General features: G+C 48.4%; 2 protein-coding genes across 2 annotated transcripts in view; one reads left to right on the top strand and one right to left on the bottom strand.

Annotated features, from left to right (window-relative positions):
• Positions 1–15,856, bottom strand: part of LOC123020801 (vasoactive intestinal polypeptide receptor 1-like) — a 17,224-nt gene extending 1,368 nt beyond the window's left edge. Inside the window, exons 1-12 of the mRNA XM_044424980.1 lie at positions 15,776–15,856; positions 15,314–15,413; positions 12,892–12,999; positions 12,241–12,350; positions 10,501–10,598; positions 7,757–7,889; positions 5,054–5,207; positions 4,179–4,239; positions 3,022–3,094; positions 2,032–2,123; positions 1,107–1,236; positions 428–469 (exon numbers count right to left, since the gene is read on the bottom strand). Of these exons, the coding sequence (XP_044280915.1) occupies positions 428–469; positions 1,107–1,236; positions 2,032–2,123; positions 3,022–3,094; positions 4,179–4,239; positions 5,054–5,207; positions 7,757–7,889; positions 10,501–10,598; positions 12,241–12,350; positions 12,892–12,999; positions 15,314–15,413; positions 15,776–15,856 (1,182 nt within the window). The remainder of the gene's footprint in view (positions 1–427; positions 470–1,106; positions 1,237–2,031; positions 2,124–3,021; positions 3,095–4,178; positions 4,240–5,053; positions 5,208–7,756; positions 7,890–10,500; positions 10,599–12,240; positions 12,351–12,891; positions 13,000–15,313; positions 15,414–15,775) is intronic.
• A 44,770-nt stretch (positions 15,857–60,626) lies between these two features.
• LOC123020988 lies at positions 60,627–69,009 on the top strand. The gene is made up of 2 exons (XM_044425331.1): positions 60,627–60,970; positions 66,574–69,009. The coding sequence occupies exons 1-2, from the start codon at positions 60,686–60,688 to the stop codon at positions 68,032–68,034; spliced, it is 1,746 nt and encodes a 581-aa protein (XP_044281266.1). The 5' UTR covers positions 60,627–60,685; the 3' UTR covers positions 68,035–69,009.
• Positions 69,010–71,210: the final 2,201 nt, after the last annotated feature.

The raw sequence follows: 71,210 nt of genomic DNA, 5'->3' as shown, positions 1-71,210 counted from the left end.
AGGTGATGGGAATTGTAAATTTCGGGAGCAAGGTAAAATGTTTAAAAGATGGATGGTGTAGCACATAGCCACAGATTAGATTTAAAAGATCTAAGCATTTCTATGAAAGGCTTTTATTAGGGTAGAAGGGCAGGGCAGGGCCAGCAGGCAGGCAGGCCAAAAGGGGGGTTTGTACTTTTTTTAATCCAGATCAAAGGACCCACATAGATCATGGTCTAGTCCAAGAAAGGCTTTACCTTTCAAAAGGTTTATTTGTTTGTTTGTTTGCTTATGGTAGCCTTTAAATCATGCTCCACTTCTGTGTAGATTCTGGAGTGGTAACCAATGACAAGTCACAACCGATAAAGAACTAAAAGGGAATATTAAAAGCAGGCTATCTGTAAAAATGGAATATGAATATAAATAGGGATTTCTCCTTTACACTTACCTCTCCATTTAAGAAACAGTAGAGGAGAGCAACAACAAAGCCCTTTAAAAGGAGAAGAAAAAGATGAGAGCTACACATGCACACAACCAGATCTCAGCAGAGAGTGGAATCATAGAGTTGGAGGGGGGTTGGTTGGCCAGCTGGTCCAAACACGGCTCCAGGACAGTCTATCCCCAACAGATGGCTGTCTGCCCTCTGCTTGGAGCCTCCACTGAGCTTGATGCAGAAGGGAGCAACTCAAGCCTGGGGTGGACACTGCTTCATGGCCGTTCAAAACTCCTCTGAGCATCCTTCTCCTAAATGTTTCCATCATCAACACCATCATCTTCAAATATCAGAAATTTTAAAAAAAATAGCGACAGCAGCACCATCAGAAGTTGCTTAATTCTCCAGGGCTCGGTTGTCCTTTAGATGGGGTCAGGTGCAGGAGAAGAAGGGACCTTCCATGTGAGGATGGAGCCATTCATGAAAGGCCCTTCCACTTGACTACGGAGGATCCTCCCAGCCACACCTCCCACCCCCGCCAGCAGTGGTGTCACTGGACTCCCTGGTACCTCCTCTGGCAACTAGAGGAAACCTCCCTCGTTCCGCACAGTCCATCCACCACCCACCCGGGTCCAACCCACGGGGGCCGCCGTCTCTCCAACAGGACAGAGTCGCCCCCACCCGCAACCCTTACCTGGAACGATCCCAAGCCCAGCTCAATGTACAGTCGGGCCACCACGCCAATGCTTTCTGGGAACAAGGCGAAGACCACGTAGTGAGCCCCAAAGAGCGGGATGAGGAGGGACGTGGACTTAGCCAGTCTCCTGAAAGAGAGGGAGTGGGAAGGACCTCAGCTCAGAAAAGGCGGCAGAGCATTTCCGGAAGGTGAAGGAGTTGCTTTTCCAGGCACGCCTCAGAAGGTGGCTTGCTGGTGGGCTACTGGCTTCCACCACTAAGTGCCTTGGCATGAGGTAGCCAGACCACAACCCCCACAACCCCCCCCCAAAAAAATAACAGGCTCAACAGGACACGGCTGCATCCGGAGAGTAAACACGGGCAGCCACAGAGGCACGGACTCAACAGCCTACGCTAGGTTTTGCTCACCTGGGCTCCCCCAGCCTGGTGCCTTCCCCGCGTCTTGGACTGCAAGTCCCATCACTCCCAGCATGTGCACTGGCTTTCCAACAATGGAATGCAGGGCCTGGCAGAGTCGCTCCTGCTATTCCTCTCCTCTTCCAGGATTGCCACCTCCAAGCTTCGCTGGGGATGGGGCTGATGGAGCAGGTGGTAGCCGACGTGGAGGCAGAAGCCAGGCGAAGGGGCAACTCACCTCCATTCTGCTCGTGAGCATGCAAGCAGTGGCGCCAGCAGCCCTGATTCAGGTCCTCCCGTCTCTCCACAGCTACTGCCTAACATGCCCCGCGGGGCTGAAGGAGGACTTTCCCATTCCTCCCTCCCTGCCAGCCAATGCCCCTGATTCGGGCCTCTTCCCTTCCTTCCCAGTCGCCACATAACCCACAGCTGGAGGGAGGAGCCGGGGCACCAGGCGGAGTGCAAATGCCAGGGGACCGGCGGCCCTGCATCTTCGGCCAATGAGGAAGAGACATTTGTGCGCTTACACAAGGTTCCTTGCGTGCCTCCCTCCCGTATCAGAAGACTGCAACTTCTGCACCAAAATCCGGATGACATTTAGAAGAATACTGAAGTTCATCTAGGGAGACAAGAGGGTTGGCCTGTCAATCTCCATTAAAGCTTGGCGAACGCCTTTCTGAGTCACATAATTTTTCCAAGAAAGTTACTCTGAGAGCAGGAAGGGAGGGAGGGTAGGAGGGGAAGAAATGATACTATTAACAACCATCAGATCTACAACACATGACTCTGCAGGTCAAACTTAAGTAGTCAGTTTTCTAGCCAAGTAGCCATGCTTTGCACCTTCTGCCTAGGAACAGAGGAGACATTAAAAGATGGACTAAATTAAAAGGTAACCCAAAGATCCTCCCTGATTGGTACTCCCAGACCAATAAGGGGAAAGAGCAGTTATCCATCAATATCCACATTTCTCTGAATTTGGCAATGCAGTACAACATGTGTACAATGCACTTATATTAAGGCATATTTCACAGAATAAAACACACATATTCCAGAAACGCTATGTTATTGTATCACATTCTGGGGAATGTGAATTTGCACAACTCCTCATGTGTGCAAATGTGTATGAATGGATTTTCACAAACTCCAAGCCCGTCAGTGCTCAAGCAATGGGATGAAAGACCTTTGCAGTCCAAAACACTTAAGCATAATGGATTTTGTAGTTCTGTGTTCCTCTGCTTCCAAATAGCCTGAAGTTCTTGATCCTGCAGCATCTTGGAAGCTAAGCAGGATAAGGCCTGGTTGAAATCTGGATGGGTGGCTTAATGTTGTAACCTGCCCAGAGAGCTTCAGCTATGAGCAGTAGAGAAATGCAAATATGAATAATGATGAGGATGATGAAGAAGAAGAATGCTCGATCGTTTGGCTGACTTGGAGTACCAGGACAGGACAACGCCCAGTGTCCCCCTAGGATTAGAGGCAAGGCAGGGAAGAGCACTCGGCTCAAAAGGGAAACTCACTAGGACAGTGGCCAGGATGGGTCCCTTGATGATCCACAGGGCTGCAGAGTTCTCCTCATCGTCATCCCAGCATCTGAAACAGCCAATGCAAGGTGCAGCTATGATTTCCACTAACCTGGGAGAAGCAGTTGCCTGAATGAGCAATATCTGTCTGTTCCTCCTGGGGAGGAAAGCTTGAGAAGACCCTCAGAAGATCCGCTGTTCCACTGCCCTGGAATGCCCCCCTTGTCAGCTCCAACGATGGCGCTTCATCCTGGGAGGCTGGAGAGCGTGGAAGAACCCCATGTGGCCGCAAGGGCAGAGGGAGCCCCCCCCCAAGAGCAAAGCTCCAGCTCCAACTATGGGGGGTTTCTCAGGTCACAGGTGGGAGCCTGACCTACTGCAAGGCCCCTCGGTCAGTGCTGAGAGGCAAAAGGATTGCCCCCCAAATGAATGAAGAAAACGAGAAAGCGGGGTGGGGGGGAAGCAGAACTGACAGGAAGGCCATTTCCACTAGGAAAGGAACCTGGTGGTGTTCGAAACAATGCACGGAGTGGAGAAACAATGCATTCCCAGGAAGCTGATGGGTGGGAGAATTAGGACAGAGAACAGGAAGGATTCCTTCACCTGACACGCAGTCAGCTACAGAATTTGCTGCCATGGGAAGTGGGGATGGCTGCCAATCTGGATGGCTTTAAAGGGGGATTGGACAGATTCCTGAGGGAGGAGGCGACCAGTGGCGACTAGCCTTGCTGGCCACAGGCCACCGCCTTCACCAGAGGCATCCTGCCTGCAGACACCAGTTGCTGAGCAGCTGGGCAGGTGGAGGTCTGGCACCCGCCCTGCTGGAGGGATCCTGGGGCAGCTGGGCTGCCAGCGTGTGTACGGGGTGCTGGACTAGGGACACGTTTGATCTGATCCGGCAGGACTCTTATGTTCTTAAGAAGCTGCCACTTCTGCTGGCACAACTGGCCCCTACAACTGGGTTGTGGCCTTTCCTCTCCTACACTCCACAATGCTGGGTGCACATACAAGCAGCGCACTTCTGGAGTGTGCTGTCGTCGGCCTTTGGAGCCATGTTCTTCTGAAGAATGGGGGATGAACAATAGTATTGTAAAACTGATTGAAAACACAAATGTTTCCCAATCGGTTTGTGAAAATGTAGTCATGAGAATTACCCAGTATTCTGCCTGTACAGCCTGGTCAGCATCCATGTCAGTGTTACAGTCACTGGTGCTCCTGGAGGAAATTTCAAAAGCATCATCACCATCACCATCACCATCACCATCATCTTCATCATCATCACCACCACCACCACCACCACCACCATCATTTCTATACCACTCAGTAGTCAAGGATCTACCTTGGTGGTTCACAAAAGTCCATGAAAGGCAATAAAGCACAGTAAGGAATGCAAATCATTAAATGTCACTCTGGAATTTTACAAATCCAGCATGAAATGACTTACTTATCTAGAATGAGTTACTAAAAGCTAACCACCCCGTGGCTACAAGCCACGGTCATTCGCTTCACTGTTTCCTTCACCCTTTCTGTACCCCTCTAGCGTGAAAAGGCAAAGCCACTGAATTGGGCACCCATGCGATGCCAGGAGGCACCCACCAAAATCAATTTTACTGCCACCAGAAAAGATCACCCCGCAAACCCCTTGAACGAGTCACCGACGGTTACAGATCTGATCCTGAGTTTAAGCCCATTCACAGCTGCTCGTCCTCCTTGCCCTTTGCTCATAAAAAGGGTCTAACTGGCCATATCGGATTCCATTTCCATTTGGTACAAAAAGAATACCGCTGGTCAAAGGCAGGAGCAATAGATCAGCCAACAATTCATAGATGCAGTCAGCTACTTGTCCATGGATTGGGTGACCTTCCCAAGAATGGCATGTTGAGCAACCGAGCGGGCGAAGGGAGGCGGCTGCAAGTAACTCGGGCAAGTGTGTCCAAGCGCCTATAATGCGATAAGCACAAGGTGGGTGGTGGACCCTGGGCCCGATTCAGCTCGTCAGGGAAGGAAGCCTTCTACTGCGTCTACTAACCCCAGCCGACCAGAATGAACCTCCAAGCGTACTGTTTGTCCGGTACAAGGGCCAGCACCAGCAGCGTCTGCAGATACATGCCTTCCACCAGCAGCCAGAAGAAGTTGGCTAAGATGCTAAACTGGAAGAAGGTCACCGCAGCCTTGCATCGCACCTAAAGGATGCACACAAAACAGGTTGGTGAGCGTGGCGCCCAGGCCTCTGGCGCGCACCTCAAGAGTTGCCTCAGAAGCCATGACTCGTGGAGGCAGAGGTCCGCAAGTCCCGGCTGTTGGGGATGCCTTGTGATTCCCTGAGCGTGTGGTCCATGGACCCCCATCTTGCCCCAGCTCCCTGAATGCAGTGCCCACCACCTGCCTTATCCCTGTGCCCATGGATCCAGGGGTTCCTGGAAGCTTTTCAGGCTGGGTGTCTGTTTTCTCCTGCAACGGTGCTGAGAGAACCCCCAGGTTTATATATTAGGGGGCGGCCCCTGTGGATGGCTGCCCTTTCCTGGTTTCACCCAGGAAAACTGCCCCCTCGACCTGCATCCTTGGCTAAACTGGGCAGTTCCTTCCTGACATGGGGCCAACAAGGCATCCCCGATGCACCTTCCGCAGTCTGTTTCAAACAAGGAGATCCGAACAAACCTGGAGAGCTTTTGCACAAGCCTTCAAGCCAAGTCTCCGACCTTTTCTATGTTTCTTTTCCTTCTTCTGTTTGACTTTATCAGGGACATGGCAGACAGAAATAAAGCATGTGGAACTTTTCTATTCAGAGCTTTACTGGAGGAAAACCTGCAGCAGGTGAATTTCTGACATCCGGTTGGTGCTCAGGCATGGAGGGATGCAGTTCTCCTGGCCAATTCAGATGGCCACAGACCCTTCCCCTGACCATTGACAGCAACTGATATCAGATATTTTCACAAGGCCTTTCCAAATTTTCCCTTGGGAAAAAGTTGTGCAAAAGCCAGGAAGCCACTGAACCATTTTTGAGTTGGGGAAAGGGATTTGGGAGTTGGATTTGGGCAAGTGCTGCTCACCACCCGGAGAGCTTGTGCTAAGGGGAGAGGGGTCAGAAATAAAATGCATACATACATCGGCTGCCCATGGGGTGACCTTTAAAGACTAGCAGACAGGAGCATCAACAGGAGGGATGCTGGCAACAGGGTCAAGTTCACAGGCGGACAAATGGTTTTACCCCCAAAGTGCAGTACAGAAGGTTAATGGTGGGTCTGGCTAGAGATCAGGGTCCCATTGGCTGTGGCAAGTGGCTGACAGCCCCAAAGCCGCCTGGCAGAGCACTGCAGGTCAGCTGCTGAGGACACAATGGGACAGCGTGATGATGTTCTCCAGAACCTGTTCAGTCGCCTTCATTTCAGGTCTTCACTTATTTGTGCTCCAGCCAACGTCCAAGGGGTGTCACTGATCACAGGTCTTCCCCACTGCAAGGGGCAGAGTGGGCAACTGGATGCAGTCAAGTGGACGGCCCTCCACATCTCACCGTTCAACAAAGAGACAAGGGCTTCTGTTGGATCACCGGCTCTCGCCATAACGATTGGGGTGCACCAGCAGTTCCTCCAATGGTTATGGACCAGCTGCCGGGGCAGCCTCTCCAAGCTTGCTCCAAGGTGGACAGGCTTCCTGGTGGGAGAGCTGGAACTTCTATAACAGGTCAAGGTTTCCCCTTGACATTGCGTCCAGTCATGCCTGACTCTAGGGGACAGTGCTCGTCTCCGTTTCCCAGCTGAGGGAGCCAGCGTTTGTCCGCAGACGGTCTCCGTGCTCATGTGGCCGGCATGGCTAAACACCGAAGTGCACGGGACGCTGTTACCTGCCCACCGAAGTGGCACCTTTTTACCTACTTGCATTTGCATGCTTTCGAGCTGCAAGGCAGGCAGAAGCTGGGACGGAGCAACGGGAACTCGCCCCGTTGTGCAGATTCGAACCGGCGACCTTTCGATCACCCAGCCCAGCAGCACAGCAGTTTAAACCACTGCGCCACCTGCAGTCCCTGGAACGTCTATAAACCGTGGCAATTCCCCCTCCCCTGGACACCAGTGCTGTCATCCCTTCAGCCTCAGGCAAGAGGGTTGTGCTGCTCCTCCACAGAATCCGGCCCTTCTCCGTTCGCTGGCCTTCTTGCGCTTGGCTCTCACGTCTGAGGTGAGCCAAGCCGAGCTGGGAGGAGGCCCGCCAGCACTTGCAGAATTGGCAACCTGCTTCACAGCATGTGCAGCGCAGACAAAGGCTGCGAGTCACATGTGTGGGAGAGGACGCTGTTCGCACACAGCACTGGCTCACTTCGTGGCAGGCGCACCTGTGCAGGACATTCGGCTGACTCTCCAGGAAGTTGCACACATGGCCATGAGAAAGCGACCAGAGGCTGAGGCGCTGAGCCCAGGGAATCCAGTGGATTCCCACCCCCAGTGTGGATTCCTCACACTTCCTGTGCAAGCAAAGTCCTTTCTTTTCTCCCAGGCATTTCAGAGTCCTAATTCATAATACTGTATTTTATTCTTTTCAGTGTTTTCCTTGTATTTCATGCTTTGTTCCAAATGGCATTTTTAAACCAGTCGTAAACTGCCGAGAGAGGATTAGCTGGAAATGTGCTGCATAGCTCTCTGGGGAACCCCTCTGGGCTGATACGACACAGAGGTTGCCCTGAGGTTTTGCACAAATGCCTTAGGAGAAAGCCATATTGCAGAGCGAGGGAGACGCATACTGTTGACATTAGGCAGTGGTCCATGCTGTCATCTGAGAACAAGACGGCATCTTTGGTGAAAACAGCAGCCGCTCGCAGGATGAATGAGAGGAACAAATGCATGTGGATGTAATTCCGCGTACAGTGGAACTTTCTGGAAAGAGCAGAATGACAAAGTTTCATTTTGCGAATGAACACAACCAGCTGGATTTTGGCCTTGGGGCATTTATTAGCTAGTGGCTTCAGCTAGAACTCCAGGTGAGCCCGAAGCATTTATTTATTTAGTTATTTATTTTTCAATTTATATCCTGCCTTTTTCCTACAAGGGGCTCAAGGCAGCTTACATCTCCTCCTCCATCTTATCCCCACAACAACAACCCTGTGAGGTAGGTTGGGCTGAGAGGCTGTGACTGGCCCAGAGTCACCCAGTTGGCTCCATGGCTGAGCGAGGACTAGAACCCAGATCGTCTGAGTCCCAGTCCCATGCTCTAACCACTACGCCACACTGGCTCTCATGCAGATGGCACCACAGCACAGCCAAGTGAGCACATGTCTACCTTGATGGTCCTAGAAGACCTCTCTGGCAGCTGGACACAACCATGCGGCCTTCGTTTGAGAGTCAATAAGCAAATATTCTGTGACAGCAGCTTCTGGTCACTCTAGTTCTGACGAAGTGCACGGTGCCCTTTCTGGCTGACAACACTGCGGGTGCTGGACCAGGTTTGAGGGAGTCTCTACCCAAGAACTTTATCTTTGAACTAGACATAGACTGGACCAACCTTCAAATACAGGGCGCCTAAAAAATGGAGTGCAGTCCTTCTAAGAAAGGACCGCCCTCTGTAAAAGAAGATACGTGGCCACCCTAAGGGGTCTAAGGAGTCATAGCCATTATTTGAGGCCACTCTGTGCGTACCGATGTCTCGGCAGTATATTTACTCCCACCTTGGCAGTGGCAATAGATACACGGGAAAGAAAGCCACTGAAGCCCAGGCTGTTCTAGGAGGTCGGTCTCCTTGAATGGCCCAAGCTCCTAGTGTAGGCACTGGATGAGGAAAACTTCAAGTACACCAGCCATCTGTGTGCATTCCTACCCTAAATGGCTCCGGACCCGGATATCTGAAGGAGATTCGCCTTTCCTATGTGCCTCCCTGTCCCTTAAGATCTGGGTCGGAGCTCCTTCTTCGGGAACCCTCCTTGAAGGGGATTAGGGGGGTGGCTCCCCCGAGAAGGGCCTTTTCTGCAGTGGCACCCCGATTATGGAATACACTCCCCAGAGAGGTTCGCTTGGCACCGACCCTTTATGTTTTTCAACGCCAGGCCAAAAACTGTTTATTTTCTTAGCATTTTAAGGTGAATTTATTTATTTATAAAATTTGTATGATGTCCAATTACTTGAGTCTCTGGACGGCTTACAAACATAGATAAATTGACAATCCACTCTGGCTGCAAATTAATAAAATACAACAATAACATTCAGTATTAAAACATATTAAAATATTGATTAAATAAAAAGGTCTTGACCTGGCGCCGAAAAACATATAATGACGGTGCCAGGCGGACCTCTCTGGGGAGCGCATTCCATAGGTGGGGCGCCACCTCAGAGAAGGCCCTCCTCCGGGTACTCACCCTCCTAATATCCTTCACGGAGGGTTCCTGGAGAAGGGCCTCTCCCGCTGATCTCAAGGGGCGGGAGGGCTTATATGGGCACAAGCGTTCCTTTAGATATCCAGGACCCAAGCCATTTAGGGCTTTATAGGTCATAACCAACACCTTGAATTGGGCCCGGATTTTGATGGGAAGCCAATGGAGCTGATAGAGGGCTGGGGTTATATGAGAATAATGCCCAGCCCCTGACAGCATCCTGGCAGCTCTATTTTGAACCATCTGAAGTATCCGGACTGTCTTCAAGGGCAGCCCACATAAAGTGCGTTACAGAAATCCAACCAGGAAGTAACCAATGCGTGTTTCACAGTCGCCAGGCAATCGTTCTTCAGGTAGGGACGCAGCTGATGGATTAGCCGAAGCTGAAGGAAAGTGCTCCTCGCCACTGCTGTCACTTGGGCTTCCAAGGACAGCTCAGGGTCGAGGAGCACTCCCAAGCTGCGGACCTTGTCCCTAAGAGGGAGTGCAACCCCATTCAGGACAAGGTCCAGGTCCCCCATCCCGAGGCCCGAGCCACCCACCAACAGGACCTCCGTCTTGTCTGGATTGAGCTTCAGTTTATTGGCCCTCATCCAGCCCATTACCTCGGCCAGGCACCGGTTTAGATTGTTATTCTAATTGAGGTTTTATTGGACAGAATGGATAATATGCTATACTTTGTTTTACTGTAAAGCTGTCCCTTGAGTATTTGGTAGTGGATGGTATACAAAAGTTTTAAAGAAAAAAATAACATAAAATTTCTATTCCGGCTTCCCTAATCAAGTCCAGAATCACAGCACAGCATAATGGAGGCATCTCTTCAACCAATGTTTTGCCAAGCATGAATGGAACCGCAGAGCGGTGCATCAGCCGCTGGATTTAACAGGCTTACAGGGAGTGCTCTCTTTAAATAATGAGGTATGTTATAGGACTTCTGTTAAACATGGTAAGCCAGTTTGGCTCAGTGGGGTCCTGGAGCTCTGTGACCTTGCCCCACAAGTTCCCAGCATGCAGGGGACTCAACCCTTCCATGGGGAAACAGCAGAGCCGAACGCTGAGTGTTAGCGGCTGTCAAGAGGAGCTAGATGCGGGTGCAGAGACTGGCGGGCATGATCACACTTTACCTGAAGAAGGCAAAAATGAGGAGAGCTGTAATGAGCGATGCCAGAGATATTGCGTAGCCGGCAGTGTAGATGTGCCGAAATGCCAGATAGTATGCTTTCTGTGGGGGAAAAGAGAAGATTCAGAAGTAGAGACCCACGGGGAGAACTCGACTCTTGGAATTCCAGTCTGGTTTCACTTGAAGGACAACAGGGTCAAAAGACCAAGAAGCTGCTCCTTCCCTCGCCAATGCATCAAATGCACTGGTTTGTTTTCAAGTATCTTGATTAGCAATGGGCGGTTTCAGTGGCCTCAAGGTGTCATCCTGTCCTCTTCTAAGGGCAGAAGGATTGTTTTTGTTTTGTCATAGTTGAGCTGTTTGGTCAGTTCTTTTTCAATATTTTGTTGGGACCAGGAGAGCAAATGGAACCGCCTGTGAAAGTTGGCCATCCTAGGGGTTCCATCCTGATTTAGTCATTCTCCGAGTAGACCCACTGAATTTAATAGGGCTGAAAGTAGCCGTGATAAATGTAGGTCTTGTTTTCAATTGGTCTCTAAGGATGGTTTACAAGAATTGAGCAGAACTGCCAAGGACAAGGATGTTTAGGGTCACCCTAAGCCGAAGAAGACTTGATGGTGCATAACACCACCAACAACAACAACTCTAAAGATGTCTAAATCTGGATCCAATCCAGGTTCTCGAACATCCTGGCCACCAAATGATCAGAAAATGCAGCACGGAGAGTGGACTTTACCTGCCTGGCATAACACATTTATTCTGACTGCAGCCTTCCAGAATCTTTGAGCAGGTGCCAAGGCAGACAAATGAACAGGCCGCCACAAATGCCAGGCCACCCTAAGAAACACCCATCCAAACAAGATGTTCCAGACACTGCAAGTCCTTCCCCCGTTTCAGTACAAGTCAACACACTTCCATTTGCTTCTACACATGGAAAGAGCAAAAGGGATTGCAGTCATGGAGCTGAATGAGAGGAGATTATTTCTGCCTGAAGGCTTCAAGAGCAAACATTTTGCTTGCTTTGACTGAAAACGTCCTCTAAAGTTTAGAGGAAGTTTAGAGTCTAAACCGTGACCCCTCACCAGTTTCTCCATCTTTATGCAACCTCTTTTCTCTCCATCAGTTTGCATCTTATTGGCATTATTCTGTGGCCTCATCCAAAGAAGTCCTTGGAAGCCACGCTGGAACAGGCCCAAACGTGTTGGGCAAATCTGGATTTGATGTTCTGCATTTCTGAGTGCTTTTTCAGCACTCTTTTCAGTCCTCTTGCAATGCAGAACAAATTAAAGCAACAAGCACTCCTGAAAAGACTGGTTTCTGGCAGTGATGAATAAGGTCTTCCTCTTATCCACAAGTAATCTTCACTCCTTGTGTTTTTTAGTCTCAATGGCGTTTATTTGACCTCTGCCATATTATCAGATATCCAAGTGGGACTGCTTGCAGAGCATCAAGATGGTCATGGCAGAATTTCTAACTTGAGGTGCCTGCGTGGCTAGCACAGCCCTTCTTTCAGATACCTTTGTCTGTGCCAAGTGATGTAACCCCACAATCAAATCTGATTGGCCATATGAGTAAAATGGCATTCCAGTACTACTACAGGATCCCTGATTGTCTGGGATCACATTTGCCTACTTGGTTCAGAGGTGGGAATTAAATAAAGCATGTTAGCAAGACATTCTCCTGAAACAAAATCACTAACTTGGGGTCTAACATTGAAACTTGAGAATATGCAGTGGCGACTGACCTGATCTTCTGGTCCTTTTGTTAAACCCTCTTCAAACCCACAGGCAACTGAATATGGTGGAAATGGCTCTGACCAGAAAACACCTGGGGTACAATTTCGGTGCAGGAACCCTGAGAAAAGGTAATACTTTCATCATTGAGCAATGGAGAGACCAGAACCCAACATATACGATACTAATACAATGTCCGTCATGAGTTCACAAGGCCATATTTGAGACTGTGAGACTCAGGCAATCAGAAACAGAGAACCCTAAATAGCTGGAGTAGCTTAGAAGCCATGAGACCGGCTGGCCTGAAGCTTCCTGTTCCACAGCGCCCCCCTCCCTGAGAGTGGTAGAAAGAGAAATTGCACTCAGCTGGCCCTGAAGGAAGCAGTTGGCTTGAGGAATCGGAGACGATGCTTAGTGGCTTTGTATAAGGACTCTCTTCGGCTTGCCTCCCTACCCCGTCCATCACTCCGACTGGCCTATACCAATTCAGCCAGCCTTCCATTCTGCTGCAGCTCTTTGGATCCTTCTCTGCCTGAAACAAGACTTGACTCCCCGTCTACACCCTTTGCCTCTGACCCCGGTAGACCCTGGCAGAGGAATAGAAAATTGTGGGGTGATGGGGGTGATGGGGGTGGGGGTGGGGGGAAGACAATATTTCTTACCATGGATCTTGGTGATTTCTTCAAAAAATCCCGGACAGGGGAGCGTTACAACCTCTCCAAATGTGGCTTTGGGCCAGCAGCTCAGTCCATCCCAAATTCCTGCACAGCCTATGGAGAAACTAAATGTGAGGTTGAAGAGTTTTACCCTAGAGGGTCATGAAAAGTGTCCTGAGGGGGTTGATCTGTAATAACTCTGGATCTAGATTCCATGGAGTTTCAATTAGTTTTCTTTTGCTGGAGTAAATGTGAGACAGGCTAGGAAGTTTGGCAATCACCGCCCAAGTTTTCAGTAGGTGTGGGGAATTTGGAGACAGGTGCAAAAATTCAAAAGAGTTTAAATTTCTATGAATTTGACGTGCAGATGGGTGTTGGAAAATCCAAAAGGCATCTCATTGATGGAATCCGATTTTGTGTAAATGCATTCACATGCATCTGTGGAAATTTCGAGTTGTTCAAATACATACTCGCAAAAATTTGTAATTCCTTCCAGATATGCAAATCCCTGAAAAAATACAGGCGTTTTTGCCCATGGGGAAATGTGCATATTTTGTTGGTGTATCTTTTTATTTTAATTATTTTCTATCACTTTAACTAATAAAAATAAAAATGGGACAGGAAGTAAATGGAATATGAATAACTCAGGAACACCAAATCCAGAAGGAATCTTTGAGACAGATCCTGTGAAGTCCAAAGTCAGTTGCATTCCTTGTGGATTTCTCCAACTTTCCTCCCGAAAAATTCTGCTAGCTTTTTCCTAAATCAGGAGGATCCTGCCAATTTGCAAATGACGTTTTCAATCTGAGACTGGGGCACATTTGCATTAGTACTACTTGTCAGGTGTGCAAGTCCCCCTTCTCATGTTCGGAACAACAGACCATTCTTTCTCCAATGTCCACTCAACAAATCCTAACCAGCAAACAAAGAGTATCTGAGCAGCCACAGAGCAGTTTGTTGAACCCAAACTAGAACCTACTTCCCACAACCCTCCTTTTGTGTATCCCTGGGCCCCACCGCTCTGGGATGGCCCTCCTGGAGGTGGGCCACCTCACCAGCTGGGTAGCCCTTCTCTCCTAACAGTTGTAAACTGTGGCCATTCTTGGGGTCCACCGGAACACCAGGAGAGGAAGGCCTTGAGGATGGCTCTCCTGCCTCTTCCATCTCAATATCTGGAGGACCCGCTTCCCTGAGCTCCTGCTCCTCATCTGTCATGAGGTCGGAGCACTCAGCCCAATTACTCTCACACACACAGGCAATAAAAGTTTAAAGTCCTTTTATTCTAAACAACTGCAAGGTCTATGGGTGACGGATGATACAGGAGCTGCTGTGGGTGGTACTAAGCAACACAGTTGCCCCCTCCTTTCTGACTTCTCTGAGATTTACGATGTAGATGTCACCCTCCGTGTCTGTCCCTCCCTCTGGGGGCTAGATAAACGCCTTTCCCATCTTCTTGCACTTTGCCTCTTTTCTAATTGGTCCAAGCATCGAAGTCTCCTCCTCAGCTGGGCATTCTCCATGGCAGCAAACTGTTCAGCCTGATTCCCAGGAACTTGCACAAAAACTTCAGAGCCAGGTGGCGGGGTGGGGGGGAATGTTTGTGCCATGGGCACCAAGTAGAAATCTTCCTGTTCTAAAGCCTGATCCTCGCTGGGGGCTCCTGGCCCTCTTTCACATGCTAACGACTCCTCTGAGTCGTTAGGCACGACATCATCCTCTGAAGAGTCCACATCTCCCTGGCCTTGAAACATGTGCCAAGAACAACTCCGTCTTCCACTCCCAGCACATTCATGGAGTTGTGTAATTGTGTAAATGGGCTAGTCTGCAGCAGCTCCTGGACATCTGCTTCCATCCATGGGTGGATGATGGAATGAAAGTTACCTGAGAAGCCACAAAACAGATGCAATGGAATTAACCAAAGCCATGGAGAGAGAGGTGGAGATCCCCGGGGAAGTATGCCATAGATCACCTTCTTCAGTGTCCTGCAACCCACAGTGGCTACAGTAATCAATCAGATCCCCCTTTTTTCCTATTGGTCTGTTCCTCCCTTTTCTTGCTGCTCCTCCTGTTGTCTTAGTCTGTAAACTTCTTGGGGCAGAGACCTGTTTCTTTCTAGTTATGTAAGTCTAGAAGTCACAGCAAGCACAAAAGGAGAAGTAGAAATAAAAGAACAATTCTGGAGACAAGTTTCTAATTGTTTCTAATTTCTAATTCCAAACAGAGCCCAGGTACTTTGGAGGCACCAAAACTGAAGATGGGCTCCCCTGAAGAGACCTGAATCTGATTCAGGAATTGAAGGCATTGGAGAGAATAGTAAAAAGAGCTCACAAGTCCAATCCATCCATTTTCACACAATTCTATTTTGTCAAAATAAGAATGGCAGAGGAGCTCCCAGAAGTCTTTGCAGAATGGAGCCCATGCCTGTTACCTTGAAAATCCGGGAAGAGGGTGTCATTTTTATCCAAGCATCGAGCCTCATCTTTCATAACCTGTTGAAATATCTTGCATTCCGGATGGATGGAAGCAACCTAGCAGAAAAGAAAAAAATGACCAATGAGCAGGTGTTCCTCAGTAAATACAACTGGGAAAGGGCCCTTCGTGCAAGTATAAGCAGAATAAGAACTGGGTCTGGTTTGATTCTTGCACCATATTTGGCAGGTCACCTGAAGAGGGGGAGGGACAAGGCAGGCGTGGACCATCCTGGTCTCCTCCATGTTCTATACCTTGGGAAGGTGAAAGCCCACAGTGGGGTATCTTCTCAGCCTGTGGAGACTCCTCGCATAATTTAGAACTACAGTCCTTGAGTAAGGATGTATTACTGTATTCACTGGTTAAGCTCATGGAGGTCTCCTGAATTCTTCCTCAATCAGGAAACTCTTCAAGTTCTCACATCACCTAAAGCATAACCAAACAGATGGAGGTACTGATCTGTGCCTCCATCTGATGTTCCAATGGGCATCTTCTTGTCCATTTTTGATAGGGACACCAGTTCTTCGGGCTCTACTTTGTCTTCCCAAGTTCTCCATCCAACCCCACCAGCCCTGGTCCTGGTGTTTCAGTCAAGGATGCTTGCCACTTATGAACTCCACGATCAGGGGTTCTATGCTTAGGAACACGAATGATTGGGAACTTGAGTGGGATGGAGCTGTTGAACCCATGTCCTCCTTGGGGATTTCCTATGGGCAGCTGTTGGTCCCTGTGTGAACAGAATGCTGCATTAGATGGGGCCTTGATCTGATCCCAATGAATCTGGATGCTAAATCAACATACACCACCGTGGAATTGCCCACTGGAAGAATCACAAGGAAGTCCTTCTTGGCCAGTCTTACAACAGAGGTGAGTCATACTAGGAGAAAGTACGAAATCCTAAGTAATTTAGGTCTTCCTACAGAAGGCTCAACTCCTTAAATGCCAATCATTTATTGGGAGAACAGAAAAAAGCTTGCTTGATCTTAGCAATCACATGAAGAGAACAGGAAGACCTACCTAAAGAAAAGATAGTATTTATTTTTAAATTTATCATAGCATTAAGTAATGTTCTTTTCTTCCTTTTCAAAATACTTGAAACACAATGTGCTCACCCACAAAGCCAACATAGTATCTCTTGGTATTCTAAAATTGGAAACTTCTTTGTCAGTGATGGTCCGGTTGTTTTCAAAGGAATCGTCATATTAAAAAAAAAAAAAAAAAGAATCAGACCATAATGAATTTTGCACTGTGTTGGACCAAATAAATCCCTGACTCTCAACAATAGGAACAAAATGATTACTCCAAAAAGGGTAATCCAATCTACATTTCAAAAGATCCCATTCAGTGCTTCAGCTGGAAATAAAATGGTTTTTTTCCCTCTACTTCCACTGCTTTGACTGTCTAAGATGCTTTTCAAGGATTGTAATTATGTGAAATTGTTTGGATTTCAAAAGATGTAGAGGCAGGTTCTAGTTTGCACCGGTTCTAGTTTGCCTTTTTTAATATAGACCCTCTTTTGTCTGAAACACCAAAATGTATCCTATGCAAAGTGACTGGGAAATGGATCCTGAGCTTTGGACCTCAGTGCCAAACACCTGGAGAGTCCAGGGAAGGATCCTGGCTTCATTCCAGATGTAGGGGGGAAAGTTATCAAAAAGGACAGTGAGAAAATCGCCCCAAATCAGAACTTTCCCACAGATATGAGTGTTCTGAGAGGTCAGATCTTTCACACACAGGCGCTCAGCACCAGCTGGAGGTTAGCAATCCTGCTCTCTGTGTCAGAGGGGTCATGACATACGTACATACGATCCATCCTATTTACGCCCTTCCTTATTTTCCCTGCAAGGAACCCAAGATGGCTGACATAATCCTCATCTTCCTCTTCATTTTATCTTTTCAGCAACCCTGTGAGATAGCTTAGGCGGAGAGCTGAGGACTGGTCCGAAGCTCACCTGTGAGCTCCATCACTGAGTGCCGACTGAAACCTGGGTCCCCCGAGTCTCCGTCTAACCACTACGCCGCACCTGCTTTGCTTTCCACATTTCTGGGACTTATGTCCTTTCCTGCTCCACAGCAGGTGTGGGCAGACTTTAGCCCTCTACATGTTTTGGCCTTCTCATTTCTGCTTCTTATGGCCTGTCCTAGCCAGCACATCCTGCTATGTAAAATGCCCAGAGAGCAATTTTACACAGCTATTGGGGCAGTATGGAGATGAAATAAATAATTGCATAGGGTTACCTGCATGACCTTATCACAGGGCTAGACAATGTGGTGTTCAAAGACACGAGGGTGACATCTGCACACCTTTCTCAGCACCTACCTGGTTGGCCCCGGCCTTCCAGCTTAAAAAAACGAGCATGCCCTCTTACCAGCAGCTGGGATTGCTTTGAAACATGGCTTCCATTGGTAGTGCAAATTGTGGGTGTTCTTTAGCAAATGCAGCATGGACCTGCTTTTGAGCAGGATGGCTGTCATTTTCCGTGCCTCCCACGGGATCCGGGCTGTGCTAGTTCCCAGGAAAGTCTTTGGATTTACCACGGTGCCCCATGGTCCCTGCTGTGCAGGCGAGTGACATGCAACCCACACGCATGTTGATTAGATCATGCAAGAAGGAAAGCAGAACATTTCTTTGGGTGGGCATCACATCGCAGACACATCTTCATTTCTTCATTTCTGTAGCTCATAGAAGAGGGAGGGCTGCAGTTAATTTTAGAATTTCTCCACGTTTCTTTGGCATGCAGGTGGAGCAGAAAACAAGCCTAAACAGATGTACAGGAAAAGAGTGGGATGGAAGAGATAATCTTTAAGGGAAAAACTACTCAGTTCACAGCTTCCCTGAGCCGTGGGGGAAACATTGTCTCCCCAGAATATTTCAGATATATGGATTTGGGGTCAGGATGAGCAGCAGAGAGATCATGGCCCAGTGACAGAAGACATGCATGCAAAAGTTCCGTCTCCAGAGAAGGCCAGAAGAGAATCCTGCCTGAAACCTGACGAGCTGCTGTCAGTCAGTGTTTTCACTATTGGGTTAGATGGACCCAGGGTCCAACTCTGTACAAGGCACCTTCTCATATTCCTCAGGTTATTAAAGTCCAGCAGTTAGTATACCAAACTTTTCTAGTGTCCAAACCCGGGACAGAATTTAAGATGCCATACCAGGCCCTAAACACCTTCAGATCATTAGGACGAGCCCCTTGGAGGGAGGTGTCTTCCCCAGGGATTCTCTAGATAAGAGCTGTTTTTGCTGTGAGCACCAAAACTGTTTCCATTAGTGAAGCAGCAGTGCCCCTCCCCTCTCCCAGAAAGGAGGGAGGTCAGAGCATGTGAGTCTGGATGGCTTCTGAGAACGAGGAGAGAAGAACATTTCAGCTCCGTGGCAAGAGGTGCTGTCTTTTGTTCTCAATCTAGGGAATGGAATTCACATGTCACTTTGGAGGCAAACACAGCAGGCCCAGACCTGTTCAAGGAACGAATGCAATAAAGGGAAGTACAAACTTTTGCTCAATTGTTTATATTTGTTGAAGTACCACATCTATATTTCAACATGACAGGCAATCCACTGGCTTTGACACTGCCTTTGTTTCTTCCTTTCTGCATAAGCATTCTTGCATATTAAGTAAGGTACCTGTGCTAGACCAGGCCCCTGGGGTTGAAGATGGAACCTTGAACTCAAAATATTGGGGCTTCCTTGGTGGGGTCCGGGAGAATGTTTTTCTCTTTTCAGTACTTCTAGCACCTCTTTTAAGGTCCTAGCCGTGGCCGTGCATCAATTTGTTTGAAGTCGCATTATACCTTCTGCTCTGTTCTGGCAATAAAAGGGCTCTCCTCCTTGCTGGATAGAGAGGCTGAACTAACATTCATATTCAATATGTATTGCTTTGATCTAGCATAATGATGCTTCTTCTGCCAGGCAGATCAGATTGAAATAGCCCCGAATTCAAATGAAAGTAGGCGATTTCATTAAACATCCATGCTTAAAATATCACCACGCATCGAGCGGTGATCAGCTGGAGATCAAAGTTCTGGTAGTTAAATGCGCTCTACTTTTTAAAGCTGCGTGTTTATTAATCACTGCCTATCAATACATGCATGCAAAATACATACAGTATGTGTGTGGGGGTGTTTTTAGTACATTTGGGCCTGAATGTTGCTTAAAGTGACTTTGTGGGGAGCATTTGGGGATTGAGTGAAGATTGAGAAAAGTTGCGTAGGCTCAGATTGTTCTCCCCTAACAAACTGGAGAGTTGTGTCTTCTTGCCTTTCATTTACCACTGAGTTTTGCCGTAATGGAAATCCGCCATGGAGGAAGGAAGGTCACTATGGAGTTCCTCATGGCTGAGAAAGAGTCCAAGTTTCGCAAGGAATTTGGATGAGGATAGAAATAAAGGCTTCTCTACCAGGTCTTCGGGACCGCAGGTGGCGCGGTGGTTTAAACTGCTGTGCTGCTGGGCTGGTTGATCGAAAGGTCGCCGGTTCGAATCTGCACAACGGGGCGAGTTCCTGTTGCTCCGTCCCAGCTCCTGCCAGCCTTGCAGCTTGAAAGCATGCAAATGCAAGTAGATGAAAAGGTGCCACTTCGGTGGGCAGGTAACAGCGTTCCAGGCACTTCGGTGCCTAGTCATGCTGGCCACATGACCACGGAGACCGTCTGCGGACAAACGCTGGCTCCCTTCGCCAGGAAACAGAGACAAGCACCGCCCCCGAGAGTCAGGCATGACTGGACTTCACGTCAAGGGGAAACCTTGACCTTTACCTTTACCAGGTCTTCAGCGAGAATTTTTCAGCTGATGAAGAGAAGTGAAGGATCCTACATTGTCTTCTCCATCATGCCCTCGCTAGGCGCTCACACACAGCGCAGTGGTAAAGAGCGCGGGACTGGGACTCAGGCGATCTGTGTTCGAGTCCCTGCTCAGCCATGGAGCCCACTGGGTGACTTTGGGCAGTCACAGATTCTCAGTCCAGCCTACCTCACAGGGTTGTTGTTGTGGGGATAAGATGGAGAGCAGCAGGAGAAGAATGGTGTGAGTCTTTCAAAAAGAAAAAGGTGGGGTATAAATCTAATTCATAAAGAAAGAAATGTTGCTGTTCTGCTAGAGAGATGACTGACAAGGACTTACTCAATGGCTGGCGCTTAGTAGACTTTAGGGAGCTGGGCTGACTCAAGGGCCAAAAGCGACTGCCTGTGTGTGTGTGTGTGTGTGTGTGAGAGAGAGAGAGAGAGAGAGAGAGAGAGTGTATGTGTGCATGTGTGTGTGTGTGTGACAGCTTCCCCTTTTGAAACAAGCATGATTTGCTTTTTTTTTTTTAAGCTGGGGAAATTTGCATACATGATAGCCACTGAAATGTATGCAAATTCCCTCAGCTTTGGAAAAGGAAAGGGACAAATTGCAACCTGCTTTGAAAAGCAGAACACAGCCGGCTAAACGCATGTCATTCCTCTGATGTTCTTTGCCCCATTGATCAGAGTCCGCCTAAGCTAGAAACCATTCGGACATCTTTTGGGGGGCAGAGTCAGCTTGCCCTTTATGCCAAGTCATTTAAAGTCCTTCTCGGATGCTCGGGAGCTTAAGGGGGGTGCCCATCCCTGGTGTTTTACGGAATCATTCGTTACAAACCTTTTTCCACTTTTATATTTCTATTTATTTTATTGTCTGATTTATGGATGGTCGTAAACCACTCAGAGAGCTTCAGCTATGAGGCAGCATAGAAATAAGAAAGACTAATCATAAGACAAGCAGAACCCTTTGTTCTAATTCCATGCATATGTCAAAATAAATTCAAAAGCTCTCTGCTAGCAATCAGTTCAGATGTCACAAAATTTGAGGAGAGAAGGCGTCAGAAAAGAAGGGAAGGGTTAGTAGAAACTGAGAGGAAAGGGGGCAACACAGAAAGGGAGAGAGAAATGATGTTCCCCTTTTATCTCTGCCTTACCAATATTTGTTTTTGTTGAAATATGATTTCATTTATTTATTTATTTATTTATTTATTATGGAACTTCTATGCTGCCCCATTCGCCGAAGCCTTGGGGCGGCTCACAAACATAAATAAATAACATCATATAAAACAATATAATTTAACAGTATAAATTAAGTCGCCCTGGCCAAAGAATAAAATAAATAAATAATATTAACAATTAAAATAATGTTTGAATAAAAAGATCTTGGCCTGGCGCCGAAAAACAAATAATGACGGCGCCAGGCGGACCTCTCTGGGGAGCTCATTCCATAGATTGGGTGCCACCCATATGATGGCATGCAGCTTTTGAGAGACTCCCACTGAAGGATTTCTCAAAAAGACTTACCTATCAAATTATGGTGTAAATCATAACACCCATATAGGGATGCATGAGAAATTTATGTCAATTCATTTTTTATCTGGATTTTACCCTCTATGTAGCTTCCAGACTGAAGATGAACTCGGATGCGATCAACAGTTGAAGCCTGCAGATTCCTGAGCGGGTGACTTGTAAACTGAAAATGGTACATTTTTCTGTGACTTGCAAATCCAAAAAAAAGTTCATTCGACGGCATGCATGCACACGAAAAAAATGAGAACTTTTGAAAAATGCAGACAAATATGTCTTGATAATGGGAGATGTATTCCAAAGATGTTCCCACTTGCTGTGCGCATTTGGGGGGAAAAGCACGGATTAAAATATGCATAGATTTGCACACAAAAAGGAAAAAAAAACAATATTCACAATCTGATAAAAAATCAGGTCAGAACTAGCTTTCAGAATTTCAGCAAGCTCAGACCTTGCTGATTTACATTTCTCTATCCATGCAACACAGCAAGTTAAGAACAGAAGAAAAACTAACTTTGAAAACAGAGAGTGGTGCCAACGCATTTAAAACAACCGAGGGGTTCTAACAGAATACATAAAAGGACCGGTCTTACATCTCTAGGAAGAGAGTTACACAACTGGGAACCACTCCAAGGAAGGACCTGTTCCATAATCCTCACTTGGTGGTGGGTTATAGAATTATATCCAAGGAGAACTTCAAATCTCAGCGGGTTCACATGAGAGGCGGCATCCTGTCTGACGTCCTAGCCCCCAATTATTCAGGGCTTTATTGCTAAGAACCAGTATTTTGAATTCTGCCTGGAAAAGATCTGGCAGGCAGAGCACTTGATACGAGACTAGCAAGGTATGGTCAAAGTGCTTGCCAGAGAGCAATCTGGCCTTCTCATTTCGAACTACCCCAAGTTTGGCAGCTCCTAATTGAACACACTACAGTAATCTAAGCAAAAGTGAGGCATGAATGCCTGAAGGCAGATCTCTCTTCTCCAGGAAGAAGCACAGCTATGACAGGGGGGAAAACGATTTCCTTCTTCTGAATCATGCCACTGGAGCTTCCTCAGATTAGTTTGGGAAATGGAAACACGTGAATGCTTTGGTTCAGCTTCGGGAAGAACGGCATTTCCAAATGCAAAGGAAAATAAAGTTGGAGAGGCAGAATGCCCCTCATCCAAACCAGCTGAGCAGTCGACCTGCTCCCGGTCACTCCCTCTGGACAGGTGCTAGGTGGGGAGGGAACAGGCAAGGGGATGAGCATCACATCACCAAGAAAGCTCTGGGGAGAGCTCAGTACAGTTCTGTTCTGCTGCATCAGAATGATAGGCTGGCTGGGGCTGGCACGGCAAGGAGGTGCAAATCCTCTTGTGCAAAACCAGCGAAAGGCACCACCAGATCCCCCCAGAAAGTTCCCTGAGATTGTGAGAGTCTGTGCAGTCTTGAACGGTCACTGAATCTTAGAGCTGTCCACCCTGAAACAAGCGCATGGTACAGTCCTCTCGGAGGCCTCTGCAGCACCGAGAAGGCAGGCTGTGGGTCATAAGACGGAGGGTTCTGCCAGTCAAAATCCCCCACCGCTTATACTCTGCCCCCCACTCCAGGGAGGGTAAACTAGACAGGTTCTTCCTTGCGTCTCAACAAAGGACCCTCTTCTGCAGTTGCAGACAAGGCTGAAGATGAAGGCACAATCCTAGGGATGTTTATCCAGGAAAAATCCTACAAATTGTAGCGCTCTCATTATGTAATGTAATGCATTAATCATAGGCATGTCTACTTGAAGGGAAGCAGGAAGATTAAAGAACCAGCTATTGAAATAACGACTGATCAATAGAACATTCCTCATTCTTGACCACAATGGTGGTGCTTTTTTCTGATCTTCTCTACAAGGGACAATTATGGGGGCAGAAAAAGGATACATTTGGGGGACAGAGAAGGGGCTGCAAGCCTCTCAGCCACCCTCACAACCGGTTCCCTTATTGAGCTAGGGGTCAAAGCATGTTCCTGAGGATACCAAATCCTAAGACCAGCTTTGGAATGGATTGGCTCTCAAGAGGAGGTGGGAGAGAGAGAGGAGGAGATTGTGCACAAGTGTTGCATTCATTCCAGGCCTAAGGAGTCGGAGAGATGGGCACCCCCTGGCCTTTGGCTCCGTGCTCATGCCCCTCTCCTAGCATGCTTCCGTGAGATCCATGCATTTCTCCATGCGCTCTCCGCCTGTGGGTGTTGCCACGAGACCCTTTCCTTTGTTCTCCTACTCATGTCGTGATGCCGCATCAATCCCCCCTCTCCACCCCCAGCCAACACCTCGGGGAACAGCTTCACTTCTAATATTTGGGTGTCACATTTTGACATGTTCTGTGACTCCCTTTGTCATTCCCAATTAAAAGCACATAACTGTCAGAAGTGCTTCGCGTGCTTCAGCATGAGTGCAGTTATGATTATTGGATCTACCTGTCAGGCGTTCAAATGCACCCACCCATTCAAATGTGCCAGGAGATATTTTGAAGGCAGAGCAAGAAAGAAAAGAGAAGATGGAGTCGTGTTCTGATCGATGGGCGAACTCGGCCAAAAAATGAAGCAGAGAGCCCCAGGGCTGCCCAGCACCGAAAATGGTGCCAGCAGATGCTCACCGAACCTGCCCCCCACCTATTCCCACCTGTCAAAAGGTGCCCTACCTGAACCAATGAAAAGAACCAGGTAAAAGCAAGACCCCTTCCACTGCTGCATGGCACACAGTAAATGAGCCGTATCCACTGGTCCATACAGCCGATCGGAACAACAAACCCTCATTCTGACCTGGCTCCTGGCAGGTAACCAACAGAGCCTATGCCGTTGACAGAGAGGGAGGGAGCTGCAAAATAGAAGAGGCTGAAGACAGGCAGAAAGGACTTTGATTTTGGTGCATTACTATAACCCAAAATAAAGAAAATATCAAAATAGACAGAAGACAGAAATGGCCTCATCAGGTTGTCCTTCCCAAGGTCAAAACTCTGCTTATGACCTCAGTGGAAGAAATGTTCTGAAGATCCACATTTTGCAAATTCCAAGCCTGCATGTAAGGTTTGGTATTTTTGTTCCCTTTTTCCTTCCTCTCTTCCTTCTTCTCTTTCCGTTTGAAGCTAAAGTGTGTGCATGATCTACACACACACACACACACACACACGTGTGTGTGTGTGTGTGTGTGTGTGTGTGTGTAGAAGGAGAGAGAGAATGAACTCATGCTTTTGTGGGAAGATGAGCTGAATTTTTGCCAAACAACACATTCTCTTGAAAATCAAATGTCACCCTGTTCTGCTTCCAAACACCAACTGTTCTTAAGAAATGTCTCTTTTCAAAACTCTTCTTAATGAGGAAAAATATAGACATATTAATCATAAGTGGTGTGATTGTTGATCCCCTCCCCCATTTACCCAACCAAGGAGTCACCCAGTGCCCAACTCCATGCAGTGCAGACGACAAGCGAATGAATGACCCAGTAGATTCCCGCCACCCCTTTTGCATCCACCTGAGCTGGACCCAGGGAGCTCTTAGATCTTGCTGGAATCTGGAAGTGCAGGAATACGAGAAGACCTGGTCACTCTCCCAAGCCCTGTAAAGGTGTCTACATAGCAAAAAGGCAAGCTAAATGCTCTGAATGTATTTCTGGTGCTTCACCTGGAGCGAAGCTGACACCAATGTTGAAACAAGTGTGAATCTTACAATCAGGAAGGGAAGGAAGTGCTGAAAATGTATCCAGAAATTAAAAAAAAAATGGAAATCAAATCCTTTGGAGCAACAGAGAACTCTTTTGGGACAGTGCTGAAGGAGAGCAGCTGGGAAGCAATGCTTACCGTACCTTTGCCTAGACGAGGGTCTTTTACCAAGACAGCTCCCAGCTCAGGATGCCAAAGCTCACAGGCCTGAAAGCCAGATGGCAGAGGCAGTCAAGGGACGGTCCAAACTCCGGCCAGACAAGGACAAACGGGAAGTGACGCTGCCCAAACAGTCTCAGTCACTAACAGGCCGAATACCCTTCCTTGGCTTGCAGAAAGGAGGGGTGGGGGGTGAACCTGGCTTTCAGCACAGCCAAGCTGACATCATACCGCCTAGTTCGTCAAAAGTCCTTCTCTGGATTGAATGGATCGCCATCCATCCATCCCACGATAACACACCAGGAACATGCTACTTCTTTCCCTCCTCCTCAAAAACAAAGCTTCTTTTCAAACAGCCAAATCTCAAAAGGACAAAGGATTTCTTGGCAGCAGCCAGGACAGAACCAAGATGCTGGTTTAGATATGTCACATTTGCTGTGGGTCTTCAGCGAGGCAACTTTGCCGACCCAGGTATCACACCTGGCCGGTTCTCAGGATGATTTTAGCTCTAGCCTTCATCAGGACAGAGGAAACAGAACGGTGCCCAGAGGAGGGGTCTCTTTGGATTGCTAAAGAAATTGTGAGACCACAAAGCGCCCGACTATGGCAGTTTTCCACAGTTCAGCACATTAGCATGAGAAGAGAAGGCATAGCTAGATATAAATGGGTCTTGTGTGTATAGAAATATGTGTGGACATGTTTGTGTGTGCATGTGTGTGTGTGAGAGAGAGAGAGATTCAGTTGTGATGTGATTCTGGAAAGAAGCTTGTGTAAATGTCCTCTCCAGATGTGCAGTCAGAAATCCTATATTGCCGGATCTCTTGAGATCCACCTTTAAGCCCAGCCCTGGCATCTGAGGCTCAATGTTCATCTTTCCCCTGTACGACCCTCTTTCTCTTCTCTTCCTGCCTCCTTCTGTTACTCGCTTCCTCTCTCCCTGATTCTATTAAAGCCCCAGACTACAAAAGGAAGCCACTGTGGCGCCAGTTGTGCAATGCACTTTAAATTGGGACATGGCCTACTTTGCAAGCCCTTGACCCGCCGGCAGAAGATGAGCGCTGCCCCCACAGCAGAAGCGCTGAAGCGACAAAGAGACAGGCATAGGAGGCAAAGAACCCGAGAACACTCCTGCGAGCGCCACGTAAGCGAACGTGCGCCCCGGATGCATGAACCCAGAGTAAGAGCCGGCTTCTCCCTCCGCGCTCACAAAGATCTCAGCTTCTGTTTAATAATGTGCAAGAAGCACCGCATCATTTCACTCATGGAGGGGCCCTGAGCGAGTGCAAGGATGAGAAAATCCGCCGATTTACCTTTCTCCGGCTTGTGAGCACGGCAGGGTGTTCGGAGTAATGATGAAAAACAGAAGGAGAGAGCACTTACCAGGGGAAGAGCGACCAGCAGAAAGTTAGCGGCATCCTTCGGTGGCAACAAGGAGTCCCTCGCCGGCCGATTCATACCGAGCAAGTCCCACCTCTAGGCTGCACCTTCTCTGCTCAGCAAAAAGCAGATGCTTATCTCCCTGCAGACTCCAGCCCGTAGGTAGCAAGAACCCTCCTCCTCCTATAATTCAAATGGATGACTTGCTTTCCTACTCGAAGCACAGAAAACAATCGCTGAGAGCAATAATGCAACCAAACCAAAGAACCGCTCCAGGTAAAGACGATCAGCTCATACCTCAACGGCTTCCAAACTACGGAGAGCAAGCAGCCTCAGAGGAAGTGCTGTCAAGGAGCCAAGTTTTAATGATGCAGTGAAAAGGGTGTTCGGAAGAGGCGAGGGGCATTGCAATAGCTCTCGGCCCTGCTCAAAGCCGCCTGCTCCATCTCAAGTCCAGGATGCAGGGGACCTGGTCAGTCTCCTCCTCAGGCCCTGGAGGTTGGGTCCAAATATTCAGAAGGCAGAGCTGCAGGAGTCCCCCCATTCCTTTCCCACAATCTTCTCCTGCTATGGAGCGCTGGAGGGGGCACACAGTCATGAAGCTAGACAAGAACTTTGTGGTCTCCCCTAAACTCCCGACCCCACCTAGTTCCACCAAGTGACTAAGGTCAGCATCTCACTGGGATGCCCATCCATCTCTTTACTTCTCCTGCGCTGCGCTTTTGCTAGAGGGAGATTGTTGACTACCTGGCTGGGGCGTTGTTTGGATGGGGGGTGCAGAAGGAAGGGGGTGCGGCCCACTGCAATGCAGTGCCAGCCCTGCAAGGACACCCTGACCTGGTACTTTCCATGTCAGCTGTGAGAGAGAGCGAGAGGGGAGGTCAGAAGATGGACTTCCAACTCTGAAGCTGGAATTCTGTTTCCCACTCCATATCTAGGGGTCTGAAGTTTCCTCTTCCTGCCCCCACCCCAGTGATATCCACAGCCCATAAGAACTCTCCATAAAATGAATGATTTTGATGATTATCTCCTGCAATTATTATTTCTTAGATCCCTTCCCAAATCAATGACAACTTCCAGTGAAGTTAAAACATACAAGTCTTTCAAACAATTTAAAATGGTGAAAATGAAGTATGCATTGAATACCATGGATCCGTGAAACTGTCTGCACACAATGAATTCTTGAGACATTCAAATTGTTTTCATCACAATGGAATGCAACAGTTTTCAATTCTGAAATCATCCTGAGTCACTTAATTATCAGCATGAATCCCCAACCGTTTCACCAGCATTCACAAAAATGGGTGGAGAAGACGCCCCGCTGGTCTAACCCAGTATGGAAGGTGCACTATTCCATGTTAATGGAGTTTTGGGACATGTTGTTTCCCGGGCACACGGCATCCATCCTAAAGGCTTGCGTGTGTACAAAATCGGCAACTCCCAGACTCCACATGGCCTGGGACCCTGACATTTCCTCTGCTAAGAACATGGCTTGCTGGGCTCAAATGCATTAGCTGCTGGTCTCCAGGAGATTTCTGAGATGTTCAGTGCAGGGAATTCCATTCTGTTTAAGCCCAATGGGTTTTCAGAGTTTCTGCATAGATCAGCAGTCACAAACCACAGTGAATTTTCCCCCGAATCCCAGAAATATTTGTGTGTTTTGTGCACAATCGAAAATAGATGCATTTTTCAAGTCTCATAATTTGCATGTGGAGGGTTGTTCATGTTTTGTTATCTTTTAGGCTTTATTTTACACAAATTGGATTATTCATGGGTTTCTAATTCATGAACATGGAATTTTTAAAATCATTTTTATTTTGTTTTTTTAATTTATGCAAATAGGTTCATGGTGTTTTTATCATAATTTTGCGTCTTTGGCACAAATGGAGTCCTCTCCTCTTCTCTCCTCTCCTCTCCTCTCCAGTTGGTGGTCTTTGCAAGTCCCCCTGTCTGCCTTGTATCCCCATTGCAAATTTGTTCATCACTTTCATCCTCTGCACTGACTATCACAGTATCTATTCCATTCTTGCCAAAGAACCCGTCAGTTTCAACATCCACTTTGCATTTCCCCACTCAGAAGTGCCAAAGCAGAGGATGAAATTAGCCAGTGAAATCCTTCCATGAACATATTTGTTCCACTGGAGGTACAGATTCCTTTCCACAATGCACCAGTACTGAAGGTTCTGAATAGCCAATGCAGGAAATCACAGCTGCTCTCTATCCAACCTTGACTGGACACCTTCTAACAAAGGAGATCTCACCACCTTCTAAGACAGTCTGTTCCATTGTAAAAATTGCATACGGCCAAGAAGATCTTCCTAAAATTTAGTGGGGATATACTTTCTTGTAATATGTAATTGTTAGCTCAGGTCATACCTGCACTGCAGTGTTGGCTACAACTCCCATCATCCCAGCCATTGGCTAGGGGAGGATAGCTATTGCCCACACACCCAGCAGCAACACTTAAAGTGGAGCCCAATACCACCTTGTCCATAGAACTCAGGGAGATGGGCTTCTGAGTAGATATGCCATAAGTGACAGTGGTGGCAAGGGGCGCTTTCCTTCAGCTTTGGCTGATCCATCAGCTGCGTCCCTACCTGGAGAACGACTGCCTGGCGACAGTGACACATGCACTGGTAACTTCCCGACTAGACTTCTGTAACACGCTCTACATGGGGCTGCCCTTGAAGACGGTCCGGATACTTCAGTTGGTGCAGAATACCTCTGCCAGGTTGCTGACGGGGACTGGGCATTGTTCTCATATAACCCCAGTTCTCCGTCAGCTCCACTGGCTCCCGATTGAAGTCTGGGCCCAATTCAAGGTGCTGGTTATCACCTACACAGCCCTGAACGGCTTGGGACCTGGGTACCTGAAGGAGCACTTGTGTCCATATATGCCCTCCCGCCCCTTGAGATCGGCAGCAGAGGCCCTCTTCCGGGAACCCTCCATGAAGGATATTAGGAGGGTGAGTACCCAGAGCAGGGCCTTCTCTGCGGTGGCGCCCCAGCTATGGAATGCGCTCCCCAGAGAGGTCCGCCTGGCACCGTCATTATTTGCTTTTCGGCACCAGGCCAAGACCTTTTTATTTAAACGTTATTTTAATTGTTAATCATTGATTGTATTTATTGGTGTTTATATCTGTGCCGAGATGTCTCCGGATTTTTAAGGTTAATTGTAGGATTGTTTATTTGTTTTGTAAGCTGCCCTGAGGCTTTTTGCAAATGGGGCGGCATAAAAATGTTATAAATAAATGTGAGAAAGGATTGGCTCAACTTTGAGGCAGTCGTGTTACTGAATTCCAGGGGGCAGTACCTGCTTCCACTTTGCATACAAGATCGTTCCCCATATCAACATTTAGGAGACCGAAACAATTTGCCATCTGCCCAGCAATTTGGAGTTCCCTTCAGGCCTGTGTCAGGCCTTCCAGGAGATCTCAACCACCCCTGTGCTGGAAGACCACAAGTGAAAGTTTTCTGTGTCTCTGGCAAGCAGAACAATGCCCAGCAGGCTACACAACAATGGTAGGTCACAATTTGCAAGCCTGGATTTACTGCCAGTGGAGGCAGGTTGTCCTCAATCAGGTTAAAATTAACTCAAGAAGATCTGGAAACGGAGGCATCCTGGATCATTATTTCCTCACTATTAAAAATCCTAGAGTTGGGGTGCACAACCTCCTTCAGCCTATCAGTCAAACTACATTTCAAGCCTGCTCTCGGGGGCTGTAATCCAGGTGCAGCTGGAGCAAAGACAAAGGGGAGGGGCTAAAAAATGTCAGCACATTTTACCTTAAAGCTCCTAGTAGCAGCCCCTAAGCATTAGGAGAGCCAGTTCAACTTTTTAGAATGGGGGAACATCCACAAAACGTGGGAAAGCACCCAGTGATTGGCAGTTGGGGGAAATGGGTGAGGCCTTTGGGGAACCCCAGATGGGCAGATTTGGCCCCTGAGCCTGCAGGCCCAAGAGATTTTCTATTCTGACTGCCTGCGAGCGAATGAAATCCATGTCAAGTTCCTTCTTCCTGTCCGTCTATCTGCCATTCTCTTCTCTTTGCATAAATAAGCCAGCAAGCATCTATTTAGAAGTGATTGGGCCCATGATGTCATGTTCTTTCATGCCCTGAAAGCAGCAAATCTAGCAAAACCTGAGCTGAATTGGTATAATTGTGATGCTGAAGGGGCTGAAATTAAGCAAAGCAATTTGAAGGGCTGGAATTAGAAAGTGCCATCATTGGGAGAAGCGCAGAAGGCAAAATCTGTGTGGCAGGATGTAAAATCCACCATGTGACCTATTGCAGCTATAATTAAAAATACACATCTTGTTTTCCTTTATAAATAAGTCACTGGCGGGTGGAGATGGGAGGATGGAAATTCTAGCCTGACTGGGGCTCGTGATGAAAGGGTGGAGAGAGAGGAAGTGGCGTGCCAACGAAGAAGGAAAAACACGTTTGGAAATGGGCTGCAGCAGTGGAATTGATCTCATTGGGCAGGCCTATGACCTGCTGAGCTGAACGCAGTCCACCCACCAGGCAGAGAAATTTCTCAGCTCTTAGAAGAAGGGATGTGAAAATCTAAAGCACCAGCTTTAAGGTCTATCCCAGCTCCTTCTCAAAGCACCTTCTGACTCATGTCCACATCAGACTGCAAGTTGGGTTTCGCTAACCACAATTTTTCCAAAAAGAATGTGGTTTAGTGCACACCTTTCTCCCATTGATTGAATCATGTTGGTGTGCTTATGTTTTTAAAGTAAACCTTTTCAGTGCGTCCCTTTCAAATGCACGTACCAGCAAATGCATTTTCTCTTTGCCTGCAAGCTGCACTTCAATACACAGACGTCAACAGCAATGGCACTGGAGTTCATGACTCTGCTTTCAAGTTCAGGAGGAGCAAACTGGTAGATTCAGGTCTAAAAGGCAGTGAATCCAAATTTCCATCTGCCCCTCTGCAGTGGCAGCAGATCGACCCCAACAGTAGACGGGACCTGGAGATACAGCTGGATTGACACCTTTTGAAAGGCAACGTCCTAAGACATGGGTCCTCAAACTATGGCCCGTGGGCCTGATCCGGCCTGCCATGCCCATTTATCTGGCCCGCCTGAGAGGTTTTGGACTCGCCATGCGCGCGCGCATGCATGGCAAAGCAGTGGCTTGCTCATGCGGAGATCATTTTGGACTCGCTCAGAGAAAAGGCTCTTGAGAGCAAGCCGGCGTCTTGCCGTGCATACACCCAGCCGCAGCTTGCTCGCAAGGAGATCATTTTGGACTCGCTTGGAGAAAGTGATCCCCGCACGCGCCTGCCCCTGCCGCGCTGCCCCCTGCCCCAGCCCGGCCCGCACTCCCTGCCCGCACCACCTTGGCCGCCCGCGCCCATCGCTGGCACCTTTCAACTGGCCCCCTGTTGAAAAAGTCTGAGGACCCCGTCCTAAGATATGGCTTGAGTCTCCGTGGAAAGGGAATGAATCCGAACATGTCAAGGCCTATGAAAGTAGGGAATGCAAGGACTATGGATATGTAGCCCTGGCAAATGCATTCTGTTTCAGCTGGATGGGATTTCAACCCATTTCCAGGGTGGGCAGATGGATGACTTCCGTCAGGAAGCTCCTTATCCGTTGCGGCTTTTCTTTGCAGCTGGATAGGAACCATCCATGGTGCTCCATGCTGGTGAACCTGTCTTGGGAATGGAGTCCAGCACCATGGATAGTTCCTATAATCCTTCTATGCCACTGGAAAAAAGCAATGAATGGGGAGCAACTTGGATGTAGGAGTCACCAAGCTCTCCTGCTTACAAGAAGTTAGGAGCAGCTGCCCCTCTCCTCCTGGCAAAGACAGGAAATCCTTCCATGCTTCACCCAGGGATGAAGAAACAAGATGAGTTTCCTTGGTGTCTCCAGATAATGGCCTCGCTACTCCTCTTGTGACGAATTCCTGTTTGCACTTGTGATCTCTGCATGAATAGGGAACGGATGCAAATCAAGGAGTGACCCAACGTGAAATGGGCACAACGTTGTGCAAATTAGTTAACGGGGCAACACCAGACTCGGAAGCTGCACAGATCGCGAGCACAGACCTGGCAAGCCGTGACTGTTCAGGGCCAAGGTGGACTCACTCTTGCATCCACCAGTTCGGGTAAGACTTGCTCCTACCAATTGTGAGCAGAACCAAAGTGCTCAAATTTCCCCAGCTTAAAAGCACCATCCTTTTAAAATCACGTGCTTGCACGTGGGTGTGTGAAAGAGAGAGAAAGAGAGGGTGGGGAGTGAGTGTGTGTGTGTGTGCAAGAGAGACAGTGAGAGGGTGCAAGGCTATGCGTGTTTTGGTGTGTTTGTATATTGTGAAGTTTTGTCAGGGTCCAAAGCATGGCAGCCAGTTAAACGTATGAACACCAGGACTCAGACACCTTAATCCAAAGTAGCAGCCAAAGCACAGTCCAAATTACAATCCAATAGTAAGTAAGCGCAAACCAGGAGTCAAGCGTCGGAAAGTCCATGCAAGGTGAGAGTGCCTTTGGAGCAGAAGCGGGAGTGGAAGCAAAGCCCAGAACGAGAACAGGCTCACAGCCAAGGCTTCCTGTGGCAACAGGGACCATCCCAACAAGTCAAAGGACCCTCCTTGTTGAGACAGCTTCTGGAGACAAGAGCCGGTTCTTCTATAGCTCTTCCCTCAGGGGTCCCAGGTGATGCTCATAAGGGCCCTGGCGGCTGTAGTAGGCTGTGGGTCCAGTCCTGCAACTACTGTGGCTGTTATTCAGGCCTTTCACCAGAAGATGGAGCCCTGAAGCCACCTCAGCTCCTGACAGGTTTATCCTACCCTTCTTTTATATTCTTTTATATTTTATATTTTTATTTATTTTATATTGTTAACTTTAATTTTATATTGTTATTTTTGTATTTTATTGTATTTTATTGTGTTTGTAAGCCACCCTGAGGCTTCGGCAAGGGGCGGCATAGAAATGTTCTAATCATCTTCTTCATCATCATCATCATCATCATCACACTTTCTCACAGGACTGTCATTCCTATCAGCATTTTTGTTGTGTGCCATCAAGTCATCCCTGACTTATGGTGACCCCCGGAATGAGAGACCTGTCCAGGACAGCTCTGCTCCGCTCTTCTCAACTCAAGCCTGTGGCTTCCTTACTGGAGTCCACCCATCCCAACTCATGGTTGGCCTTCTCGTCCATCTTTGACTTTCCTTAGCATGACCGTCTTCTCCAATGAGTCTTGCCTTCATGATGTACCTGAAGAATGGCAGCCTTAACTCTGCCATGCCTGCTTCTGGCAGTCTGCTCTGCCTTGATTTGGCCTGGGACCCTCTCGTTCGTCTCTCTGTCGGTCCAGGATATTTGCAGAGCTCTCCTCCAGCACCAAGTTTTGGAAGCATCAGCTTTCCTCCTGCCAGCTTCCATCTCAGCGGCTTTCCCACTCATACATTGTGATCAGGAATACGATAATTTGGGTGATCTTCTTAATTTTGTTTCTGTTCCAATAGCCAAAGCTCTCTGGACCGTGTACAGCCAAATTAATTACGGTGTTGCTTTAATTCCCGTGGAATTGTACCTTCAAAGACAGCTCCCTGCCCTCCCAGTTGGGTTTCTTCAGCATTCACTGCAGGGGAGAGGTGAGGTGTCACTACCTTAATTATGAAATGTTTCTTTTCAGGCCTCGTGTAGCAACAAAAGTTTCTGGCATCACATTCGTGGCCACGCCATTCACAGGACCCTTTTCAAGTCAGGGGTCTAATTCAGGCCTCTCCACCCCTCCGCCCCTCTTCTTTTAATTGCTTGATGTCTGACAGCAGAGAGTTTATTACCATGTTAAGATAAGAATTACCATAATTAAAAAGGCACGTTGGCAGGTCTGTGGCAGGCACCGGAAGCGAGCCGCTTCCATTGTGTGGGTGACATCGCAAGCAACCTGACTGCCTGCCGAGCGGGGAAGGGAGATGCCTGACTCAATTATGGCTTTCAGGATGGGAGCTGGCTGGGCTGACGAAGACAGAAAGGACGGTGTTCTACATGCTACAGGAAGATGAAAGAAAGGCAAGAACAGCCCAGAGCCTTTAAGGTACTGCTGATGTTAGGCACTGGTTTCCATGCATGTCCAGTTTGGGATTACTTCTCCTTGCAAGGTGGGATGCCGATGGACGTGGGACGCGGATGGAATCGGCATCATATTCTGCAGCATTTGTCCTGTGCATTTCTTCATTCCTTTGTTAAGTTCGTTCCACCTGTAGACTTACAATCTAGTCCTGCAAAGACATCACTGAACTCTGAGTAATAAATAATATCCCTAAATTTCAACCCAGTTTTCTTCCTATAAACCAAAACTTTCCTGGGGTAACAAAATGTCCCGAAATTTATATAAGTGCAGTTTTGTGGGTGCTTTAATATTCCGAACAAAGTGCAAACAGGAGGGCTGTGCAAAGATGGGATATCATTGCAGTGCCATATAAATGCCGTGTGAAAAAACAACAGCAAACGAGCAAAAGCTTGGAAGTTGCTGTTTCTCTCATCCTTATTCCTGCAAGTTCACTTGTCCCTAAGGGAGTTAGGGAAACAGCTCTGGGAACAAAGAGCTCACTTATTCAGCACAGAGCTGCTCTGGCCTAGAAAAGCACTGGTTTTTTTTAATAAAAATAGGATCTCTTACTCCTTTGCTGTAGCAGTACTGGGTTAACTGGCCCATGTATAAAGACTTACACGGGTTGTGCAAGGGGTGCCAGATCTGGGAATGCTGAGCTCAGTCCAAGGACTGGATTGGACCACGTTGGCTGATACGATTGCCCGGTGGGTCAGGATGATGCTGTGAGGCCTTGTCTCTGAGCCAACAGCAGGTGGAAGCCTCAGCTGTCTGGAGGATGGGTTAATCACCTCACATGGGTGTGAGGCTTCTCACCTCACATGGGTGCCACCAACTATGGTCCAAGGACAGAAGACGGATGGGTTGTCCATGGAGAAAGAACAGAAAGGGAGGGACACCCAGGAGAAGAAAAGGAGAAGGTGGGATGCCTTGGAGGTGGGATGGAGTGCCTTCCGGGAGCTTCAGGCAGGGGAAAGGAAAGATTTCTTCACATATCACATCGCTGAACTACAGAATCCACTTCCATAAGATGTTCTGAGGGTCACCATTTGGGAAGGGATTGAACAAAGTCATCAAGGAGAAGGCTATCAAAGCCTACAAGTCTTGATGGCTACAGCATCAGAGGCAGTATGCCTATGTGCCCCAGTTGTTGGGGCACGTGGGCAGGAAGGTGTTCTCGCACCCATGTTCTGCTTGTGGATTTTCCTCTGGGGCAGCCGTTTGGCCACTGTGTGGACAGAATGCGGGGCTGGATGGACTCTTGGTCCAATCCAGCAAGAACTTCCCAGTGTTCTGATATCCTTGTTCCCTCCCAGGCTCTTGTCAAAGGGAGTCGGAAGCCTGCAGTGGGTGAGAAACTAGCCCTCCTCTCTGCCTCTCTCCCAGCTGGCTGGGTGCTCAAAGCAGCAATATAGTGCAGCGAGATGTGAAGGAGGAATCGATAACGAAGTTGACAGCAAGATGCAGAGTTCAGGTTAGCCATTTCCCCACTCCAAATTCCACTCATTTCTCTCTCACGCACACAAACGTGTTCTTATAACATCTTTCAGGATGCTTTCAGGTTGCTGTTTGGTAATACAAAATATTCTCAGTATGGATTTGGAATGTGCAAGTTTGCCACTGGATGGTGCTCTATCATTACCAAATGCAGCTCTCCTCGCTTTTTCCGGAGGCCACCCTGCCTCTTTCGCAGCCGGTAGAGTGCAGCAGAAACCCATAAGACATATAAAAGCAATTCTCCAAAATTGGGTGCTTGGCATCAGTCAAGACAATAAACATTTCTGGCCTAGGAAACTTATCACCTTCCCTCTCCCTCACATTCTAATTTCCTAGGTGGTATTACTGGGATTCACACGAATAATACGGAACACGAGCTCGTTTAGGACCCTGGAATGGAGCTGCCTTGACTTTTGGGGGCTTGCTAGACCCAGGAGGGCACAGGCGGCTGTGTGAGGGAGCTGCTAGTTGAGTGGAGCACCTGCTTCGGTAGCTACTGAGTTGGCCCCTGGACGTCTTTCGGCAGCCCAAGGTCTAGCCTGAGGGGCCTGTGGGTCAGAGCCATGCCAATCTCCGTCGCTCCAATAACTTGATGGACAGATTTCCAGAACGGGAAACCAGATTGGTTGGAAAGCTTTTATAGGGCCTGATGTGCTTCATTGACTTATCAGGATAGATGGTGTGTGTGTGTGTGTGTGTGTGAGAGAGAGAGAGAGAGAGAGAGAGAGAGAGAGAGAGAGAGAGAGAGAGAATGAGAATGGCTCTTCCCAGAAAATGTTTGAATAAGCCAGTGCATCTTGGAAAGATCTTTCTTTCCTTAGGACTGCAAATAATGTAGACCATTATTCACATTTAAGCCCGTTCTAAATGCTGTTAATTTCACAATTAGACCTGCTGCTCCTGTCAGTTATGGCCAGGAATAGGTTTTCATCTGTCTGTGCTTCACAGATTGTCAGGAATCATCCCCTTCACAACTGGAAATGTTCAGGCGAGTGTAAGAATTTTGCTCCCTTTGGGCAATTACTTACTAGTGCTAATTCACATTGGTACAATAGTGCATTAGTACAAGTACTCATTGGCAGTGCTTTTTTTGTAAAAAAAAAAAAAAAAGGTACCGGAACACACGTCATGGGGTCACACTTTTACACTAAAAAGATTTTCAATTCACCAACTTTTTTTGAAGTAAAGAACTTATTTACCTTTTGCACGGAGCCAGTCACTCTACACACACACACAAACAAAATGGTCGCCGCCGGCAGTGAGCACTCAGCGCGTGGCCACACGACCGATCCCAAGCTGAGCAGCGTCCCAAGCCGAGCAGCGCCCTCACAATCAGCGCCGACACACAAGCAGCCCGCAGGCACGATGTTAATGATTTTTGCCGCCGACCTGCTACGCCCGACAGGGCGATTCACAATCACTTGGAAAAATCAGTCTAAAACGGTGCCGGAACACCGTTCCGGTGCATTCTTTGACAAAAAAGGGCCCTGCTCATTGGTATACAAAAGTTACCGAAAGTTGGCCTGCAAGTTTGTGGAATCCAGCCAACTCACAAAAAGCCATTCCACCGCGGAATCTGCAGGTTGGATTCATAGAAATGCAAATGGACTAGAATCCATTCCAGATTTCTCTGGCATCCCTACAAATAATCCAAAACCATTAATATAAATCCTGTTATTGAAACTGATGATGATGCCGATGCCATTGCATTTACAGCCCCCATTTTTACCTCTGGTGAGGAATGCAAGGTAGGATACGTAGCTCCATTTTATCCTCACAACAACCACCCTGTGAGGTAGGACCGGCTGTCTGTGACTGGCCCAAAATCACCCAGTGAGCTTCACAGCTGGGTCCTCAGCTGACCCATTTGGCTACTCAAACAACCCATTCAATTCACATAATGCCTCATCATTCCATTCTTCCTCTACAAACCCATTTCCGGCAACTGTTCGCTGAAGAACAGTCCCATAAACACCACAAGACCAACAGAGGCCAAGCAGCCCCATAAACTACCACCCCTGGCTGCAGACTTCCCCTCCATGGGCAGCCGTACTGTATTCTTTTCTGAATTATAGAAATCATTCCACAATTGTATCTACACATGTAAATTTGTGTGGCTGGATGTCAAGAAAACCCCTTCTCCTTTCTTTTTGGTGATGTGAATCTAGTTTATGCACCTACTCTCAGATTTTGCCCCACCTCCTGCAAATGAACCAGCTGATCTCCAAGAGATGCTCCAAATGGAAGCATTTGGAAGGCTTTTTGCTAGAGCTCTTAAATTTTGTCTCTGGAGGAAGGAAACAGGACTATTACAGCAGGAAATCTAGTTAGTCCCCTTGCTGGCTATTCTGCAATTCACGATGGAAAACATCAATTTCTTTATTTAAAGGTTATGCTTGTTCCTCTCTCCTGAAGGGGACAAAAATCAAACACAACCCTATAATTCTGAGGCAGTTGAGTGGGTTCGCACCTTTGCTTCTGACATGTTGTCTTAGAAACACAGATCCTTATAGAACTCGGTCCATCATATTGTCACAGTAAATGCCACATCTTTTTCATCTTCGGTCGGGTGACAAAGGACACTTTCTTCTTCCATGACTTATCAAGAGGTTAAGCTAGAAAATGGTGCTTTAATGGAAGCAGCATGTTACTAACAGGAAAGGGCACGGAAAAATGGCTGGAATCAATTCCGGTTTCCTTGGTGACTGGTTGAGGCAAGTGTTAAACTGCACTTTTGAAATAATCTCTAATTTCTATTCATGGGGCCATTTCCATTCAGGGGATCCTTCATCATCCGCACACTGGGGTAAGAGCTATAGAAACCTACAGTAACACAAGCTCAGAAGGCAAAGCTCTTTGAACAATTGGCTTTGCATCCGTGTGTGGAATGGGGAGGGAGAATCGGTTGATGTTCCCCCACAGCTTCCCCATTACAATCATGGAATCAAAGATTTAGGGTGCCACCTGATGGCCTTTGGATGTTGTCTGGTGTGGAGCATAGCAAGCGGTCCATTGCAGACTGGTCCATGGGCATCACTGGGGGATTCTGAAGAGGAGGGGAACAACGGTGCAGGGAAGCCTTTGATGCTCCTAACAGGTGAATTTTCTCAGGCCAGGTGTCAGCCTGTTTTGGAAGGGGTTTCAGGAGGGGAGGGGAGCAGGTGCCAGACTCAGTCCATGCCCCAGCGAGGAGAGAAATGGGTTGTACGGTTGGAGGGGCTTCGCCCTTCGTGCCACCTGGCCCTCAAGCAGTGAGAGACCCCTGGAGATGGAGCCAGACGCTTTACTGCAAGGGAGGGGCTGCGGGGAAGTTTCTGGCTTGGATGCCGCTCCTTCCATGGGCAGAGGCTTCTCGCTCCAGCTTGGGGAGAAGGCTGTGTAGAGCTCAAATTCTTCTGCTGTCCGTGGAGTCTCAGTAAAAGAACTGCTTTCTCAAAGGATTGTCTTCAGATATGGAACTGGAGGGAAGGGACCCACTCATGACAGGGGCAGGATACATACCCAAGGTCAGAGCTGGGACAGCAACCTCAAGGGCCCTCCCGATGCCCCCCCCCACAGCCAGCATGGTACTTTCCATGTCAGATGGGCTCTTAAGTTGGAAGTCTGTATCTGGACCTGGCATGGGGGGAGACACATTCCAGGGGTTGGGGGGGGGAGTGAGGCACCAAGGGATCCTGGGAGTTTTCACCTAGGGATGTGAAGATCGGGCTGGAGTCCAGCTCTTTTCTGCCCTCCAGAAGGTCTTTTCCACGTGTGGCCCAGGCCAGGAAGCAAGCCGAGATCAAGCCTGTGAACTCTCTGGAAAACGAGTGGCTTCTTGGTGCAAAGGACACGATGCACACAATCCTTTGCGCAAAGCACACGAAGTACGCAAGGCCTGTGGGTCACATGCCCAGGAGCAGAACTGTGCTCGCACAATTGGCACACATGTGCAAGCCAATCCCACGGACTGCCCTGGAGGGACGGATTCCAGCCAGATGCCACCCCAGTGTCGTTATTTGTTTTTCGGCGCCAGGTGAAGACCTTTTTATTTATGCAGCATTTTAAATGTTAATATTATTGAATTTTATTCGGCCAGGGCGGCTTATTTTATTTTACTGTATATATTTTAATTGTCATTGTTTTAATGTATTTTGTATTCAATGTTGTAAGCCACCCCGAGGCCTTGGCAAGGGGCGGCATAGAAATGTTTTAATAAATAAATAAAATAAATAAATGTGCAGAGTGAAGCAGACTCTGGGCAGCGAGAAAGCAGCCCGAGTCCGGAGAGCTGAGCCAAGGAATTTCCACAGATTCCCACCCCCAACTGGATTCTTCAGACGTGGCTAAGCTCAGCCGCTCCTTGATATGAGGTAGGGAAAGATATTTTGACAGGAAGAGCTGGCACTCTAAATGAAGGGCAAGGGAAGTACAGAGGAATTCATCTCGAAACTCTTCCCACCTTGCATTGGATGCCCATAAAATGCTGAGTTTGGTGGTTTATGGACAGTCACATGGTGCTCGAGGAAGGGGCTTTCGAGGCCATCTAGTCCAACCCACTGCTCAAGGAAGGAAATCCAGACCTAGAATGTCCATAACAAAAGGCTCTTGTTGATCTCTTTATTTGTTTATTTAATACATTTCTAATCCACCCCATAACCACTGTTCTCTAGACAGATTACAACCAGTGAAAACATTAACATGCCATTTTAAAACACTTAAAATACAAAGTACAAGTGAAAAATTGAAAAGAACAAAACACATTATTATTAATATTACTATTATCATTGACTACTGATTTTATATACTGTCTTCATAGGTAATGATTTAATACCAACAACAATTCAAATTTAAATTAAGAACAGCATATTAAATGAAGTGAATGTGGGAACTAATCCAGAAAGGCCTGTCAAAAGAGTGATGTTTTTAACACCCTCTGAAAGGTGGAAATTTGAGAAATCAGATGCATTCATTTCGACAGACCATTTTCACTGTTTAGGGGCAACCATTGAGAAGTCCTCTGGGTAGTGAACTTCAGAAGATTATCCCCAGAGGACCAATACAAATGGTTAAAGCCACTGAGGTTGCTACCAATACCTTGTATTGTGCCCAGAAACTTATTACCACCCAGTGTAAAGACTAAAGGGACTGCAGGTGGTGTAGTGGTTTAAACTGCTGTGTTGCTGGGCTGGTTGATCGAAAGGTCACCGGTTCGAATCTGCACAACGGGGTGAGTTCCTGTTGCTCTGTCCCAGCTCCAAAGACTAAATTTGTTTTTTTATTTTAGTCGTTATTTGTTTTTCGGTGCCAGGCTAAGACCTTTTTATTTAAACGATATTTTAATAATGTTTAATATAGGTTTTAATTTGCAGCCAGAATGAATCGGGTTTTTAATTCGTATTTTTTGTATTATATTTGTTTATTTATGTAAGCCGTCCCAAGGCGTTAAGTGATGGGACAGCATATAAAAACTCTAAATAAATGAATGAATGAACGAACGAACGAACGAACGAACGAATGAATGAATGAATGAATGAATGAAATGGGTGGTGTGTGGTCTCGGTATGGTGCCCCAGAGATCTGCCTGGCTGGCGCATGTCGCGCTGGTTGCGGTTTCCGGAGTGGGCGCGAGGGCAGCCCCGCGCAGGCGCACTGCAGGGATCGCGCCTCGACGGTGCCAGTGCGGGCCCGACTCCCTTCAGGTCTTCCTCCTCCAGGGAGGGACGCAGTTGGCGGATCGGCCGAAGCTGACGGCAGGCACTCCCGAACGCGGCTTCTGTCTGAGCCGACATCTGAAGGGCCGGTCAAGCAGCACCCCAGACGGCAAACATGGTCTTTTGGGGGGAGTGTGACCCCATCGAGAACCGGCTGGCTCACCTCTGGTCCTGGATTCGGACCCTTCCAGCTATCGCCAGAGAACAGTTGGCCATTTATTTTTGTTCCGCTTTGTATCATCTTTGACGTGGAACCAGCATCGGTTCTCTGTGCCTTGCAGCCTCCCGTGATCTTTCCCGATCAATGCCAGGTTCCCCTGCCTTGCACACCGCTGGAAGAAAATGCCGTGAAATAAAGTGGGCCATTCTCCTCGGTCACCACATGCTGGGCCGCCCTTGCAATCTGCAGATCTCCCCCTCGGTTCCAGCTAGACTTGGTTCCAACCCTCCCAAACTCTCCTTTAGCAAAATCAAGAAGGAGAACCGGACCCAGAGCCAGAAACAAAAACGAACAACCTTCTGGAGAGGAGTTTCCAAGCAATCTGTGAGTTCAGTTTGTCCTTATATAGCGGTGGGAGGGGTCCCTCGAGTTTTGCCTCTAAATCTGGCCTTCCTTGGGTTTTCCAGATGCTCACACCCTTCCCCTTGGGCCGCCTTTCACTATTTTGGTGGCTCCAATGTTTGTGCAGTCTCTGCACTATTTAGAGAGTTTGACTTGCCTCATTTAAGGCACTATTACTGGCAGCAAACGTTACAATTTGATGCCACCCCATTTGTCTTCAGCCCCACACATGATCTGAGTGCCGTCCCCAAAAGCTTCTCTGAAGTGGAATTCAGCTGTCAGCTTCAGTAGCTTTCCCAGCTGCCTTACAGACATGTGGCTTTATTCTTCTAGTACAATATTCATTTTTAATAGCCTACATCTGATTGATCTGCTTCTTCCTTCGTTAAAGGGTTTAATAGGGATGCAGAAGATATATGGTCAGTTCACGTTTTATGGGGAAACATACCAAACTTAAATCGATACAAACCCAGAGAGCGATCCTGGGGCCCTGGGATGGCCCTGGCATGAGCATCGTGGAGCCTACAGGTTCGGGTGCTTCCGAGCAGGGAGCAGCCCCCAGAACTGCACCCTGGGGGGGGGAGTAAACAGCCCCCCCACCTCTCACCTGTGGACTGAAGCACTCGCTCACTGCTCTTGCTGCCCTGCAAAGGCTCTTCTACACCTGCCAGTTTCCTGGGGATGCTTATGGAGAGAAACCTCCCGCTTCTAGTAAGATGCATACCTGAAAGGAAAGCATCAAAGCGGCCCTCTTTTTCCTTTCCTCCCTCCCTCCTTTTCTTGCCTTTTTGTAGCTGGTATAATCATTTTGGGTGTTTGCAAAAAATAACAATTAGACAGCAGGCCATCACCAGCCTCATCATCTGGTATCAAGTACCTGGCAGGCCAGTATTATTAATCAGTGATATTGTTTATTAATAATTAATAATTATCATTGATTATCAGTCTATTAATGTATCTATTGTTATGTATTGTGGAATACTATAAGGTTGTTAATCTGAATACTTATTAAGATTAATCACCTTAATTATTAATTATCTTAATAAATAATGGCTGGTATTTATCACTGGATTGTTAAATTAGTTCCTATTATTAAATTGATGTTATTAAATTGATAGTGGTGATGATTAATACCAATTAATACTGATAGGATCATCGATGCCTGATAAACCATATTCATCTTGCCAGCACACAAGCCATGCACGTCTGGAAGACAGCGTCCCCAGGAGGCCAAAAGGACACACCTGGGCGGTTTTTAAACAACCGTTAGGACTTTCAGGTGGATGTGTGATATACAGGTCAGGGTGGAAACCCATTTCCCAGGCACTGCCCTGGAGAGCAAGGGTGGCACAGTGGTGAGAGCACAGACTCAGGAGATGGGGGTGCTGGTACCCGCTCAGCCATGGAGCCAACTGGGTGACTCTGAGCCAGTCATGGACTCTCCCTCCCCTCCCTCACAGGGCTGTTGTTGTGGGGATAAGAGGGAGAGGAGGAGCACCTGGGAATCTCTGTATATACCAACCTGTCCACTCAGGTTGTAATCGGAGTCCCTTCTCCGTATTCTTTCCCCAGTGCAGTAAAGTCGGCGATGGCAAGGAAAAAGGCCTTTTCCACATTCAGGCCCCAAATATGGAATTCTCTTGCATCAGAGGTCGAGATGGTGCTGTTTCTTTATTTTTAAGATGTCAATTAAAACTTTTTCATCATTATTTTGGTGGATGAACCCCTGGTTTATGGTTTTAATAGATTTTATGGTGCTAATTGCTGTGGCATCTTTCTTCAGCATTTTATATAATTTTACTTCCTGACAGTTAGGACCCCAGGGTGTGGAATGGGCTTCCACGAGAGGTCATTGAGGCCCCATCAGTGCGGGTGTTCAAGGATAGGCTGGACATCCACATGGTAGACATGTCGTGAGCAGAGCCAGCTAGAGCCAGGGGTCAGACTAGATGGCCTGGGAGACCCCTTCTGACTTGTTCTTCTTCTATATTTCTATGTTACTAAGATTATTTTAAATAGGTTGACTTGTTGATTATTTAATTTTATGACTATTTTTATTACTGACTTCATTTTGATATATAAACTGTTTAAATGTATTATCATATTATGTATTATGTACCATTTTAACTCAAGCATGACATCTTTGCTGCAGATTATGAACTGGCATGGTTCCCTTGTGAACGAGGTAATTAATTAAACAGTCACAGACCCGATTTTAATGCGCAGCCTAAGTGTTGTTGCGTCCTCCAAGTCAAGATAGGGAACGGTGCCAGAACACACAGGAATCGTTACGTCAATATTTTCTAAATAAAGACCTGTCCGCATGAAGAACAGATCGCTCTCGTTGCATTGGGAACAGTCCAAAGATGATAAAATATTGGGAATCAATGTGGTTTCACGGTAAGGGCTTGATGAAGAAGGAGGCTCACAGTGACAGCTGAAGATACAATCTATTTGGAAGAGTTAGAGATGATTGCAGGTTTCCGACAACAGACCTCGTGGCAGTTGACCCAAGCAAAGTCAACTGGAACAGAAGGGCCCTTAAGGCTGCAACGGGGGGGGGGTCCTCTCTTTTCAAATTATACCCCCAGCACTTCCAACAAGCAACTCACCACTTCTGCTAAGACCCCAAAAGGCATCAGTGACCCCTTTGTTGAGCTACTGTTTAGGATTTAGGGTGTGCATACAAGCAAACTTGTGCTCAGAGTTCTCCAAATTCCATCTCAAACCTCATTCTGACTCATCTCCATATCTGATCACAATCTTTATTTCTTTTCTTTTCATATGAATATTCTGGGGTATTTTATGCAGATTCTTCCAAAAGTGCAATAATGCACATCTTCGAAATGCGCACCTCTTTTCCCATTGATTGAAATGTGTTTGCACACTTTTTAATGTATATGCAGTGCTTTTTTCGTCATAGAACGCACCGAAACAGAGTTCTGGCACCTTTTTTCAACAGGTTTTCCAAGTTTTAAAAATAACTTTTGAAAATTTGATGTTTGGCCCACGTGGATTTGAATCGCCCTGTCAAGTGTAGCAGGTCGGTGGCAAAATCATTAAAACGGTGCATGCGAGCTGCCTGTGTGTGGAATCCGATGCATGTGTACTTCACACTGGTTGTGATGTCGCTGCTTGGCTTGTGATTGGTCGTGTGGTCGTGCGCTGAGCGCTTACTACAGACGGCAACAGTTCTGTTTCGTTACACAACTGACGTGTGTGGGTGTGTGTACAGTGATTGACTACGTGTGAAAGGTAAACAATTTCATGAGTTCCGGCACCTTTTTCCTTACAAAAAAAGCACTGTGTATATGTATATTGTTGAACACGCTCTTTCTTTCTTTTTTGTGGGGGTGGAGTTGGCAGAGTGTCCAGAAAGCTCACTGTACGCTTGGAAGTCCATGACCTTTGTGCATGAGGGCCACACTCAAGTCTGTGTTTGGCCTTGGAGGTACCAACTGGCAAACTCCTCATCCAAAAGCAATGGAATCATATTGCGGTATTCACAATGCAATAAAAGTTTGATTTTTTTGAAATAAAGGGAATTGATTTCACATGCATTTTGCTACAACATGTAAGTGTTTAGACCCCCAGTTCTTAAACTAAAAGACATCTGTTACATGTCTTTGTTACATCTGTTACATCATCTGTCAACTACGAGATGAAATATTGCTGGCCTTTCTGAATGTGTACATTGAAAAATTGTACGTGTCCAAACTAGTGTTGTGACGGAGCATCGGTACCACTGGGCCACCAGCTCCGGAGAATGGGATAGGACAGGGGGAGGTCACAGAAAGAACGCGCATTCGAAACCACCACCCTCCCTGACACTGGAGCTATCGGTGCCCACTTGGTGGCCCTATAAGGATATTTCTATCTTGCTTTTCTTTCGCAAAACTTCTTTGAAAAGGGAATCAGGACAAGGTAGAACAGGACTCAAGGGGAAGATAAAATCTCCAAACACAGATTTTGCCCATGGAGAGAAAACAGCAAAATACCCACCGCAACAAAGACAATAACGCAACCAGTAGAGCAAAGCTGTAGCTAAATAAGCATTTCGGGGCCTCTTTAAGCCTTGACACTTTAATCTTTGAAGCGTTAAATAATACCTTAATTATTTTAAGTAAGAAATGGAGCTGGAAGGAACGATCAGTTACCCAAATTCTAGCAAGTGGCTTGGGCTGATGTTTTTCAGCAAAGACCTCGTTCACTGTGGCCGGTTTAATTCCTTGTGTATCAGAGGTGCATATTCCCTAATTACTCCCTGGAGACCACGGGATCTTTGAGGGTTGCTGAGTTTTTCCTTCCCCACCTGGAGAGCCTTCTGATCCAACTCCTGGATGCCAAGCAGATGCTTGACTGGCAAAGCATGGCCCATCCCAACCCTGGGGGAAGTAGGGGAACAGCTCCGAAAGTCCTGCCTGAAACCCCAGAGAGAAGCTGCCAGTCAGTGTCGGCAGTCCTGGGAGACCAATGGCTGCTGCAGTAGGAGCCAGATTCCTTTGTTCCGCAAAGTACGCTTCACTGGGGAAAAGTGTGCTTCGGTTGCCTGTCTAACCTTCTGTGAGTACAAGAAGCTGTAGCCCTTGCATGGAGCTGAATGGGGGCTGCTTCAGGACAGACTAAAGCAAGGACTTCTTCCTTGGTGGCTGTTTTTATCGGGCTGTCACCAGAACCCCAAGATCCCTTTCCTGGTGAGGCACTGCCAGCTGAAGTTCGGATTCAGCCCCAAGGGCTGGACAAGTGCTGGATCTTGGCCAGCTCTGGTGGGAATTGTGAAGGCTTTCGTGAGGAGCTGATTTCATGGTACTTCATGCTGTGATGCCTAAGACTGGAGGAGATGACTTGGTGCATCCAACCTGGTCTGCTTTAAAAGACCTGGGGAAAGTATGTGTGTGTGGAACTTAAGAGAGTCTTGCTGGCTGGAGATGATGGGAGTCGTAATCAACACACCTGGGGGGACCAGGTTAGGGAAGGGTGGTTTGGTCAGCGAAGCGAGCGTCCAAACGCACTCATGCCGGTTGAAAATGAAAGGAGATGTAAGCAGCAGTCCTCTACTCTCTGACCTGGAAATCAGTGCCACTGAATTTTGTGGGACTTACTCCTGAGTAACCTGCACGGGATTGCACCATGCAGGGACAGAAGAATGCAGCAGTTTTTCTGCTTGCCATAAGTGCGATGGGTATCCTTTTGGAAATCTCCTAACCCCAGTATTTTCTCAATTATACACAGTTTCACGGCTTCCACATTTCTAGTTCATTTTACATTCCCTGGGCCAGATGTGTTTTTTTAAAAATCCCCTCGCTCCTTCTGGCAGAACCACCTTCAGTGTTTTATTTGTACACGACAGTAATTATGTAGGTACTTAATTGCATGATCCTTTTCTCTCAAAGCAGCATTTACGGACTTTATGATTCCCCTTCTAGAAATGTAACTCCAATATTTTCCAGAAAACTTAACCCATAGGTCTCCCTGCTGCCCTCTCTATCACATGCACACAAATCAACTTTCTGCACATCCATCCATGGCATAAACCTGACCTGAAAGAGCTCTAAATGCTTTCTTAGTTTACCAGGCCATTTTACAAAAGCAGTTTAATCTCTTGTCACATCATGCTTTCCTTGCATCATTAAGATCTTATGCCTTCTGCTGAAGTACTGGGAAAAAATAGTAGGTTTTGATCTACCACTTTATTCCCCAGGATTTCAAATAACCAAACAACACATTTTTAGCAACCATTCACAGTATCTTGCCATGTTTACAATTTTCCAGCCTTTAAAGGTATTTATGGTGTGTACCGAGAGGCAATTTGTGGACCTCCAGGTGTGTTGGCCTACAGTTTCCATCACTCCTAGCCATTATACCCAAGGCTGAAGGATTATGGAACTACGGGTCAAAATACTGGAAGGCCAGGGATTGTCCACCTGTTGTTTTATGATATATAACTGGTACTACCAGAACTAGGCTTCCCCTTCTGTTTCCACATCCTGCGATGATCACATCACACAAAAGCAGAAGAGCACAAAGATAGCTGCACTGACCGTAAGGAAGACCAAATCTCACAGCGGACTTAGGACAATGCCCAGATTAAGTCAACTCATAGACACGTGTGCAAGTGTCCAATTATCAAGTTCTGCAGACTGCAGCTTTAGGGACTGCAGGTGGTGCAGTGGTTTAAACCACTGTGCTGCTGGGCTGGTTGGTCGAAAGGTCGCCGGTTCGAATCTGCACAACGGGGCGAGTTCCCGTTGCTCCGTCCCAGCTCCTGCCCACCTTGCAGCTCGAAAGCATGCAGATGCAAGTAGGTGAAAAGGTACCCCTTCGGTGGGCAGGTAACAGCGTCCCGTGCACTTCGGTGTTTAGCCATGCCGGCCACATGACCACGGAGACCGTCTGCGAACAAACGCTGGCTCCCTCGGCTGGGAAACGGAGATGAGCACCGCCCCCTAGAGTCAGGCATGACCGGACTTTAATGTCAAGGGGAAACCTTTATCTTTACCTCAAAACTCCAGCAGCTTGGACTAACTACCCAATTTATCCCCCCACCCTCCCACCCACCCTTTTTGGAGCAACTCTGGTAAACTGGTTGGTCTGAGGGGACCCAGGCCCTCGTTCCCACCAGCTGCCTTTGCACCAGTCACTGGCTCTCAGCCCAACATGCCCCAAAGAGCTGTTGTGGGAATAAAATGGAGAGAAAGAGGATTTCGATTTTTCCACCAAGGAACAGCATTTCCCTATGGACAGATATGGTTATGAGTAACACCTGCATTTTATATTTTGCAAAATGAACAGTTAAATCAGTGTTAGTTCCTCAATCTCAACAGTTTGTGGAAGCATCCCGAATGCAACGGAACAACTAATGGAGCCGAATTTGATCTCTTTCAGTATCTTCCCGTATAACATCTTCAGAGTGCAGCTAAATGGCTCAAACTTCTGTCCTTTTAGTACTGGGAAAAGAAGAAAATGTAGCCCATTCTATAGTCCAGTCTGACCAATCTGTGTTGCAGAATATACTGGCTGCCTCCTACCAGCTCGGGTGCCAAGGTTGACAAAGGCCCAGTGGAGGCAACCTTACAGCTCGCCATTCATTGCTAAACAAATATTTGTCTCATCCTCAACTTCTGTAAAGGGAGGGTGTTTGTATGTTTCCTTCCAAAAGTATCCCGGTATTACTTCGTGTTTTCATCCACCAATGAGTAAACATTCAGGGGAAAAGCTGGGAGTAAATTTCACTTAGAATCTACCAGTGTATCCCTGAGAATCTAACTCAAATCAAGGATGTAATCAAAAATGATTGCATGAAGACGCTTTGAGGACTTGGACTACGTGTGGCAATTCCAACATGAGACACATTCTGAGGATGTTTCACGATGTAAAACATGCCAGGGCTATCACAAGTTGTGAAATCCCATAAAGAATCCTCCTGTTGGTTACATAAAATGTTATCTTAAATGCATATTTATACTATGGGCAGTGTCCTGTGGATCATGACCTGTGGGTCAAGCTCCACTTGGCTGAAGGGTGGACACCACATGCCTACAACACTCCAAGCTTACAAACATAGAAACAGAGTGAGTCAGAAGGGGCCTCCTGGGCCATCTAGTCTGACCCCCGGCTCCAGCTGGCTTGTGTGACTACATGGAATCATAGAATAGCGGGGTTGGAAGGGGCCCAGAAGGCCATTGGGTCCAACCCAATGGTGTTTCAGGTCACCATTTTTTAAAAATTTATATCCTGCCTTTTTCCTCCAAAGGGCTCAAGGCAGCTAACATCATTCCCCTCCTCCATCTTATCCCCACAACAACAACCCTGTGAGGTAGGTTGGGCTGAGAGTCTGTGACTGGCCCAGAGTCACCCAGTTGGCTCCATGGCTGAGCGGGGACTCGAACCCAGATCCTCTGAGTCCCAGTCCCAGCTCTTAACCACCACACCACACTGGCTCTCTTTACATCATCCCACTGAGATGTTGGTCCAAGTTTCACCTCAGGACTTTTTTAATTTTTCTGCATCTTTCTTAAATCTTGGTGCCCAGAACTGGACATAATATTCCAGGTGAGGTCTGACCAGTGCGGAGTATAGTGGAACTACTGCGCCTCATGATTTGGAAGGAATACTCCAAAGAAAATAGCACTGGCCCTTTTTGAAGCTGCATTGCCTTAGCAGCTCATATTAAGCCAGTTGTCCACATACCACTGGGTTTTACTGGAAAAATGGACCCATGCTTTTAAGTTCTTGGTTTCTTCTGCTCATGATCCATGAAAGGATCTTTCAATTGCAGGGCAAGAATAAAACCCCACCAGGTGTTTGGCTTTTTCTGTGAAAGCAATTCAAGCAGTCATGAGAGAGTGAGGATAGTTAATCCATATAAATATTCACCTGATGTGCATTTATTAGCATTAATTTGGTTTTGTTTGTTGTTCGTTTGTTCCTTGGCCCTGAATATTGGGTGAGAGGGGTGATGCTTTGTGACAATACGCATTAACGTTTTGGCTTGAATTAAATTGGAATCCAAGAGTCCAAATCCTTGAAAGTGAGCTGGACTCACACCTACACAAACAGTGCTCCAGCAGGAGAAGCATCTTTTCTAAATCATGAGATGGACTGACCCTATTCTGTGGCGGTCAGACCTCAGCTATCCCCCGGGGCCACACAGAGACATTCCAACCTAAAACAACTTATGGGGGCATTTTGTAATGCAAACCACACAAGGAATAGCACAGGTTGTGACATTGCATCATGAATCGTTCCATTGGCTGTTGGAAGCACCAGAAATCGTTCTCTTAAATGCATTTTTGCAGCTTGTGAATGTCCGCAAGAATATGGAGGCAAGGGTCACCTCCCACCTGGAAGGAGGTTAGATCTGATGGCCTTGCCACATTCCAACCTTATGACACTATGTAACACAGGTTCCTTGGTACCACTAGCCCTTTGACATTTTCTTGTAAAATAGATATATTTTCCAGAATACGCCAGAGTTTCAAAATCCTTCTTTTTATGGGCATAGTCGTTTCGTTGAAGTCTGCACTATGGACTCGTCCATTTTTAACCCTATGGTATCTCATTCCTTGCTTGTCTTTAGCTGTGAAAATATTATTATTATTATTATTATTATTATTATTATTATTATTATTATTACATTTCTATGCCGCCCCTTGCCGAAGCCTCGGGGTGGCTTACAACACAATAAGATACATTGAAATAAAATAGAACATAATAAATTACCACTAAATACAAAAATACAAAAAATACACTGAGATACAATAATATAAAATTAAAATTAACAGTATAAAATAAGTAAATAAAGAATATAGGAGGAGAAAAGAGAAGGAAGAAGAAGTTGCCCTGGCCAGATCATATATTTTAACAATTAAAATGATGTTTAAATAAAAAGGTCTTTACCTGGCACCGAAAAACCAGTAACGACGGTGCCAGGCAGACCTCTTTGGGGAGTGAATTCCATAGGTTGGGTGCCAATATATAAGAAGGGTGCAAGCCAATGCATATTTAGGGGCAGGGGGCGGGGGAATCCTACAACTCCTGGTATGTCCTGCCTTCCAGGAACTCCAGTATTTGAAATGATTGCACCCATGGGCAAGATCCAGCAGCATCATTGGGAAACTCAGGTAACACCAAGAGAAACCTGCCGAAGCCTTCTGTTGTACAAGAAGTTCCCCATTATACCTGGGTGATCCATTGCACTATTTTTCCGCAACAGCCTTGTCAAGGGCTGTGGTGTGGGCAGCATGAGAAAGACAGAAGCATCAGAATCAGAGCGACAGAATCCAAAGCAAGACAGAATCCAAAGGCCGACAGCAACGTCTGATGGCAGATCCATTTTGTATTGATGGACTAGTCCAAGCTTCATGGACAAGCCAAGAATCAAGACCAAGGGAGATGAACAAAGGTGCAGGTCACTTGAAGGAGGATAACTGGGCATTTCAGAAGGCACGGCAAGGCAGGACACTCAGCACATTTCAGGGAAGGTGCAGGAGCTGAACTGCAGCTGGCAGGAAGACCTGGCCTTGCTGAGGTAACACGGCAGGGAAAGGCAGTAAGGGAGCATCTGGGTCAGGCAAGATGCAGGGACTGCAGCAGGCAGGAGGACCTGTGTTGCAGGGGCAAGTGCTGGAGGGAAGAGCTGGCTCTTCTAACGCTCTTCCCCAGGGTCCCCAGCTGTTGCTGCTCAGGGGACTGAGGGCCCCAGCAGGGCCTGGGGCTGATCCTGCAAATACTGAGACAGACTTTCTGGCCCTGGCAATCAGATGGGGCCCTGGAGACAGAGTTCCACTATCCCTCGCACACCTGCACTTGCACAAACATAAGGATAGTTGCATTCAAGGCATAGTTTAGGAACTATTTTCTGCCAGCACATCATTTGCACAAAAGGAATGAATACTCTGCTCCGTTTAACCACTGAAACTGGGACAGGTCATTTGTTCTGCAAGAAGCAACTGGCTAGAAACCTTCCCTGCGTGTGCTCTGTGCAAGCAACGGGAGTTTTGCCTCAAAAAGAGGGCGGGATCCAAGACTGGTGACCCACACGTGGCCAGCTGCCTCCCAGCAGTGGCTGGTGAACCCGCAGCATGGGGCGCCAGGGTTGAAATGAATCCTTTCAGGACCTGTCCCACCGGCGTCCATGGACTTGCTGCTGCACGTGGCCCGGTCCTGCAGAGCGAGCTGAGCCAGGAGGAAGCCTGTGAGCACCTGCTGACCCCCGTTGTGCAGCTGGCAGCCCTCTTCAGGTGCAGCTGCCCAGAGAGCAGTTACAGGACATGGAAGAAGGACACGGAGAGCATCTGTGCCAGTGCCACTCCTGCCAAGATACCTTCTTCCCCACCCAGTGCCACCGACAGGGGCAGTGCTGGCTGCAAAAGGGGGGCACTGCGAGCAGCGATGTGTGAATCGAAACACAGAAACAGAGCGACTCAGAAGGGGCCTCCCAGGCCATCTAGTCTGACCCCCGGCTCCAGTCGTCTCTGCTCACGACATGCCCGCCACACTCACGAACGCTTTTGAGGGTGGGATCCCATCAGATTCCCGGGGCTCGGCTCCTCCAGTTTCAGCACAGTTTGCAGTGGCCCTCAGTCTCATTTGTGGGGCACTCACCAGGAATCGGTCCCTGAGTCCTGCACAAACAGCCCCCTCCTCCTTGTCTAGCATGGCCACTGCCCACTGTGGCAGATGGGGAAGAGGGTTTGTCACCAGGAATGGTGCCCAGCATGCTCGCTCGCAGCCCCCTCCCTTCCACCTGCAAATGGATGACTGAGACACCAAAGGGGTCCAGTGAGCTAGAAGGTAGAACAGGAGATAGAGAAGCGGAGATTGCCTCTGCCGTCGTTATTGCCCTGCACTGGAAGCTTGCAGAGGAGTCATTTCAGTGCCTCAACAGCATCAAGGGTGCAGGCCGGCGATCTGAGGGATGTGAACTCTTGTATTTCAGATGTGCATTTAAGAGAATACACTGCATGATGTTCCCATTTCCAATGAGGAGGCGAAATCTGGCAAAACCCACCGGCATGCTAATACACAGGTCACAGCTGCTTTTGTTTTCTGTTTTTGATTTCCCGTGAGTCTGTGGGAGGTTCAATGCCACATTTCTGAGTTTCGAATCAGGTGCAAGAGCCATGTTGAATCAGCTGGCCTCCAAAACTCTAAGAGATGAATAAGACATTTTGCAAACTGCAGAACTGGGGTCAGAGATGAACCTGCAGGTGGTCTCTTCTAGGATTTAGTAATAGCTTTAGAGTGGCAATTCAGGTTTGGGGTCAATCATTTATCTCAAAGCATCCATCACCTGTCAACTTCCTTGTGCTGATATTGTGTTTCAGTTTTGCAACCCTGGGCAAGAAGCCCAAGGTTGATCTTAGAGATTAGACAGTCTGTTAAAAGGGGGCAGGGATCCCCAGAGGCAGGCTTCCTTCCAAAGCCATGGGGCCCCTCTTGCTCCTGGGCATCTCCGTCTTGTTGGCATGGCCAGCGCTGGCTGAAGTGGGGACCTTCAACAACTGCAAACAGTTCTTCTACAGGAGTCAAGAGCCAACCTGGTTCCCAGGCAGCAATATAAGAAAGATTTGCCAGCGATATGACAACGGATATTATTTTGCCTCACTGTACGATACGGGGTTTCGAATCCCATACTGGTCCGCCTACACGTTGTATACTAGCAAGTGTTCGGATCAGCCCCTGCGAAGGAGCACTTGGTTTATAGAGCCTCAGGTGAGTACGCAGAGAAGCGCCAAGACCGTCATGTCCAAACGGTGTCTCTAGGCAGACCGGGGCACTGCCAGGTGGACAGCACAGTCCAGTGCGGGTGCTCAGCACCCTCCACGGAAGGGCAGGTCGCTCGGCACTTCTGCTGTCCTGATAAACAATTGTTTGCATCAGGAGAAGAGACTGAAGAGCCACCAGCCCATCACACATGTTGGTAAGCACCTGTCCCGCTCTACCCACCCACCTGGGAGTCATCCAGTGAGGCCTTTTCAGAGTCCCAGCTCTGCCCTCGCAGTGCTTCTCCGAGCTCCTTGCAGGCATCTTGATTTCTTCTCCTGCAGCCTAGAGTCTCTCTAGTGGACTTCGGACCACATATTTTGTGCATACGAATTCCTTGCTGAGTAGTTCTTTGTAAACAGTTTCAGAAAGTGATGGAATAGTGTTGATTTTCCTGCCTATGTGTGCCAAGGTCTTTTGGTGTGGGTGTGCACCCGTGAGGAATGGACAAGTGTGTGCATTTGTGTTTCTCTCCGTTTCTCACTTTTCCAACCATAAATCCAGTTCATGTCAAACTTCGGGAATTGTGTTTTTAAAAATTGCAGGCGAATTCATAAGCTCTTCTGTGCACATTCCCTGATGCTTACATATCTGCATGTGTTTTGACTAATAGACATATTTTACAAACACTTTTGTAACGCAATGTGAGTTTGTTATTTTTCCTTTGAAAACATTTACTCTTTATTAGAGAACTCTGTTGCAAAATCAGAGGAGGGTTCCATTAAAAGAAGAACAAGATGAAATGCTCCCTTTCCTCAAGCTCTGACTATAAAATTAATTTGGACTCCGCCAATTCAGAAAACATCCTGATTTGGCCTGAACCAGATCAGAGCTCGATTGCATCCATTTAAGCCTAAATCTGAACCTGAAGATTCAAATCTTTGTTCCTCTCATTAAAATTTCACCTATGACTGTATCTCTCCCCACACTCCCTCACGACTTTCTCCGAATTGAATTATGCCCTGAGAAACAGTCATTCCTCATGGAGGGAAGGTCAGAACATCTTCCAGATTTCAGGAGAGAAGCTGTCCCAGCTTTGTGCTGGGTAATAAAGGCAAGCAGACCAGCCTGGCATAGGCATGAAAGTTTGAGCCTTCTTTGAATATGGACTTGATAATTTGCTGGCATCATGAGATCAAAATTAGGAGCAGATGAGGAATTTATTTAATTTTCAAAGATCTTGTGAGTAGCTCAATGAGTCTGGAAGACAATTTCAACCTTTTTGAGTATTCGCAGTTTGAATTCGATCACTAACCAAGAGGGCATTGAACAGAAGTACAACCTCCCTTCTCAGTGTGGTCCTGGGGGCTGCAGAACCCTTTGGAATCCCCTCTCCCCAATTCTATTCCTAAGAATGCAGTGGAAGATAGAGCGAGGCACCCCAGCCCTCCAGTCCTGCTTGCAAACCTCCCATGATCTTTTCCGAGCTGACATGGACAAAGGCCCACCCCTGGGTCTCCAAGTAGGGTCCCTGCTTTGGCATGGGACCTTCCGGTCATGGGACATGCCCAAATCCAAGACTCATTCTAGTTTGACTACCAAACGTATCTATACTTATGTGCAGTATTTTCAATTGCATATGGATCACTGCACCCTGGAATTTAAAACTGATGTGAAAAGTGAGAAATGCACAGACCTAAGCCTAGGCAATCACAAAGTGAGAGAAACCCAGGCAGTTCACGTTCTGTGTTTTCATGTTGAACGACTTTGTGAATTAAAATTCCGAAATTTGCAATTTTATATATGCCTTGAGTATCTGAAGTAGATTTTGCTATGTCCCCTTCATGGTATCCACCAAATAATTTCTGCCATGAAAACAGCTGCTTCAAGAAAAGCCAAATTTAAGGAAAATCTGTCCCTGAACATGCATGAAGGAGAAACTTTTTGATGCCCTTTTCAGCCATATTGGATAGTTCCCCCTCACATTTTGGAAGATCTTTTTTTATAAGGATATGAGCATTAAAATAGTGAGTGGAGCTAAACATGTAAAGGCCACTTTACATCACTGCAGTGTCCGTTGGCACCTGTGGAAGGTCCCTTGGGTTGCAAAATACCAGTAAATTTGATGCATTCAAAGCCTGGATTTAATATCTTGTAAGGTGGATGGATGGATGGATGGATGGATGGATGATGGAATTAGACCTGCACTTAAATGCTTATATTGAGAAGTGGGTTATTTTAGTCCATTCTCATCTTGGTCCCGGTCTCTTTCTTTGGACAGCTCACATCTCCAACTGCATCACCGAATATGCTCACTGAGGCAGCATCAGGTCTGCCAACAGCTCAGCTGAAACAAAACCAGGCCATCAGCATCGACTATGAAGGCTCCACGTACGACCGCGGACACCTGAACCCCAACTTGTTCCAGTGCAACAAGGGTCGCGATGCCACCTTCACGCTGACCAATGCTGTGCCCATGGATCCCTGCTTCAACCAGATCCGATGGTCCAGACTGGAGGTTGCCCTGAAGGAGCAGCTGACCAGATCCTGCCCAGGGACCCCCTTCCTGGTGACTGGCACTGTTCCTGACCCCGCAGAGAGAATCCCCGACCCTGTTTATGATAATGAAGGTGACCGCATCAGAGAATATAAGAGGGTGTCTGTTCCCAGCCACATCTGGACCGCCGTTTGCTGTGACAATGCAAACCAGAATCTCAAATTCTCCTTTGCATTTCTGGCAGAGAACAAGGAGGAATCATTGCTGCGTATTTTACCAGTGAGCGAATTAGAAGCATTCCTCCACGACCTGTACAATCTTCCTCCCAGTCAAGCCGTAAAATTGTTTGCCGATAATTGCAACGCAGACAGCGAAAAAGGGAGAGAAGTTTTAAACGCGATCAACAATGCCATGTTTAAAGGCTTTCGAGACCTGGTTGAGAACTATTATGTTCTGCTGTTTTCCGATTCACAAAGGGACCAGTTGGACCGAAGCACTCAAGTGGCAGCAACGAGCATGGATGTGGATTCGGATTCTCTCCAGCTGACCAGTGTTGATTTCTCATTCGGCTTTAAAAACCTAACAGCATGGGACAGTTTTGCTAGGACGCTGTCCAGTAAAGAAAACACCGCCTGCGTTCTCTCCTCTGTTCGGGGAATCTCCAGAAACCAGAAAGAGGCAGACTCTTTTCTGCCCAAAGTGTGCACGCTGGAGGAACAGAAGGGCAAGGTCAGCTCCCCCGTCTCGGCCAAGGGGTGGGGGTGTGTCTGGCAAAACTGTGACTATCACAGCGGGACAAAATACATGTGGTGCTCGACCTCGCACTCTTCGGACTGGGACTACTGCTGCAGCGGCAAGTGCGCCTACGACAGAACCGCGGAGAAGTACCAGTGCCGGTCGGGAGACCGAACCGTGACTTGCTCACCACAGTACTCGGCCGTCGCGATCAACGGGGAGCCCTGCCGTGCGGATCACCCCTGCGGCCTTTACGACGAAAGCTACTACTGGTGCTACACAGACTACAAAGGCAACTGGGAGTACTGCTGCTCACCGCTGCACCACTGTGATAAGCACGGCTATTCGTACACGTGGTGTTACGTTGACAATTCATCTAGCAAGTGGGAAAAGTGTGTAGCTTAGACACGAAAGCTGCCAATCGGTTTCTCTTCATTTCTGGTTCCAATGATTGATAACAGGATAAACATAGGAAGAGTGTAGCGGTTCTCTCTCTCTCTCTCTTTCCCCCTCACTGTCTCCCTCTCCCTCTCTCCCCAATCACAGATCCTCCATCAATGGGGCAGCTCCAGTGAAAGCATTGATTGCCGGGGGGACTGAGGCCGGGAAAGTGGTGAGTCCTTCGGTTCCACCTCCCAGCCCGCTTCCCTTCCGCACCTCCAGGACCCCTGTTCTGCCTCCAGAGGAGCTGGAGAAATGGCTGCGCCCACAGGGCCTGGGACTGCAGGTCCGAGGCCGCTTCCTTTCCTCTGAATGCAGATTTGGCCCTCTGCCCTCTGGCAGGGGGTTCTGCCAGGCCATGCCATGTGTATGTGTGGGGGGGATCCCGGGCACCATGAACTTGCATCACTCGTGAAATCAAGCCACGGAGGCCCTCACCAGATCAAACACAGATCTGCAAATGGCTTCAAAGGCCTCTGGCCGGCTAGCAGAGGACACTGGGTAGCCTCGTGCATGCAGCTGCTGTAAGCGTTTGCGTTGATGATTAAATAAAACCAACAGAAAGCAAATCCTCCCTTCTCTTTTGCTTCATTTCTATGCTGGGAAGCGGGAGCTGCTGTGGATGAACTGGGATGGAATAAGTGCTGCAGCCCTCACCAATCTGCTGCTCATAGTTATTCACCGGTGGCACATATTCCTAGATGTGGATCATGGGTCTCCTTGCTGACCAGCCCCAATGCTGGCTTCCAAATATGATGGGCACTTTGGCAGTATAAAACTGCGGGGCCAAACTTGGTTCTCCCAAATGCGGCAATTGAAACATAGAAACAGAGAGAGTTGGAAGGGGTCTCCCGGGCCATCTAGCCTGACCCCCAGCTCCAGCCGGCTCCACTCACGACATGCCCACCATGGGCATGTCTAGCTATCCCATAGCTGAAGATGGGAAGCATGCGTGATCAGCACCCACCAGTAGGTTCAGAGTAACCTCTATCCCCCGCAAATCCTCTTATCCATCCATTTCCACTACAAAAACCAGCCACGGGAATGGAGTGTCCTCACCCCAGCGTGTCTCACTGGACACTTGCCGGCACTGAACTGCTGAGCTCGTCTGGCCACTCAGCCCCTCGGGGCGTCCGCTTCTCTGGAAGTCCTTGGCCGCGAGTCATGCTTGACTTGGCTGGACTCAAGTCTGATCAACAAACTGTTTTTCAAACTTTGACCTCAGAGCATCCCTGACCCCTCAGCTCTTCCCCTGAAGACAGCAGGCAGCCATGGGGTTGCTCGGGCCGTCCGGCTTGTGTGGCAAGCTGGGGCACCCCTAGGAAGTGGGGAATCCATTTTGGGACTGGGAATCCAGCAGATTCCCTTGGTCCGACTCCTTTTGCCACAGCCCCGAGGCCAAATTCGCACAGAAAGCTCCCGCCCTACTGGGCTCTCGCCAGGCAGGGAACCTCATGCGCTGTGCAAGCACCCTCCTCTTGCACACCAGCACGAGCATGTGTGTGTGGTGCTTCCAGGAAGGGGAACCCACGGGAGAGCCGCACGAGCAGGGCCCATCATCCCCGCCACATGCAACAGCCTGTCTCGGCAGTGCTGCACCTGCTGTGCGAGAAGGCTGCAGGTTGCCCAACCTGCCCTGCACACACCTTGCAGGCCCCCCCCCATCCCCACGTGCTTCCCAAGCCAGCAAGTCCGTGGGAACAAGAGGGACGGATTCCGACGGGCCTCATCCCAAGCCCAGAGGGATCGCCAGGGATGGGAAACCGATCACTTACCGTTAAACCTGCAGGTTTTCGGAGGTCGCCAGGGAGGCGTGTTGCTTCAGGCTTGAACCCTGTGTTCACTGTGCCGTTTTGTAACCCTGCCATGAAATAGGGAACAAAGACGGGCACGCGAAAGTTCACGCCACAGGATCCTTCACCCCGAACCTCACCTGCGCTGCCAATCCTGGCCCTGTTTCATCATCCTGCTTCTGTTTCATAATCCTTCGCAAATAAACCAAAGTCGACTTTGCAGAGGAGCAGAGTGCCGATCGCGTTCTGTTCGGGCAATAAATACACGATGAGTCTGAGAGGCGCAGGCATTTTCAAGATCCCCCAGCCATGGCGTTCCTGCGGCTTGTGGTTTACACTATTCTGCTGCCATGGCCAGTCCTGGCAGAAGTGCGGCAGAACTTCGAGAACTGCAAGCAATTTTTCTACAAGGCACAAGCACCAACGTGGCCTTCTGATGTGCAGCTAAAACACATTTGTCAGTATTATGAGAACCATTACTATTTTGCTACTCTGTACCATCAAGGCTTTCGAATCCCATACTGGTCAGCTTACACTTTGAAGTCTGGCGACAGCAATCCGGGGAGGAGGAGCACCTGGTACATAGAGCCTCTGGTAGGTATCCAAAAATGATCCAAGGCAGGGATTTCCAACACTGTGCAAAGGTGAACTTCTGTACTGCAGAATTAAGGGCTTATTCATAATTGGTCAGTTAATTGACTAGAAACCTTTTCAGATATTTCTGGGACAAAAGGCTGGATTTTCTTAACATGCTTCTTTGCCAATACCTGTAAGTGGGGATGTGAACCAGACAAAGGATTTGCTTGGTATTCCAGTTTCACAATTTGTGTGTGTGTGTCGGGGGGAGGGTTCAGAAATCTAAATCTTCACCCTCCTCCCCCAGGCTCTAATTGGCAATCAACAAATGGCTCCTACATTTTCCCCTCTTTGTCAGAACTGGATTTCCTGGCCAGGGAATTGACCACACCAAATTTCAGAGAATTTATGTAGCGATTGTTGTGCTGTCTTCTGGACTAGCCTGGCATAGAAACATAGAAAACAGAGCGAGTCAGAAGGGGCCTCCCGGGCCATCTAGTCTGACCCCCGGCACCAGCCGGCTCCGCTCACGACATGCCCACCATGTGGAGGTCCAGCCTATCCTTGAACACCCGCACCGATGGGGCCTCACCCACCTCCCGGGGAAGCCCATTCCACACCCTCGGGGTCCTGACAGTCAGGAAGTGCTTCCTGGCATCCGAACTGAAACTTGGTTCCCTGAGCTTTGCTCTGTTGGAGCGCGTCCTGCCTTCCTCTGCAGGGGAGAACAGGTCTCTACCCACCTCCGTGTGACATCCCCTCACATACCTGCATCTCGCCAATAGATTCCCTCTGAGTCTCCTCTTCTCCAGGCTGAAGAGACCCAGTTCCCTCAGTCTTGCCACATACGGCATCCCCTGCAAACTGGCCACCAACCTTGTGGCCCTTCACTGCACTGACTCCAACCTGGCTATATCCTTCCTTTAATGAGGGGCCCAAAACTGAACACAATACTCCAGTTGCGGGCGCACTAGAGTCATGTAGAGTGGTAGTAACACCTCTCTCACTCTAGAAGCCACACTTCTGGCTATGCAACCAAGGGTGGCGTTCGCCCTCTTGACCACCACATCACACGGCTGGCTCATGTTCAGCCTGCAGTCAACCAGCACCCTGAGGTCCCTTTCACAAGTGCTGCTCTCCAGCCACTTGTCACCTAACTTGTACTTATGACAACTATTCCTATGCCCCAAGTGCAAGACCTTGCACTTATCCGCATTGAACGCCATCCTGTTGTCTCCTGTACACTTCCATAGTCTGTCCAGATCCTTTTGGATCTGGAGTACCTGCTCCTCAGTTGTGGCCACTGCTCCAGTTTTAGTGTCGTCTGCGAATTTGATCAGCAGACTGTTCACCCCTTCTTTCATGTCGTTAATGAAAAGATTAAACAGGATCGGCCCCAGGACAGAGCCCTGGGGGACCCCACTTGTCACTGGCCGCCATCCCGATGATTCCCCGTTAATGGTTACCCTCTGCTTTCAGTCAATCAGCCATGCCCTAATCCACCGGACGGTGCTTTGGTGTATCCCAAAACTCCTCAGTTTCTCCACCAGGATATCATGGGGCACTTTGTCAAAGGCCTTGCTGAAATCCAGGTATACCACATCCACTGCATCCCCTCCATCTAGCCATCTCGAAACCTTGTCATTGAATTCCACAAGGTTTGTCTGGCAGGACCTGTTTTTGCGGAAGCCGTGTTGTGTGGCTGCCAGCCTCCCTTCCCTATCTAGCATCACTAGATCTCTCACTATTATGAGCCTTTCCATTGTTTTCCTACAATGGACGTAAGGCTAACCGGTCTATAATTCCCCATGTTCTTTCTACTACCCTTTTTGAAAATTGGGACCACTGATGCCACCCTCCAGTCCTCTGGAACGTCACCCGTTCTCCACGAGGTATCAAAAATGGAGGCCAGCGGGCGTGAGAGAACCCCTGCCAACTCTCTAAGTACTCTCAGGTGTAACCCGTCAGGGCCTGGCGCCTTGTAATGTCCAATGCCCTGAGGAGCCCCTCGACTTCAAGGGGGGTGACTCTAATCAGTGCCCCTAAGTCCCCAGCCTCATCTAATCTCCTATGCGGATGTCCCCCGTCCTGCTTTGGGGAGAACACAGAGGCAAAATAGTCATTTAGCATCTGTGCCTGTTCCCCCATATCAGTCACTGGATCTCCTTCCACCTTATTTAGTGGTCCCACCACTTGTCTCCCCTTCCTCTTCCTATTTACATGCTGAAAGAAGCCCTGTTTGTTGCTGTTGATCTTCTTGGCAAGTCTCAGCTCGTAATCAGCCTTAGCCTTGTGAAGAATCCTCCTGCAACGGGCCTCCTCCTCCCGGTATACCCTTTTGTCTATTTCCCCCAGTGCCCTTTTCCTACGGAGGTTCCCCTTTCCTCTAATCCCTCTAACCACCTCCTTTTGCATCCATGGCGGCACTCTCCTCCGCCTCCCCACCTTACTGACTAGAGGTATTGTCAAGGCTTGTGCCTCCAAAACCTCCCTTTTGAGTGCCATCCACCCCTCCTCAACTCGCTTGCCTTCCAGTAACCTATCCCAGGAGACTTTCCCCAGTCTGGCCTGCAGTTGGCCAAAGTTGGCCCTCTTGAAGTCCCAGCTTCTAGTGCTCGACCTGCTGCACGTCCCCAGTCCCCTGATCTCAAAGCAAAGGATGGAGTGATCACTCGCATCCAGAGCTCCCCTAATCTATACTCCATCTGTACTCCAGGCAGGGTGTCCCAACCACACCCTGCCTGGCCACATCGTTTGTGCCCACATGGACCACCAGGAGCAGCTAGTGACCCCCGGAGTGAACAAGATGCTCCACTGTGTCCTTCACATGCTGGATGCGTGCGCCCGGCAGGCAGCAAACCTCCCTTGTCTCCAGGTTGGGGTGGCACACCGCTGCTTCAGTGCCCCTCAGCAGGGAGTCCCCAACAACAATCACCCGCCGCCGTACCTGTGTCCTGGCCCTCGCCTCTCCTGCAGCGGCCCCCTTGCCGCCTGTCATCCCAGGCTGGGGGTCCTGCTGGTCCCCTGAGGCCTCATCAGCCCCAGCCTCCCCAAGTGGAGAGAACCTGTTTCCCAGCTCCAGATTGGTGCCAGGAGAAGGAGGAGGCCGTGCTGGCCTCCTCCTCCTGTGGGTGACATACCTCCATGTCTCCGCAGCTGCTCCTCCTGTGGCCTCTCCCTCAACCCTCTGTCCAGAGGGGGGCTGCTCCGGGGGGGCCTGGAGAGCTCTCTCAGCCCCCAGGCACCTCACCTCCTCCTCTAGCAGGGTCACCATCTTGCACCGAGGGCAAGTGTATCCCTGCCTCTCCTGGGGGAGAAGGGTGAACATGTCGCAGCTCTCGCAGCGGACAGCAACACCCGTGACTCCCGCCAATGCCATCTCCTGGTCTGCCATCGGGATCCCTTCCGAGACCTTGCCTTGGTCCCCCGCCTTGTCTGTCCTGCAGTTCCTCCCACTCGCCCAGTTCTCCCAGACGAAAACCCACTCACACACACACACAAGGATAAAATAAACTTACATTTAAATTGGAAGAAAAACAAAGCACAGCACAGCACAAACAAACAAACAAACCTCCGTGTCTCAGGGAAGGGAGTCTCCGGACAGCCCAGGCCGCAGCAAAGGGACACAGACAAGGGATGAGACCCCGCCCCCTGCTCCCTCCTGGCCCCTCCCACCTCTCTGGCCCCGCCCCTTTCCTCTCCGCTACTCCTGGCCCCCTGCTCCCCTTCCCAGCCCCTCCCTTGCCTTCGCCAGGCCCCTGGCCACTCAGCCTCTCCCCCAGCCTCTGCCTCTGCTGCTCTGCTGCTCTGCCAAGAGGCCAGAGCCAAAAGGCCTCTGTGTGGCTGGGTTTAAATTCCAGTGTGGATACAGAATAGGTAACTTGGTGGAATCATGAGGGAAAAATAAGGGCCAGCAAGATTCCTCTTCTTAATGAGTGTGTTCTGATGAACTTGCTCAACCAGTGACAGTGGGTGGGAGTCTCAAGCCCCTTGACCACGTGGAAACTGGATCCAATCTCCCGGCAAGGAGGAACCAGCAAGGCACTCGGCTAAAGCCCCTCTGACTCCCTGCACGTGGTGCTGGGGGTCACAGAACCCTGCAGAATTCCCTCCCCTCCACCCACATCCCTAGACGTGACACGGGAGAGGGAGCAGCGCCACCTGATTCCCACGATCGCTTCTGAGTAGACGGAGGAAGTTAGAGTCCTGTTTTCTCCTGCCATGGAGGGCAGGACGCGCTCCAACGGAGCAAAGCTCAGGGAACCAAGATTTAGGGTGGATGCCAGGAAGCACTTCCTGACAGTCAGGACCCCGAGGGTGTGGAATGGGCTTCCAAGGGAGGTGCTTGAAGCCCCATCAGTGTGGGTGTTCAAGGATAGGCTGGACGTGCACATGGTGGGCATGTCATGAGAGGAGCTGGTTGGAGCCTGGGGTCAGACTAGATGGCTTAGGAGACCCCTTCTCACTCATTCCGTTTCTGTGTTTCCACAAGTAGACTGACCCAGACTGAGTGCCAGTCACTGGTTTGGGAAAACCCTCCTTCTTCCAAGGAAAATTGGCCCAATCCCAAACTGATGAACAACCTCATAGGCTAGGAACTTCTGAAGGAGGGCAGTTCTCACACTGCCATCAAAAAGTGATTGAGTGTCTCGCAATAAATAGAAGGAACATGAAAGTAAGCAACTTTCACTCCAACCGGAGGAAAGGCCAATCCATACTGGAGTGAGATTGCCAGGGGTCTGACTAGATGACCCAGGAGACCCCCTGACCCCCCTGACTCCCTCTGTTCCTGTGTTTCTATGCATCTATGTTCCTGTGCTCATGTTCTTATGTTTAGCACTTTTGAATTGCTATGAGTTTGGGACAGAAAAATTTAAGTCTGAAAAACAGAGAATCCAAGAGAAACTAAAATGGGCGGATTCTATTGTTCCACTAGGTGCTCACCTTAGTCAGGAATGGGCAGGTAAGCTACCTAGCTGCATAGAAATAGAGGTCTTTTGGTGGGATTCCGTAGTGCCAGATGGCCCACACCCAGGGAAGGCAGCAAACAGGGGGCTGGGAATGGGCCTCCAGTCCGGACTCCAACTCAGAGACCTATGAATTCCATTTTAATTCATTTCCTATATTTATATCCCACCCAACTGCCAACTCTCTGCATCAGAATCCCTTAAAATGCAGCATAGGAACTCCACATGAAAATAATAAAAAAGGTAAAATTAGAACACACAAAATTTCTGCATATCCATTTGTGCAGAGAAATACTTGAAGATCTAATGTTATTCCTGATGATGCAGAAACCCCTGCAAAAGAAAGAAAGCGAAAATAAAATGGTGATTCTAAAAAGCACGCAGAATGTTTTGCCTCGGAAGGTCAAATGACCTTCTGAACCTCGCAAATTGTGCTTTGCTTCTAAGGATGCAGCCGCACAGCAGGGCCAAGCACGGCCTTCTGGGAAGGGTCGCAAAGCAGAGTGGTTCTCTCGCTGCTCTTGACCTTTGTGCAGCTCACCTTGACCATCCAGGTGTGCCAGATGGTTTCTGCAGTAAGAAGTGGCTGCCACCTTGCCGTCGCTGCAGCCTGCTTGCAAATGAACTAATCCCAGTTGATGGCTTTTTCGACAGCTCGCCTTCCCCTCTGCGCCATCCGAGATGACCACTGAGGCCGTGGCGGTGGAGAGGGCAGTGCAGGCCGCAGTGGACAACGCAAGAACGTGGGGGATACCGGTGGATGTGAGGGAAATAAAGAGCCAGAAACAGGAGGACCTGAAGCAAAGCCAAGCTCTGAACGTCGACTATGAAAACACTGCTTACGATCGGGGGCACCTGAACCCAAACTCCTTCCAGAGTGGCAATGGGCGAGACGCCACCTTCACGCTGACCAATGCGGTGCCCATGGATTCCTGCTTCAACCAGATCCGATGGGCCCAACTGGAGAAGATGCTGAGGAGTGAGCTGCTGGAGCACTGTATTGGAAATGGAGGGACCCCCTACCTGGTGACTGGAGCTGTTCCCAATCCTGGGAAAAAAATCCCGGACCCTTATTATGACAAGGAAACGGACTGGACCAGGGACTACAGCAGGGTATCTGTCCCGGATTACATTTGGACTGCCGTTTGCTGTGACAACCCCCTCAATCAGGATCTGAAATTTTCTTTCAGTGTTCTGGCAGAAAACAGCGAAAAACCGTTCCTGCTTGTTCTCCCTGTGCGGATGTTGGAAAACGACTTGAAACAATACTATGAAAAACATCACACTTTTCCTCCCGGTCATTCCTTGCGCATATTTGCTGATGACTGCAATGAAAACAGCGCCACAGGACAGCTAGTTTTAGAAAGGATAAAAAACTCCGTGTTTCAAAGCTTTCAGGACATGATTTCAAATGGTTATTCACTGTGGTTTCCAGAAACACAAATGGCAGGATCGGACCAACTGCCTTCTCCAGGGACATCCGGCACCCCAGGGAGCCTGGACTCCCTGCGAGTGACTGACATGAAGTTCTCGCTGGGCTTCCGTGACCGACAAGAATGGCACAACCACTATGAGAAGCTCTATTCAGAAAACAACATGGCCTGTGTGCTCTCGTCTATCAGTGGCAGCCCCATGTTCAGACAGCGGAGGTCGACAGACCCATCCTGGTCCAAAGTGTGCACTATCCAGCAGCAAAAACAAAGATCTGGGTCTCCCGTCTCCGCCAAAGGGTGGAGATGCGTTTGGCAAAACTGTGACTACCATGGAGAGAGTTACAAGTGGTGCTCCACCTCCTACAAGAACACCTGGGACTACTGCTGCACGGAAAAGTGTACCCTGAACCCAAGCACTGGAAAGCACAAGTGTCGTTCCGGAAGTAAATCGGAGGTGGACTGCTCGCCTCAGTACTCCATGGTGACCGTCACCGGGAAGCCCTGTCGCCCGGATCACCCCTGCGGCCTTTACGAGGCAGATTATTACTGGTGCTACACAGACTACAAGGATAGCTGGGAGCACTGCTGCGCCCCACAGCACCACTGCGATTACTACGGTTATTCTTACACGTGGTGTTACGTTCACGATGGAACCGGTCTTTCGAAGGAGTGCACACCTTAGACCAAGAACGGTGGGCTTCCGGGCGCCTTCATCCCTGGTTCTCTCTACTTCCATGGACTGGAAACAGAATTTTCCAGAACATGGGCAAACGTTTCTCACTGTCAAGCTATCCTGTATCCAGCTATCCGTGCAAGTATCGAATCACACCTGCGTGAAATCAGCAAACACCTTCTTTTCCTTCTCCACTTTAATAAATGATGATTCAAGTAAGCCATCTCCGGAATGGCACAGACCACGGGCCATTGCAGGAGCACGGCTGGAGGCCAGCGCAGCTGAGAATTCCTGCATGCCAAGCCAACCTGGACCTTCACAACCCCTCCCACGGACCCGCTTTCTCTCCCCACTGCCCCACACCCTTTCCAAGGACACTGTTCCAACCTCAGAGAAGTTCAGAGCACTGAAGCCACGGCAGGGCTTGGGTGGAGGGAGCGAATCCTAATGTCAGGCCTCGGCTGACATCAGTGCTGTCACTGTCTCACTGACGAGCGCTTGTGGCTGTGCTGCCATAACGGAAAGGAAAGAGCGGCCCAGTGCAGCTCTTGACTTCCACATCATCTCAGGCGGAGTGCAGGCCAAAACACCAGGTGTCGGAGGGAGGGGGTGCACAGACGGTAACAGAAAGCCCTTGCATGGGCTGGCTCGGGTTTGCACCGCTGTTGGGACTGTTGGGTTCATGCTGTCGATCATGTCAGTGAGCATGACAAGGAAAGGGAGGAAGGATCTGGCAGGACTAGGAAGCTCTTGGGAGGATACAGTTCAGTCAAAGGGAAGCAAAGCCAGTGAAAATGCAAGGGGAAAAATATGTCCTTGGACGCAGGTAACCAATTCTGTTGCAGCCTTCCAATTTTTCAAGTTCTGTTCATGCCCCTTGCTGTAGCTTAGAATTGGAGCTTGGTTCCCTTGTACGGTACCCCTAGAGAGGAGACAGCACGCTTCTATTCACTAAACTGGGTTGTGCCGTCCCCTCTTTGTGATCCGGGTGTCTTTTCCCACATGCAAAGGCTCAGCCAACCTACATGTGAACCTTTGTCAGAGTTGGTCGGGGTTTTTTCTGAAGCACCCACTGCTCTCTCTTCTGCCACACTTCCTTCTCCCTCTCTCAGAACAGGGTTCTGGAGGGGGTGCAAGGTGGGTAGACGAGAGCAGAAGAAAACAGAAACACAAGAGTTTCCATGAAGTATCAGGCCAAAATCCAATCCAGTCCCGCACTCTGTATGAACAACCACATGCCTATCGGAATCTCACTTGAATAGCATGACTGCTTCAGCACCGTCCAACTCACACAGCTGAGAAAGCATCTTGTCTCTGACACTGGGGGTTCCCTAGGGCCACCAGGGTTAGCGGCTCTTCCCTGCCTTCTCCTCTCATCCACTTTTAAAGCCATCCCATTGGAGGTCATCACTGTATCCTGCAGTAGCTGATTCCACAGCTGGGCTTTGTACAGTGTGAAGAAGTGCTTCCTGTTGTCTCTCCCAGATCTTCATTGGATGAACAGAAATTTACATATTATGCAAGAGTGAGAGAAACTGCTCTTCTTTCCCTTTCTCCGCTGCATGTTCGATTTTGCAAGCAGCCTTCATGCCCCCTCAGACATGCCTTTCATCTCAGTGAAGCTCCCCAGGCACTACAATACTTCGGTAACTTCAAATTGGCCTAGCCTTTTGATCATTTTTATTGTCCTTTTCTGCTACTGTTCGAGCTCCACAATAGCTTTTTTGAAATGCAGCAATCACACCCGTACACCAAAGATTTGAATAAAGGCAGCATGAAATTACCAGTTTTGTTTCTGATTGTTTCACTTCATCAACCTCAACATGAAAATTGCATTTTGCGTGTGAGCGACACCTCTCATTAAAAATGTAAGAATATGAGAAGAGCTGTGCCGGATTCGACTGAGGGTCCGTCAAATGACGGCCAACCTGCTGCCCAATGGGAAATTCACAAGAACATGAGTGTAGCAGCATTCTCATGGCCAGGTTCCCCAGCGACTGGTGGACGTACGCTTACTGCTTCTGATAGTGAAGGTAACACACACTCATCAGGACTAGTAGCCTTTGATGCTCAGTGAATTTGTCCATCAGAATTGGTGGCCAACTTTACTGCTTGAGGATGTAAATCTCCTAGCTCAAGCATTGTAACGTGTGTATACATCACTATTACTGCTATTACCATAAGCTCCCAGGCCAGAACAGACTCCCAGGCCAAGGGCCAGGTTGGTAGGCTTGAGTTTAGAAAGAAGGCCCAACCCTGAGCTAGCCAGTGCGAGAGAAGAATGAATGCTGGAATTCTTGTGGAGAAAAAGTCAGACATTCGCCCATTAGGGAGATTAGGTAAGACAAGCCAACAAGGAGGACGGCCCATTGCCCGAGACACTTAGACGACACCTCATCCACAGGACCTAGAAAACACGCATGAGGAAGTCAGCCTCTTACCCAGAGAAGCAGTCATTAAGGTCATCAGGAAGCAATCAAGCACCCCTCCAACACATCTCGGAAAGTCATCTTTCCCATGGACACACGTACAAAGAGAAATAGCATAAAAATCAGAGAGTTGGAAAAAGAAACGCACACAGCAGCTCGGAATGCAAGCAGGGCTGGCTCTGAGCGCAGGCCTCGCACCCCCTCCACTGGGCAGCTTGCGCCCTCCCACTCGCACAAAAGGACTGCTGTTGGAAGTCTCCACTACATGGCAGGCGATGGACTCCCTTTCCCCCCGTCTCTCCCGCCTTCCTAATTCCAACCTAAAACAACTTATGAGGACATTTTGCAATGTAAACCATGCAAGGGGTAGCACAGGTTGCAAAATCCGAGCACAAATCATTTCATTGGCTGTGGCAATCACCACAAAACATGATCTTGAATGCATTTTTGCACCTTGTGCAATGTCCACAAGAACGTGGAGTCATGGGTCATCTCCCACTTGGAGGAAGGTTGCAGGTGATGCCCCTTCCACATTCCAGCTTGTGACACTTTGCAACACAACATTCCTGATATTACTAGGCTGTTGGCATTTTCTTGTAAAACAGATATATCTTCCCGAACATGGTAGGGTTTCTAGGTCCTCCTTTAGATGGACTTATTGGCTTCGGTGAAGGCTGCACTACAGCCTTGTCCATTTTCAACCCTCCAACATCCTGTTCCTTGCTTCTCTGGAGATATGGAAATATAAGAAGGGCG

This window comes from Varanus komodoensis, unplaced genomic scaffold (assembly GCF_004798865.1).
Source record: "Varanus komodoensis strain SLA01 unplaced genomic scaffold, ASM479886v1 scaffold15, whole genome shotgun sequence".
Classification (NCBI taxonomy): Eukaryota; Metazoa; Chordata; class Lepidosauria; order Squamata; family Varanidae; genus Varanus; species Varanus komodoensis.
The sequence above is the reverse complement of the archived record's forward strand: the minus strand, read 5'-3'. Positions and strand labels throughout refer to the sequence as shown.

What these genes read in the sequence shown, in the direction of transcription:
- LOC123020988 (XM_044425331.1), top strand. Translation starts at nt 60,686, where the DNA reads ATGGCGTTCCTGCGGCTTGTGGTTTACACTATTCTGCTGCCATGGCCA. An exon ending in CCTGGTACATAGAGCCTCTG is followed by an intron (nt 60,971 to 66,573) that starts GTAGGTATCCAA and finishes CTTTTTCGACAG; the next exon opens with CTCGCCTTCCCCTCTGCGCC.